The sequence below is a fragment of the Bidens hawaiensis genome, unplaced genomic scaffold (assembly GCF_021521415.1).
Source record: "Bidens hawaiensis isolate Kalapana, Puna unplaced genomic scaffold, B.hawaiensis_p1.1 tig00025194_1, whole genome shotgun sequence".
Lineage (NCBI taxonomy): Eukaryota > Viridiplantae > Streptophyta > Magnoliopsida > Asterales > Asteraceae > Bidens > Bidens hawaiensis.
Genome location: NW_027494013.1, coordinates 110888 through 182976, shown reverse-complemented (window position 1 = coordinate 182976; position 72089 = coordinate 110888). Strand labels below are relative to the sequence as shown.

Genomic DNA, 72089 nt, shown 5'->3' with positions numbered 1-72089 from the left:
CTTCTGGAGTTTGGTTATGAAGTCCATGGTTATTAACTCCCACTTCCATACGGGAAGTTCGGGTTGCTGAAGCAATCCCGAAGGCCTTTGGTGTTCAGCCTTGACTTTTAAACATGTTAAGCATTTTGCAACGTGCAAAGCGATGTCCTTTTTCATTCCGTTCCACCAGTAGTTTGATTTAAGATTTTGGTACATTTTGTCACTACCGGGGTGCATCATGTATTTAGATTTATGGGCTTCGTTCATGATTTTCTCACGCAAGTCTCCAACAATTGGTACCCAAATCCGGTTTCCCATTCTAAGGATACCATCGTCACCTCTGACTAGCGAGTCAATGGTGCCATTGCGTTTTTCATCGGAGATTTGGTTTTCATTGATCGCTTGAGTTTGAGCAGATTTGATTTGTTCGAAAAGATCAATTTGAAGTTCTAGCCTTAACGCTCGGACTCTTTTTGGTTTTTCGTGCTCTTTACAACTTAAGGCGTCTGCCACAACGTTGGCTTTACCCTCGTGATAAACGATTTCACAGTCGTAGTCGTTAAGAGTTTCCATCCAGCGTCGTTGCCGCATATTAAGCTATTTTTGATCAGAGATGTGTTTCAAGCTTCTATGATCGGTGTACACGTTAAAACTTACTCCATAGAGATAGTGCCTCCATATCTTAAGTACAAAGATTATGGCGCCTAACTCTATATCGTGAGTTGTATAGTTATTTTCGTGCACCTTGAGTTGACGAGAGGCGTAGGCGATTACTTTATTTTGTTGTATTAATACACATCCCAAGCCGGAATGAGATGCATCACTAAAGACAACAAAATCTTCGGTACCTTCTAGCAAGGCCAGTATGGGTGCTTGGGTAAGTTTTTGTTTAAGTATATCGAACGCCTCTTGTTGCTTTGTTCCCCACTCATACTTGATGTTTTTACGAGTCAAAGAAGTTAGGGGAACAGCGACTCGAGAAAAATTTTCAATGAACCTTCGATAGTAGCCGGCCAATCCCAAGAAACTTCGAATCTCGGTTTGCGACTTTGGGATCTCCCACTTATAGATAGCTTCAATCTTAGCGGGGTCCACTTGTATACCATTGACATTGATGATGTGACCAATAAATTGCACCTCGTGCAACCAGAACTCGCATTTCGAGAACTTGGCGTACAACTTCTCGGTTCTAAGAATTTCAAGTAATGTTTGAAGGTGATTTTCATGATCATCCTTAGACTTAGAGTAAATAAGTATGTCGTCGATGAAGACGATAACAAATTTATCCAAGTAAGTCTTGCAGATACGATTCATCATGTCCATGAACGCGGCTGGCGCATTAGTAAGTCCGAATGGCATAATGGTGAACTCAGAATAGCCATACCTTGTTCGGAAAGCTGTTTTTGGAATGTCTTCGGATTGAACTTTGAGTTGGTGATAGCCGAAACGAAGATCAATTTTTGAAAAGAAGCTAGCACCTTGAAGTTGATCGAAAAGGTCGTCGATTTGAGGGAGTGGATAGCGATTCTTGATCGTGACTTTGTTGAGAGCTCGGTAGTCGATGCACATACGCATGGATCCATCCTTCTTCTTGACGAAAAGTATTGGCGCTCCCCATGGTGATGAACTTGGTCGTATGAACCCTTTCTCGAGTAGCTCATCAAGTTGTTTCTTCAGTTCCTTCATCTCGGTTGGTGCGAGGCGATACGGAGCTTTGTCGATCGGAGCAGTACTGGGAATAAGATCGATCCTAAACTCTACTTCACGATCGAAAGGAATGCCAGGAAGTTCATCGGGAAAGACATCGGTATATTCGGAAACAACGGGAACGTCTTTGATTTCTTTGGATTTTGTTTCTTCGCCGACATAGGCCATGAATGCTAAGCATCCTTGATTTAAACATTTGTTAGCCCTTATCATTGAGATTAGGCTAACTCAGCCAGCGTCTTTACCCCCTTCAATTCGAATAGTTCGTTTATCCGGGGCTCGAAGTTCAACGATCTTGCTATTGCATAGGATACGAGCATGGTTGTCGGATAACCAATCCATACCAAACACAACATCAAATCCCGCAAGAGTCATAGGTAGCAATTGAATAGGCAAAACGTAACCGGCTAATAAGATTTTTCCGTTTTCTAGAGCTTTGGAGATTTTAACGATTTCGCCATTAGCGGTCTCGACGCTTAGATTTTTACTTAGTTTGATTAAAGGTTCGTTTAATAGACTACAATAGTTATAATCTATAAAACTTATATTGTCTCCTGAATCAAACAAGACTCTAGCATAAGCGTTGTTAACAAGGAACGTACCGGTAATGGTTTCCGGTGTGTCGGCCGCTTTCTTTCTATCAAGGACGAAGTCTCTTGCATTGCCCTTCTTGGGCTCATTCTTTTGACCGCTACCACCCGCACCACCAGTTGCAGGCTTGTTTTTGGGGCACTCGAAGCTAAGGTGTCCCATCTCTTTGCAATTGTAGCATGTCATCTTTTTCTTTCAACAATCAGCCGCAGCGTGGCCGGGTCTATTACACGATTCACAAACTCGAGGAGCAAAGTTGTATCTACCCCTATGATATTTCTTACAAGTCTTGCATTGTGGAATGCTGGGGTTGAAGCCAGACCTTCGTTGGTCAATTCCCTTACCCTTGAAACGGGTATCTCCTCCTTTCCTTGTGTCATGTGTTGTTACGACCTTCTTATCCTCTTCCTTATTGCGGATCATTCCGCCCATCAAGTACCCAGCCAACTCCATCGCGGAGTCAGCGGTTTGTGGCAAGTGTGACCTTACCATGTCACGAATATCTCGTGGTAATCCCCATATATATCGTGTAACTTTGCTGGATTCAGGGGTAACCAGCTGGGGAACTAAACGACAGTATTCGTGGAATTTTGTGTTATACTCACGAAGGTTCGTTCCAACAACCTTGTGAGTCAAAAACTTAGTTTAAATCTGGTCCGTCTTGTGCATCAGACAGAACTTTGACACCAACAACTCTTTAAACTCGTTCCAAGTCAATTTATACATCACCTCCCTTCCTCTACTCATGATTAACGTGTTCCACCACTCGAGCGCTTCACTTTTAAACATCAGGGCAGAATACTGAATCTTCTCCTCATCTATACATTTGCTTGTAATCACAATCGTCTCCATCTCTTCAAGCCACCTCACGGTTGTTATGGCTCCCTTATCTCCATGGAATTCTTTCGACCCATAGTACTTAAAGTCTTTAAACGAACAACCACTTATTTTGAGTTTCTTAAATTCTTGGCGAACTCCACTATCAGCGTTCGACTCATGCACGCTTTCATCCATACGTGAAGGTCTAGATCGGGGTTTAGAAACATATTTTCGGGATGGATTTTCAGATTGTGAATGTTTCGTTTGTCTAGATTGAGTTTTAAATTTAGATTCGGCCCTTACGGCATCTTTTACTAACTTTTGGATTTGTTTCATATAGTTATCAGGGATTGATTCTTTTTGTTCATTTTCGGGACCTTTCCCTTTTTCTTGTCGTCTTTCGGTTTCCTTTCGGGAGGCCTCTCGGTTATCACTTTGTCTATACATTCTTATTTTTTAATCCTTTTCTTTTGATATGAAATTTAACATATTTCTTTTCTTAATACACAATTTTATTTATTTCACATACATATACATATCATAAAATGATATGTATATTATTTTACAACATATATCGTTTTAAATGATATATAAACTCCTATCCTTATTACATTATATGTTACATATATCACACAGACTATCTTAACACCTAAACTTCATCTCTTGAAACATGCCATCATTAATATCTTCTTAGTCTTTCATGTATTTCTTCACGACCTTTGTCAGTTTATTACATTTACGAAGAAGCGTTTCTCCCATCTTCTTCTTTTTCTTCCCGTCAATCGCAGTCTTCTTTCTCAAATCATCGGTCTCGTGTAAAGCTCGATCCAAATGCTCCTCTTGTGACTGGGGAATATCATTGGGATAACCGTAGCAGGGTGGTGGATCACGATACCCCATCATAACCACGTCAAAATGATTCCTTGGATCCGGGTATGGAGAAGCAGTCACATCGGATTGGTAGTTGAAGAAAGTGTCGGCAGCCTCATTCTGCTCTCGGATTTCTTTTGCTTGTTCTTCAACTGATGGGATCTCGCCAGTATACGGTGGGAAGCTTGACGATGCTTTACCCTTGAGCTCTTGAAGAAATTGCATGTAGGGATCAACAGAACCATAACTTGGGGTTTGTTGAGAGAATGGTTCTTCCACCGGTGTCATTTCTTCATTTGGCTTGTCAGGATATTCCTCTTCGGGATCTGTTTCCTCCTCCGATTCCTCTTCTGGTTCTTCTTCGGTCATTGCTGGCATGTGAATCATCTCGTAAGCCATCATTACTCTCATCTTGGACTTGCTAGATGGCCCTTCCTTGTTGATGCAGGAATAAGCAGAATCCATAGTTGAAGTGCCGGTATACCACCTTCGTTGATCGGAGTGGCATTGCATCCAGTCGGATGAAGAAGATTTTGGTTCCTCCTTGATTGGTAAGTTGGAGAGGAAAGTGTATGAAGGGTGAGGATTTGGTAAATGTATTGAAATTCCAGACGGGTAATATGGCGGAACATCGGTTGGTTGATAAGTCGGAATCTCGGAAGGATAATATGTCCAGACCTCGGATGGTTGGTACGTAGGTAAACTTGTCGGGTGATAACTTGAGTGTCTTGGCACTTGGTACACTTGATGTGGAGTGTTGTCTATATGGTAGATGGGACTTGGTTCATTATTGGGATGTTGGTCATGTCCTTCGTTGGATTTGAAGAATGATTCAAAGTAATCCTTACTCTTGATGTCCTTTGGGAATTTATAATACTTCCTTGCTCTTCTTGCTTCATTATCATAATACTCCATTAATTTCTCATAAGACATCTTTGGGTGGTTTAGAACGTGGAGAGGGAAAGAAAAGGTTACCAACCAATCTTATCCCTATTCAAATAAACAAGTAAATATTTCCTATGCTTGGATCGAAGCTTGGGTATTGTTTTATGATACCCAATTCGCTAAGATCGATGGTTCTGATACCAACCTGTCACACCCCTATCTTAGGCCTAGGAGTGTGATAAATAGTTGGTACCGTAATTGTAAATAAATCAGAGTTAAGAGTTATAGCGGAAGACTTTTATAAAACATAAGGATCAAACTTGTAAGTATTTACATTACAAAAAGACGAGACGGAAGTCTCGTTTAGTATTTACTTGTTTATATGTTTTACAAAAACATCATATTTTAATATTCAAACAAAATTATCCGAGCCATCGGATTCTTGAGCCCTTCGTCTTTCAAGCTCTAATCTTGGTTACCTGCAAAATGTTATTAAAATACGTCAGCAACGAATGCTGGTGAATATGCTGACGCTAAAAATATTTTCTTTACTTAATCACCCCTCGAGACCACGTAAGCCTCGGCCCATCTTGGCTTAGGAATAATTAAGTTAAACAATCATCATAAACTCGAGTCTCTACACTAGGTTACCTCAGCAAAACACCGCAGCGTTTCGACATAACTTAGGTACCATAAATATACACATGGTCAGTCTCACTCGGACGTAACGTAGGTCCGGCCCATCGTGGCTGGAGGTCGTGACCAAGCGTGTTGCGATGTGCCCACCACGTTCCCATATGTAAGGATCCAAACAAACGTATACTACAGCCTGAGGGCTAGGCTTATACTCTTATTTACAATGTTTTTAGAGACACGTAGCCTCATGTAAAGTTTTACACATAACACGTTTGTTTGTTTGAAAACAAGTTTGTAAAAGTGGGGCGTATTCACCTTTTGATAGGGATCGGTTTCCAACACTGTCCGTGAGTTCTTCTCTTGCTATCTCGCACCTATAGTACGAGTATAACCTTTGTTAGTCGGATATACAATCCGGCTTAAGACCTTTAGTCTTATTTATCTTGATGAACCTTTAGTTCAATTTCTCTTTTACTTTAAAACCTTTAGTTAAAAAGTATTATAATATTTTATTATTATTTTATTCGGGCATTATGCCTACCTTTTCTTGGCTTAATAAACACTACACACTCGGGCAGCACTTCGACGCCTTTTGTTTTATCAACACATGCTTGATTAACCCTTTGCTTGGATACACGAATCAAACACCAACACTTCTCGGCACGCACTTCGAGGCACCAATACTTCTTAAAAATAACCTCGGGAATCGAACACCATTATTTTTAAACGTCTATAGTTTTTTCATATGATATTTTTTTAAATAAATTTCATCATAATAACAGACGTTTTTTTTATCTTTAATATGAGTATGATTTTGTTATATAAAAATAAAAAAAAATTATGTTATTGTGTCTTTTGTTTACCATTGTGTTTTTTTCCTCATTGTGTCTTTCTGGTTATCAATGTGTTTTTTTCGCCTTTGTGTCTTTTAACTGATCATTGTATTTTTTTTAAATACTAATAGCACCGTTGTGTAATAATATGTAAATATAATGAAAAATACCAACAAATTATCTTATACATAAAACAAAATGATGAATACATATTACATAATAACTTGAAACGTAAAACACAATATTGAATACATATAACACAATGGCCTCAAACGTAATACATAATGGTAAATACATATAACACAATGACTTGAAACGTAAAACACAATGTAATCTACATATTACACAACAATTTGAACGTAATACACAATGAACGTAATACTATTTTTCTCAATTTAAGTGAATGTTGATCACAATGACTAAAACACAATGATAAGTAGAAAGGCAAATGCTGGGCACAATGACATAACGAACAAAAAGACACAATGACGTAATCTTTGTTTTAATTTTTATCCTTAATATGAGTACTAATTGAAAAACACAATGACCAAAACCTATAACACAATACATAGAAAAACTCAATTAAAAAACACAATTGACAACCAAATAGCACAATATAAAAAAACAACTAACTTTTTTATTTTTTTATATAATATGATATTCATATTAAAGATAAAAAACGCTTGTTATTATTGTAAAAAGAATTTCTGAAAAGAATGACGTATGAAAAAGTTATAGACGTTTTAAAATGATGGAGGAATTGATATGTGCCCTCCATGTGGAGAGATAAATTCATCATAAATGGGTTATTATCTTCATGTCCTTCTCATTAACTTTTATTTTTAAATAAATCTCCATAATCCAAATATAAAATCAATAGATTAGATTCTTACTCACCTTTCTCATTTTTGTTGTACTTTGTATTCTAACTATATCGTACTTATTAAGCCTAAGATGTTTAAGTATCAACATTTTCATTATTCACACTTTTGACTCCGTACTTGTCATTTTATTATAATGCAACCATAAATCACGTTCTAATTACAAAAAACATGTAAATTGTGTGCATCTATAATTTTAGTTAATGTTAAGTGTCATTTTAGTACATGTGATTTATCCAACTACTCACCCTTAGTACATATTCTTCATTTTGTGCAATTAGCTACCTCAGTTTAAAAAAACTAGTATTTTTAGTACTTTTTTCATAACCTCGTCTATTTTTTCTGTTAAATCAAGGATAATTTGGTAACTTCATTATTTTCTTTGTTTTTTTTTCTTTTCTTTTAGATGTTTATATCTTGTAAACTTAAATCCCCAAATCATAACATCAAAATCAAAATCCTAAATCCCCAAATGTCACACCCCGACCAAAGGCGGCAGAACATACCGGGGTGCCACGATTTCTCATAAGCGCATGAAATTATTTAAAGCGACAATATTTAACAAACTCATTTCATTTCACAACATCGAAAATGTCACATAACAATATTCAAAAGACAAATACAACGGCATATAACAAAATATAGCAAATCAAATATTGTTCATTCTTGCTAATATCCTAGAGGTATTTGAGACATTTTCTTCTACAAACTCCATAATCAACCTAGATGCAAACCTGTAACATTCATAAAATAAAGTTTGCCAACACAAAGGTTGGCGAGCAATTCATAAGTTTGAACATATAAGTATATAGTAAGAAAAGCCACAAAGCTTGTATACAAAACAATAAATAAAGCAATAACTTGGATAAATAGATAAAATCGCTAATAGATTTACGTTAGCGACACCTAGCTATAAGGGGATGCCAAAATAGTCTAGGATTTTTATAGTTATCGTTAATTGCATTACGTTAACGAAACCTTGCTATAAGGGGATGTCAAATAGTCTAGGATTTATAGATCAACCAACCAAAAACGATAAACACATAGGCATATAATCATAGAACACCAAATCGAGCATTTATTTAAGTAAAGTATACAAATAGCGTTTGTGGTTTAAGACCCAAGTATAAAACATTTAGTTTAGATAAGATGAAATGTCACCCCCAAAACAAAAGATGGAAAACGGGGTATGAAAGTACTCACGTTCAAGTAATAAACTTGAAAGATGATAATTTGGAGATTTTCCGGAACGACGGGTTTAACGTATGAAGCCTAAATAAAAGAAAGTCTTGGATATAGAAAGGTTGTCTTGAAGATCTTTAAACAAAATAATTGTTGCAAAAAGTAAGCAATTAAAGTTCAAATTTTAAAATGTAACTATTTAAGAATTTATAATAATAACCCTTTAAAAGTGTAAGTTTGCTCGAAACCGGGTTAAAGTATCTAACCTTAATATTTACTTAACCTATGTTAAGTAATAAGGTGAGAAAAATGCTAAAATGCAAGTTCCTTTGGGACAAAGATTCTAAAACGGGGTCTTTAACGAGTGTTCGGTTGTTGGTTCGGGTCTTTATTATTGGTCAAACCCAAAGTCAACTTTCTAAAATAATGAATGTTATGAGATAACTCGATAAAACTTAATAAGACTTAACCAAGTATGTATATCTATTGTTTTAGAACTAACAACGCACGTTAAGCGAGTGTTCAGTTTTGTCGGTCCAAATTATGTTATGAGATCAAGTTAGATCCAACATTTCCAAGTACTTAAGAAAATAATTAAAATCAGTTTGTAAACTATTTTTAAAGAAATATACAAGTCATGATAGCTAAAAACACACTTGTGTGTCTTAAGCGAGTAAAAATCGGATCGGTTAGGTTTCCATCTCACAATACGTTCCTTGATGGTTTCCACATGCCCAAATATCGTAGATCTTGTATAATAATGTACAAATGAAAATACTTAAGATTTACAACTAAAAAGTAAACAACAAGTCTTTTATACAAAGGTTCGGTTTGGTTCGGTTTCCATCTCACAACGAGTTGATAGATGGTCTCCACATACCCAAGACTTGTAAATGAGACAAACAAACTAAAATGAGCAGAAGTTAATCAAGATTAATATGTGTAACAAGTTATATAAGTGTAGATATATTAAGGACCAAGAAAGTCCTACATGAAGCCTTGCCTTACGAAGTCCGAAGCTTAACCAACCAGATTCGGAGAAGCAACTACCAAAGGTAACAAGGGGTGTGTATTATATATATGTTGTGGCACCATAAACAAGTATTAATAAGACTACATAAGCTAATTGAATGAAAGAAATAACTCAGTTTGACTTTTAGAAGTCAAACATTCAAGAACAATAAGAAAACAACCTTAAGATCTTTGAATTTGAGAGTTTTTGAAGTTGTAGCAGGAAAAAATAGATGGGAATGGTGGTGTATATATAGGGAAAGTTGAAATGGTCAAGTATAAAGTGTTTTGCATGAAAATGAGATGGTTTAGTCACATGTTTGCATAAAAATATGCCAAAAGCGAATTCTAGTGCAGACCCCCCTTAGCGTGGCGCTAAGGTCTCTGCCCCTGGACTTTAGCGCGGCGCTAATATCACCTGGTGGAAATTCTGAACTTTCAAAATTGACAGTTTTGGCCCCCGGAGTTGTTTTTAAGCGTTTTAAGGCCATTTTAGGGACCGAAAAGGACGTTTTCAAGACCCAACAAGTGTAAAACAATATTGTAAGATAAAATCTATCATTTTGATTATATCATAAGCTTCGGTTTACAAAACGGGTCTGGTTTACATAATGAAAAAAATACAAAAGTGACCCGAAATTAACGAATGTCACAGTATTCCATACTTTAGGAAATTTCGTCCCGAAATTAAGATGAAGACGACGGTGCAAACAAATGTGGATACTTCTCCTTCATTGCGTCTTCTCGTTCTCAAGTAAATTCTGCGCCACGCCGTGACTAATCGAATACGACTACGCTTTGTTTTCTTCTCGTTGCAATCCATGATCTCAACGGGTCGTTCAACCATGATCATCGACTCATCGATATGTACTTCGTCGAGAGGTATATGGAGATTACCCTTGGCTAGGCACTTTTTGAGATTCGAAACATGAAATGTCGGGTGAACACTGGCAAGTTCTTGCGGTAGTTCAAGTCGATAAACTACTTTCCCAACGCGTTCGAGGATTTTAAAAGGACCAACGAAACGGGGAGCTAGCTTACCCTTCTTTCCGAAACGGACTACCCCTTTCCAAGGAGATACTTTTAGAAGGACAAGATCGTCAACATTAAATTTGATAGGTTTTTGCCGTTTGTCGGCATAACTGTTTTGACGACTTCTAGCGGCTAGGAGGTTCTTACGGATTTGATCGATCACATCGGTAGCTTCTTGGACCGTTTCGGGTCCCGTGATTTGAGCTTCACCGATTTCGTTCCAACTAATCGAAGATCGACATTTACGACCGTAAAGAGCTTGAAAAGGAGTCATGTCAATGCTAGAATGGTAGCTATTGTTATAGGGGAACTCGATGAACGGGATGTGAGAATCCCAATTCCCACCGAAATCAAGAGCACACACTCGTAGCATATCCTCAAGTGTTTGAATTGTACGTTCGGATTGACCGTCCGTTTAAGGATGATAAGCGGTGCTAAGATCGAGACGTGTTCCCAAAGCTTCTTGAAGAGATCGCCAAAAATGAGAGGTAAAATAGGCATTGTGGGCTTCGCCGAGTATACAAGCACGAAGATCGAAATACATCTTATCCGCACCGGGATGAACAGAATACCGCGAATTGTGAGCTTCGTAGACTATACAAGTACGAAGATCATCGCGATCGGGAACCCACAAACGATTGTGAAAATACAAAAGATCATCGGGTTTGGTTTCGAGTTGAAGTTCGGCTCCACATGACATTTCGCCGTACATGTTACCTTCTTCAACGGAGGTACGTTGAGCTTGAAAGATACGAAATTGAAGATCAGTTTGAACAACAACGCTTAGAAGCAGAACGGATTTAACATTAACCTTTCGACTTAGGGCGTCGGCGACAACATTCGCTTTACCGAGATGGTAGCGAACTTCGCAATCTTAATCACTAAGTAATTCGGCCCATCGTCTTTGTCTCGTGTTGAGATCTTTTTGGTCAAAAAAATGTTGAAGGCTTTTATGATCGGTAAAAACCACACATTTTGTACCGTAAAGGTAATGTCTCCAGATTTTGAGAGTGAAAACGACGACACCAAGTTCGAGATCGTGAGTCATATAGTTCTTCTTGTTGACCTTTAGTTGTCTTGATGCGTATGCGATGACTGGGCCTCTTTACATGAAAACACAACCAATACCTTGATGGGATGCATCGCAAAATACAACAAAATCAGCGTTTCCATCGGGAAGGGTTAGAATAGGAGCATTGAAAAGCATGTCATTAAGAGTACAAAAGGCTTCTTCTTGCTTCGAACCCCAATCGAATGGTTTCCCTTTATGAGTGAGGGAGGTAAGAGACAAAGAGATTTTGGAAAAGTTCCGAATGAAACGCCGATAATATCCGGCCAAACCAAGGAAGGATCGAATTTTCGTGGGAGTCGTTGGATTTTTCCAATCCTTAACGGCCTCGATTTTAGCGGGATCAACATGAATACCTTTGCCGTTTACGATGTGTCCTAAAAATTGAACTTCCTCGAGCCAAAATTCACATTTGGGGAATTTGGCATAGAGTCGTTCATTTCTAAGGAGCTCTAGAATGGAACGCAAATGATATTCATGTTCGACTTTAGATTTAGAAAATATAAGGATGTCATCAATAAAGACAATAACGAATTTATCAAGGAATGGTTTTCAAACGCGGTTCATGAGGTCCATAAATACCGCGGGTGCATTTGTTAACCCTAAGGGCATAACCAAAAATTCGAAATGTTCATATCGAGTACGGAAAGCGGTTTAAGGAATGTCTTCTTCGCGAACACGCAATTGATGATAACCCGATCAAAGATCAATTTTGAAGAAACAAGTTGCGCCTTGAAGTTGGTCGAATAGGTCGTCGATTCGTGGAAAAGGATAACGATTTTTGATAGTGAGTTTGTTAAGCTATCAGTAATTGATGAACATAAGACTCGAGCCATCCTTATTTTTCACGAAGAGAACGGGAGCGCCCCAAGGAGAAGAGCTTGGACGAATGAAACCTTTATCGGATAGTTCTTCGATTTGGTTTGATAGTTCTTGCATTTCCGGCGGGGCTAAACGAAAAGGAGCCTTGGCCACGGGCATCGCGCCGGGCACAATATCGATTCGAAATTCAATCAGACGAATGGGCGGAAGATCGGTGACATCATCGAGAAATACATCGAGGAAATCACGAACAATAGAAATATCTTGGATTTTCCTTTCCTTTTTGTATTTTGTCTCCGCAAGAGCTATAAACGGAACATACTTTTGGCATAAGGACTTTTGCGATTGGGCGCACGACATGATATTAAGTCTCCTAGAAGTAGTGTTGCCGAAGACTTTAAGAATTTTACCGTTGACAAGCGGAATGCGAATGAATTATCGAAACAAACGACTTCGGCACGGTGCAAAGATAACCAATCCATGCCTACTATGACATCGAAGCTTCCCATTTGCATCGGGATGAGATCTATGGAGAATTTATGCTTGGAAAGAATGAGAGAACAATCGCGGACGACGGAATTGATGGTAATAGTATTGCCATTGGCGACTTTAACGGAGAACGGTCGGGAAAGCTTATTTCGAGGCATCGCAAGTTTCGACTCAAGTTTCAAAGAATAAAACTTTTATCAGCTCCGGTATCAAATAAAATAGAAGCCAAATGATAGTTCACCAAAAACATACCGTTCACGACATCGTTTGCCACTTGAGCTTGATTAGTGTTCATCATAAAAGCTCGCCCTTGGTTGCCATGGTTGACTTGAGGTGCTTGTTGTGGAGGTGGAGTTGGTGCTTGGATTTCTTGGATGGGTTGGATGAGTGGTGCATTGAGTTGGGGAATTTGGGGTTGGTAAGTTTGGACTTGGTAAGCTTGGGTTTGGTAGTAAGGAACGATCATGGTTTGTTTAGCAAAAGTGAGGCGAGTACAATTGTTGCGGAAATGGTTAGGATCACAACAATTAAAGCAAGCTCGGGATTGTTGGGGTTGGTTTGGTGGGTAGGGTGCATATCGGTTTTGGGCATTCTGTGGAAAGGTTCTTGGTTGGTTTGGTTGGTTAGGTTGGGTTCGTTGGGCGGATCGGCAAATGGTGTGGAGATGGCTAAGTCAGTTACAAATGGTACAATGGGGACAAGGCATGTTTGGTGGGCGGTGAAGTTGACAAGTGTTGCATAACGGGGCGGTACCGGTATAGGGTCTTCGGTTTGGTGGCGGAGCTTGAGTTTATTGTTGAGGTTGGGTAACGGAAAAGTTTCGGTAGTTGGATTTGGGTTTCTTCTTCTTGTTGTTGTTGTTCTGGTTGGGACGGGATGAGTTGAAATAGTTAATGGCTTGTGGTGCGGGTTCAACCTTGGCTTGCGGTGCGGGCTCAGGCTTGGCTTTCTCACTCGGTTTCTTGAGGGTTAGGGTACCCGCCTTCACATGATTTTTTTAACATCGTGAAAATTTCAAGTTCAAATTGCCAATTTTACAAAGTCTAGGGACTAAAATTGCCAAATTCTAAACTTGAGGGTTAAAAATAAAAATTCTGTTTTCTTGACCCATAGCGGTACGCGTCGGATCAAAAGAGACACCCATCGTGGTACGCGATGGGATGTCTGACATGTTGTGACACGTGTGCCACGTGGCACACGGTGGCAATGTCTTCCGCCACGTGTCACCACGTGGCAACAGTGTCGTCACGGGGCGCAACGTCTGCCACGTGGCAGACCTACTGGGTGACTCACCTGAGCTACGTCGCGGTACGCGACGGGTGCCCAAGGAGCGGGCGTGGTACGCGATGGGACACCAGATTTCGTCTATAAATAGCGGCCATGGGATCTCATTCCAAACATCCAAAATCAGCTCTCTAACCTCTCTCTACAAATACCACTCTCTCTCTAGAAATCCTCGTAAAACGTGCCACGACATACCTTATTTCCTCGTAAAGCGTGTCCCGAACCTTGTTTGTGTACGACGTTTCCTCGAAGTGCGTGCCACCCTCCACCCACTCCATCAAGAAGGTGTTGTTATAATGGCAATGAGTCTCGGTAGGCGTGCCATCGTGTGTTGAAGATTTGGCGTTCCTCGATTTGTGTGTCGAGAAAAGTAAAGCGGCGTTGGAGTGCTGCTCGAGTCCCTACGGTTTCTAAACGCCAATAAGGTTAGGCGTAATAATGAATTCAATATAATTCAATATTATATTAAAGGCTTAAGCCTTAAGTCGAGGATATACTTGATACCTCGATAAAAGAAAAGAAAACATAACAAAGAAATGAACGAAAGAATGATTATTGAATATGATGAATACGTATATATGTATGTAAGTATATATGTATATATTCTTTGTTATGAAAATAATATTTAATGAATAAAGAGTATTCTTAAATAATAAAAGAAGATGATTACGTTTCTTGGAGAAGAAGAAACGTCGGGTTTTGAATATAAACTAAAGGTTTATAATTTACTTTTAAACTAAAGGTTTTCAAGTAAAAAGAAAATGAACTAAAGGTTCATCGAGGTTGAGATATACAATAAGACTAAAGGTCTTAAGCCGGATCGTGTATCCGACTAACAAATATTTATACTCGTACTATAGGTGCGAGATAAACAAAGGGAACGACCCTTGGACGGTGAGTGAAGCCGATCCTAAAGAGATAAGGTGAATACGCCCCCAAACATTTATAAACTTGTTTTCAAATAAGTAAACTTGTTATATGAAATTGTTTATAAGGAATTATGTGTTCCTAAAACCGTTATGAATAAGGGTATAAACCTAGCCCTCAAGCTGTGGTATACGTATGTCTGGATCCTTACATAGGTGGTACTATGCGGTGAATGGGAACATCGCACCACCCTTGGTCGTAGGATGCTCTTCTGCAGGGAGTACGACCGTGGTGTATATTTACGGGTAATTAACTAAGTCGAACGCTGCGGTGTTTGCTGAGGTGACCTAGAGTAGAGGCTTATATTTATAATGTGTTATTTGACTTTGTTATTCCTAAGCCACGTTGGGGCGAGGCAGGCGTAGTCTCGAGGGGTAATAAAGTAAAAGAGTTATTTTTGCGTCAGCGTGTTCACCAGCATTCGTTGCTGACGTATTTTCTTACATTTTGCAGGTGAACAAGTTTAGCACTTGGAGAGACGAAGTGCTTTGAATATCCGATGGCTCGAATTCTTTTTGTGAACTTAATATATTAAATGGTGGTTTGTAAACATAAACAAGTAATACTTTTGTTATCAACTTAAACGGGTATTTATAATCCCGTCTTTTGAATGTATATATAAATGTTACACTTTTGATCCTTAAAGTTTTATAAGTCTTCCGCAAACTAACGCAACTCTGATTTATTTACAAATACGATACCCACTTATGGGTCGCACTCCTAGGCCTAAGTTGGGGGTGTGACAGGTTGGTATCAGAGCCATCGATCTTAGCGAATTGGGTATCATAAAACAATACCCAAGCTTTGATCCAAGTATAGGAAATAATTGTTTATGTGTTTTAAGGATAAGATAGGCTGGTAACATTTCTTTCCCCCTCTACAATCTAAACCACCCGTAAAATGTAGATGTCATTTAAATCTCACATCGAGAACTTTGTACGCAAGGCAAAGGAAGCCGGAATAGCCGAAACTTATCCCGAAGACAACATGAGTGATGGATACTACGAGGCGTACTTTGACCAATACGTGGAACGAGACCTGTCCAAGCCTTTATACTATCCTGGAAGTAAACACTACCCGATAGACGTTCCCGAGAGTCCACCAAAACCAAGTATTGAGCCACCAAGGCACTCAAGCTATCACCCACCAACAATGCCAATGTATCATCCCTCGGAGATCCCGACGTATCACCCATCGAAGATCCCTACTTATCAACCCATGGAGATACCACAACACTTCCCGACAAGATATGTACCGTCAAATCCACATCCATCATATGCTTTCCTGTCCAACTTACCTATCAAAGAAGAACCAAGATCCCCATCCTCCGACTGGATGCAATGTCACTTCGATCCATGTCGATGGTTTACCGGAAGCTCCACTTTTAATGAAGTCAACTCTCAACCCAACAATGGAGTAGGGCCGTCCCGAAAGCCCAAGATGAGAATTATGATGCCTTTCAAGAGTTTCCAGATGCCCTCCATGAACATTGAAACTACACAACCCATGGAGTAAGATGAACCGGAAGAGGAGGAGGATCCCAATGAAGAAGAGGACCCCGATAAATATGAGGAATCTGAAGAAGAAGAGAACCCGAGGAAGAGACTGAGAAAGAACCGGAAGAAGAGCATCCTAATAACCCTAATGAGATGTCAAGCCCAATGGAAGAATCACTCACTTCCCAAAACGCAAGCTATGGTTCTGTGGATCCGTATGTCCAATACTTGGAGAAACTTAGGATTCGAACTTCGTCAAGCTTCACACCATTTCAAGGAGAAATTCCTTCAATTCAAGAACAAGCTGATGAGATTCGCGAGCAAAATCAAGCCGCCAAGACATACTTCTATCTTGCCTCCGACATGACTTACGTTCCGTATCCGGAATCGAGGAATCACTACGAGATGGTGAAACTGGGATATCGTGACCCACCTCCGCAGTACGGATACCCCAACGTTGTCCCGCAGTCGTATGAGGAACATTTGGATCGCGCTCTACACGAAATTGATGACTGGAGGAAGAGGGTGGCTGAGGAAAAGAAGAAGAAAAAGAACACGGGAGAGAAATTTCTTCACAAATGCAACAAACTAACGAAAGTTGTGAAGAAGTTTATGAAAGACTGAAGATGGTGGCCATGTGAAGTTATGTGTGTAAAAATAGTCTTGTATGTTATGTGTATAAATAAAGAACGTTTGAAACGTTCTCATGTAATGATAGGACAAGTTATATATATATCGTTGGAACGATATATATATGTATGTGTAATATAAAATAAATATATATATATATATCTTTATAATATATATATATATATAAGTGTGTGTGTGTGTGTAATAAAAATGTGTGTTTAATAAAAGAAATATTGTTAAAATTTCAGACTTAATTGAAAAAGAAAAAGAAAATGTCTGAACAAAGTGACAATAACAAGAATGCTAGTAAAGAAAAAGAGATAAAAGCTAAGGGGAAAGGTCCCGAGAATGAGAACGAGAGAGAGGAAGAAATTCCCGAAAAGTACATGAGCAAGATTCGAAAGATGATAAAATTAGCAGTTAGGGAATCAATGAATCGAACTCATTCTAGACAATCCAGAAATTCCCGATCTGTAAATCCTTCCGTTCATCCCTCTAGAAAATCTGAAAAATCTCGTCCGAACCCGTCTCGTGTCGAGGAAAGTGTGCATGAGTCTAACGCCGATGGTGGTGTTAGACGTGAGTTCAAGAAACTCAAGATAAGTGGGTGTTCGTTCAAAGACATTAAGTACTATGGACCGAAATAATTCTATGGTGACAAAAGAGCTATCACAACCGTGAGATGGCTCGAGGAAATGGAAACCATCGTGATAACAAGCAAGTTCTCCAAAGAGGAGAAGATTCAATATTCCGCACTAATGTTCAAAGGGGAAGCGCGTGAGTGGTGGATGCTGATGAGCAAGGGAAGAGACGTGATGTATGGCCTGACATGGGATGAGTTTAAGGCCATGGTGATGGGAAAGTTTTGTCCTATGCACGAAACTGATCAGATCCAAACAAAATTCCTCAATCATAAGGTCGTGGGGACAAACCTTCGGGAATACAACACTAAATTCCTCGAGTATTGTCGCCTTGTTACCCAGCTGGTTAACCTTGAGTCCAGCAAAGTCACAAGATACATATTTGGATTGCCGCGGGAAATCTGCGACATGGTGAGGTCGCACTTGCCTCAAACCACTGACTCTGCAATGGAGTTGGCTGGTTACTTGATGGGCGGCATGGTCCGCAACAAAGAAGATGACAAGAAGGTGACAAAAACAGCTACTCAAGGAAAGATTGGAGGAAGTTCCAACTTCAGAGGAAATGGCGTAAATCGAAACAACTCTACGCCATGCAAGACATGTAGGAGGTACCACAAGGGCCGATGCAATTTCGCCCCGTCTCCTAAAGTCTGTGAAAACTGTAGTCGTACGCGACATGACGCTGCTAACTGTTGGAAAAAGAAGATGACTTGCTTCAATTGAAAAGAAATGGGCCATCTAAGTTTCGAGTGCCCAAAGAACAAACCCGCTGTTGGTGGTACGGGTGGAAGTGGCCAAAACAAGAAAGGAAACGCTCGAGTCTTCGTACTCGGCACAAAAAGGGCCGCTGACGTGCCAGAAACCATAACCGGTACGTTTCTAGTCAACGACACCTATGCTAGAGTTTTGTTTGATTCAGGTGCGAATTTGAGTTTTATAGATTATAGCTTTTGTAGTCTATTAAACGAACCTTTAACAAAAGTTGATAAAACTCTAAGCGTCGAGACTGTTAGTGGCGAAATCGTTAAGATCTCCGAAGCTCTTGAAAACGGAAAAATTCTATTAGCTGGTTATATCTTGCCTATTTGTTTGTTACCCATGAGCCTGGCTGGTTTTGATATTGTACTTGGTATGGATTGGTTATCCGATAACCATGCCCGTATCATCTGCAATAGTAAAACTGTTGAACTTCAAGCCCCCGATAAACGAATAATTCGAATTGAAGGGGACAAAGACGCTGGCCAAGTTAGCATAATCTCCATGATTAGGGCTAACAAATGTTTAAATCAAGGATGCCTCGCATTCATGGCACTAGTAAATTGCTTGTACAAGTAGGATGCGGGTTTGGGTTCAACGGGTTGGGTAGCTTGGATTTGGGTTATAAGTTCGGGAATCACTGCGACCATTTGCTTGACGACGAAAGCAGCCATACGTCGGTTGGAGTTCTTGCATGGATGACGGCTAACCGGAGGCATGCTAAAAGATTATATAGAAATGGAATAAGTTTTGGGTAAAAAGAAATGAATACGAGAATGTAAAATAAAATAAGATTTTTGATTTTTTGATTGTGAATCTTAGAGTTAGTAAGGAGAAGATGTTAGTGTTAGATAAAATATAGAACTTTGTTTATAAATAACAATACCATAAACAAAACGTAAAAGATTTTGAGATGGTTAAAGCTTGAAAATTTGAGATTTTGAGATTCATAGAGTCGGAAAATCATGCATGAACCACCATGACTTGATATTCTAACACTAAAAAGTTTATAAAACACCATGTTGGAGTCTAAACATGTGCACGAACCACCGTGGCTTTTTCATGTTTTCGACTCAAATAACAATAATAACACAATAAATCGAGATACAACGTCATGTCAAAACACTAGTCCACGAACCACCGTAGTTCTATTGTTTTGACACCGAAAATTAGGATGGCGACCAGAATGCTCGCATTCGACTACTTAAAATATTGACATATATAACATGATTTATGGCTTAGAAAACGAGCACTATAACTCAACCATCCCAGGTAAGTAAATCACCTTCGATCCTTGGAATCTTTTTGTCAAATGGTCATTTTATAATGTCTCGTTTTCTATGATGGCTACAAACCCGATATAAACGCAACCTTTAGGGGATTTGAAACAATGGGATCCAATTTAATCTTGTAATCCATAAAACACAATGAAAATCTACTTTTTGCGTTTTAAGGTAAGGATACCTTGGAAATACTATGAAAGTGTGTGTATGTGAACATTTAGGATATTGGTGAATTTTAAACAAGTTTATAAATAAATAACATGCGATATGAACAATCAATTATAGAGTAAACACGTATAAGCACACATATAGGACCCTAATCATAACAATACTAGGTCGTTACGTCTAACCACCTATCCTATTGTCAAGGCCCTAAAACCAATCTGTCACACCCCGACCAAAGGCGGCGGAACATGCCAGGGTGTAACAATTGCTCATAAGCACATGACACTATTTAAAGCGACAATATTTAATAAACTCATTTCATTTCACAACATCGAAAATGTCACATAACAATATTCCAAAGACAAATACAACGACATATAACAAAATATAGCGAATCAAATATTGTTCATTCTTGCTAATATCATAGAGGTATTTGTGATATTTTCTTCTCCAAACTCCATAATCAACCTAAATGAAAACCTGTAATATTTCATAAAATAAAGTTTATCAACACAAAGGTTGGTGAGCAATTCATAAGTTTGAACATATAAGTATATAGTAAGAAAAGCCACAAAACTTGTATACAAAACAATAAATAAAGCAATAACTTGTATAAATAGATAAAATCGCTAATAGATTTACGTTAGTGACACCTTGCTATGAGGGAATGCCAAATAGTCTAGGATTTTTATAGTTATCGTTAATTGCATTACGTTAACGACACCTTGCTATAAGGGGATGCCACAAAATCTTGGATTTATAGATCAACCAACCAAAAGCGATAAACACATAGGCATATAATCATAGAACACCAAATCGAGCATTTATTTAAGTAAAGTATACAAATAGCGTTTTTGGTTTAAGACCCAAGCATAAAACATTTAGTTTAGATAAGATGAAATGTCAACCCCAAAACAAAAGATGGACAACGGGGTATGAAAGTACTCACGTTAAATTAATAAACTTGAAAGATGATAATTTGGAGATTTGCCAGAACGACGGGTTTAACGTATGAAGCCTAAATAAAAGAAAGTCTTGGATTTAGAAAGGTTGTCTTGAAGATCTTTAAATAAAATAATTGTTGCAAAAAGTAAACAATTAAAGTTCAAGGTTTAAAATGTAACTATTTAAGAATTTATAATAATAACCCTTTAAAAATGTAAGTTTGCTCGAAACCGGGTTAAAGTATCTAACCTTAATATTTACTTAACCTATGTTAATTAATAAGGTGAGAAAAATGCTAAAATGCGGCGCTTTGATTGCGCACTTCGCACGCTCGCATCGCCGCGAGCCGCTTGAGAGCCGCCTTATTGTTTTTGGATAGTGAAAGCGAGGTCAATAGGTATCAAGATGTAAAAGTTCAAGGACTAAAATGAAAAATCTTGATTTCAAAACCCATCGCGATACGCGACGAGTCAGGGGAGTAAACCATCGCGAAACGCGATGGGTACGTCACAGTGCCCCAAAATGGGCGGTGCCGCGATACGTGATCGCCCAACCTATTGGGTCATCACGATACGCGATGACTAGGCGAAGCAATCGTGACACGTGTCCAGCCACGTGTCTAGACACGTGTCCACACGTGGCAGGTCTACTAGGTGACCAATCACGCCCAGTGGGCGGCGTCGCGATACGCGATGAATCCCTTTTTGACCCATCGCGTATCGCGATGGGTTACAATCTCAGCCCTATAAATTGGGGTGTCGGTCTCTACTTTATGCATCCCAAAATCTTTCTACTATCACTAGTTTCGAAATCCATGCCTTTACCCGCTGACAAGTAGGAGTGCTGCCCGCGCAAAGCTTAGGCATTTCTAGAAATACAAGCCACACAATGTAGGGGTTCTGGCTGATTATTTTATTATATATGGTTTAGACCCTGGTCGAGGGTATAGTCTATACCTTGATTATATGAAAAGTGAAATATAGTTTTTATAAGACGAGGGTATATATATATATATATATATATATGTATATTAATTCTATATAATTATAAAGATTTTATATTGTTTCTAAGAAATAAGAAACTGGATATATATACGTTTCTTCATAAAAAAGAAACGTAGGGTTTAAATAATAAAACTTTTTGGACTAAAGGTCCAAGTAATTTATAAAAGGGAAATGACTATCAAGGTAATGATTACGCAATTAGACTAAAGGTCTAAAGCTAGATCACTGATCCAGTATTTATAAAAGGTTATTCTCGTACTATAGGTCCGAGGTAACAAGAAGATTTCATCAGTGGGTTAAACTGATCATAACAAAGGTGAATATGTCCAACTTTTTACAACTTTATAAATCGAGTCTTATAAATGATTACATGGGATTGCGTATCCCTAAAACGTTATAAACAAAGGTAATCGTTGGCCCTCAGGCTATCGTATACGTTTGTCTGGATCCTTTGATTATGTGGTTAGACAGTGGGCACACCGCACCACGCTGGATTATGCCTCCGCCACATTGGGCCGGACCTACGATGTTCGAGTGAGGATAATCTTGTGTATATAGGTAGTGGCTACGATCTCGAACGCTGCGGTGTTCGCTGAGCGGTTTCGAGTTGAGCTGGAGTTTGTAATAGTTATTCAGACTTGCAGAACTTGATTGTTTCCTAAATCACGTTAGACCGAGGCCTACGATGTCTCGAGGGGATAATTAAGTATCAAAATATTTTGTGTCAACATATTCACCATTTTATAACTGTTTTTCAGGTAATCAAGATTAGGTGTTTGGAGATGAAGAATAGCTATTAGACGATCTGATGGCTCAGATGGAGTTTTTATTATTAAAATAATGTAAATTATGGCTTTCATATTTCAAACACTTTTGTACCAAACATTGAGTGTTTAATTCCCGACTTTTGAATTATATTAATATTTTAATTAAAACTTCCGCTTTACAACCTTAAACTCTGATATATTTACAAAACAGGTACCAATTATTGGTTCACACGCCTAGGCCCTAAGTTGGGGTGTGACACGTTCCTTGATGGTTTCCACATGTCCAAATATCATAGATCTTGTATAGTAATGTAAAAATGAAAACACTTAAGATTTACAACTAAAAAGTAAACAACAAGTCTTTTATACAAAAGTTCAGTTTGGTTCGGTTTCCATCTCACAACGAGTTCATAGATGATCTCCACATACCCAAGACTTGTAAACGAGACAAACAAACTAAAATGAGCAGAAGTTAATCAAGATTAATATGTGCAACAAGTTATATAAGTGTATATATATATCAAGGACAACGAAAGTCCTACATGAAGCCTTGTCTTACGAAGTCTGAAGCTTAACCAACCGGAGTCGGAGAAGCAACTACCAAAGATAACAAGGGTGTGTATTATATATATGTTGTGCCACCATAAACAAGTATTAATAAGACTACATAAGCTAATTAGAATGAAAGAAATAACTCAGTTTGACTTTTAGAAGTCAAACCTTCAAGAACACTTAGAAAACAACCTTAAGATCTTTGAATTTGAGAGAGTTTTTAAAGTTGTAGCAGGGAATAACGGATGGAATGGTGGTGTATATATAAGGTAAGTTGAAATGGTCAAGTATAAAGTGTGTTGCATGAAAATGGGATGGTATGGTCACATGTTTGCATAAAAATCAGCCAAAAACGAATTCTGGTACAGACCCCCCCCCCTTAGCGTGGCGCTAAGGTCTCTGCCCCTGGGCTTTAGCGCGGCGCTAAGGTCACCTGGTGGAAATTCTGAACTTTCAAAACTGACAGTTTTGGCCCCCGGAGTTGTTTCTAAGCGTTTTAAGGCCATTTTAGGGACCGAAAATGATGTTTTCAAGACCCAACAAGTGTAAAAAAAATGTAACATAAAATCCATCATTTTGATTATATTATAAGCTTCGGTTTACAAAACGGGTCGGGTTTACATAATAAAACAAATACAAAAGTGACCTGAAATTGATGAATGTCACACCAAATATTGTAAAAATTCAAACCCTATGATGATATGGAGAAAGGGTTGGGGGATTTAGGATTTGAATTTTGATGTTATGATTTGAGAATTTAGGCTTTACAAGATATATGCCTTTAAAAGAAAAGAAAAAACTAAAGTAAATAACGAAGTTACCAAATTACCTCTGACTTAACGAAAAAATAGACGAGGTTAGAAAAAAAAAGTACTAAAAATACAAGTTTTTTAAAACTAAGGTAGTCATTTGCATAAAATAAAGAATAGATACTAAATTGCGTAATTTAACAAACCACATATACTAAAATGACACTTAACACTTTTATTTAACTAGAATCACGTTCCTCTAAAAAGAATGATATTAAGCACTTATATACTTACCTAAATAAACATTTTTTTAATCAAAAAATAGTTAAATTGGGAACAGAGACCATGGGTTGTATGATGGACTTCACGAGCTTCCCATGCAAGCGTTGCAGAGGGTCATCACTCATGAGACAAGGAATGAGGAATCTACTGAACTTTCATTTTTTTTCTTTCTTTTGTACTTTCTAAATATTTTTTAGAAATAGGAAAAGGTAAGCCACAGCCCACAACTACAAGTATGTAGACGTACTTTTTTTATACTAATGGCATTATGGTAATAATTAAATCATTGGACTACAACCGTGTATGTGATTACCTCATAATGTTATACTATTATATCATCATGCTAGTTTAGCTTAAATATATCACTTGAGAGCATCCACAATATTTCATTTTTGTGGATAGCTTCTTTTTATGTTTACATGTTATTAAATTTTAGCTATTGTGGGTATAAATTTTTATAATCCATCTTTCACATGAGTTTCTGGGTAAAAATCATGGAAAAAAAAAACAAGATAGAGGTGTGGTCTTTTTGTAGGTGATGGGGCGGGTGGGGGTTGGGTAGTGAATAAATAAGATAAATAATTAAAAAGTAAATGTAAAATATGGTGATGATGTAACGTCTTTTATTGTTCTTAGGATTCATCATTGGATGAGTTTTTTTTATGTTTGTAAATAATAATGTTTTTAGATTAGCTGATTATGCATGTTTATTTTGGAGTTTTTATATTTTAGAGTTTTTATACTCATTATTGTGGCTGCTCTTATTTCTAATGACAAATTCAATCATTATGTTTATTTTCTCAAATCATGTTTACAGTTTCAACTGAATGAATGAGCCTACTCTCTCTATCCATCTAAATGTTACAGAGTTATTTCTTGGATTCTCGTGCGATCTTAGAACTTAGTTTAAATAAGCATTGATGATCGGGCTTTTAGTGTTTTGGCAGCGGATGTCTTTGTAAGGAAGATTGATGCTTGTATTTTTACTAGTGAATGCTTGTACTTTATCACAAGTATACAAGTAAGATTTTATTGCTAGAAAGTGAGAGTACAAGTGCTTGATTGTTACAAGAGGTTGGGATATTCAAAATGATCCAAACATCACCTATTTATACTACTTTCTTGAGTCTAGTAACTTCTAATTCTAGAGTCTATATGTTCACCTATTTATACTACTTTCTCGAGTCTAGTAACTTCTAATTCTAGAGTCTATATGTGATATCATTGGCAGGTTTCTAGAGATTTCTTAGTAAATATCCAGCATTCTTGGTTATTTCTTCTTTTTTTGAACGGTCAACTAAGTAACGCCGAGTATCCCGTACGCGGCCCCCATTGGATAAAGGTAGCCCGAGCCGGCCACTAGTCCGGACGGACGGAGCCCCTAGCGGTCCACCTGTTGAGAGATTCACCGGATAAAACCCGACCCCCACGTCCGCCAAACGGCACGACAACGTGGAGCCGGTAAAACCGGGTGAGATCAGAACTCGAACTCTGGCAAGCCAAGGTCATCCCTCATATCTCCCATATAAGTTGGTGGTAGTGAGGTTTGATCCCCTACCTCTCACTTGTAAAGTAAGTGTTCTACCATTGAGTCACAAACAACTTATATTTCTTGGTTATTTCTAAGTTGTTCTAAATAAATCAGGTCTTCATGATTATTTAGTTTCTATATTTTATTTCTCTAAAAGAATTGAAAAAAAAAAGAAATTGTTGGGAAGAAAGAGACATTGAACAATAAAAGTGGGTGTCAAATCAAACTGCATCCATACATACCATAACCATGTGATTTGTAAATGCTAAAAAAGGTTTCATTCTAATTGGGCCCCAATGAATGACATTTTCTCATGCTTGGGTGCAGATGCTTCATCGCATTAGCCCAGCCTTCTATACCCACTTTTCAAATATCATCATAATGAATTCAGGAAATGTAATTTTAATTCGGTTCGAATATTAACCCGATTCAAAAATTCAAAAACAGAATTCAAATTCATAATTAGAGTTTGATTTGATATCAGTTTTGTTTTTGTCTAATCTGATTCAAATAATCGGCGCCTCTAGGAACATGATTGTAAGTGTTCAAATGTCAAAACCACATGATATACGAGGTTTGAATTGCCTTTGAATCACGTCATGATTGAGTTCTCTGTTCTCGTCAAGTTTGATCTATTTAATTTGTTTTTATTTTTAAAAAACTTCATGGGATTACATCTTCTATTATACTCATTTAAGCTTAGAGAACCGTGTAATTATAACGAACATACAAACATAAATAATACGATAAAAGTATGTATAATTTGATAGAACAAGAATTTTATTTGGTTGATTCGATTTATGGTGTTTTTAGCCCCTTTCAAAAACCCGAATTAGATCATCGTGAAATGTCAAACTACAACTTTAAAAAGTTCATTCAGCCTTTCAATTAACTTTTCATAAAATCTCCATACCTTGAATAATGAATTGGTGTCTGGTGATAGTAAATAAAAAAAAGTTAAATAATTGTATATATACTAATAATAATTAAATTCAGGAATTTAGAAGAAAATTGAAAAATAGGCAAGAAGGGCCGGTGGAATTGCAAGAGTACAACCCAAGCCTCACCTTTTCAAGCTTTTTCTGTTTGATATTAACTTATTACTCATCAGCCATTTAACTTTCTTAATTTATATGAAGATAAATCCTTCTGATGACGTGGGTATTCTTACCCATCTATAAACTTAATAGTAGAGAAGCAACTCACAAGCTGGGAAGCTTAGAAATAAAAGAGCAGCAAACATAAGCTACAAGATGGGAAAGCTTGACACTTGCCCGGCAAGTTTCCTAAGTTGACCAAGAAACTCATGCTACAGTAAATTCAGAAAAAGTCACAACTGTCCAAAAGCTGACACTTGTCATAAAGTAAAAGCAACCACAAGACAAAACTAAGGTTGGGCACAGGTCCAGTTTATATGAGCTGAAAGGAGAGCTTACATTTTTCAATTAAGAAGCTTCAGCTTCCCCAGAGAAGCTTTTAAACTGCCTATAAATATTACACTCCACCAAATGTATTATTCATTATTACTCGCTCTATTCTTTTCATATTCATTCTTCACACTCCTGCAATCTCTTTATATTATATCATTGATTCTCACGTCGGAGATTGATCGTAGGAGGCTCCCTCCTACGGTGAGACTAACCGGTTGTGTTTTCTTTGATTTTTATCAGGTTATGAAGCTTCAATAGGATCACACTCTTAAACCGACATACTATCTTTGTGTGTTATATCCATTGTAGCAACACCCTCAATTAAGAATCATATAAATAAATTATAAACAATTATTACCGGTTCTATATAAAAGATCTTAAATGTGTTATATTGGGGCCAAAATTTATCTAATTATGTTACACCATTATTTTTAAAAAGTAAGTAATAACTAAACGTTTAAATGATGACTTCCTAAGGGCAAGTTTGTGCCACAACCAATTTTAAGTAGGAAAACATGTGAACATAATCACACATAAGAGGGGACGGGGTGGAGCGTGGTGGCCGGCCATCTAGCGTGATGGTCTCACAAACACCGCCGCCGGTGCCCCCATCTAGCGTGATGGGGGGTTTTGCGTGATGGCCATCATGCGGTGATATCTCACAAAACCCAACACACACACACAAACCTATATATATATATATGTATGTATACCAAAATCCATCACACTAACACTAGCCCCACTAAATTCCATCGCTAGTGATGGAATGTGGTGGGGTGAGGTGTCACCATACCATTAGGTGTGGGGGTGATGGATTTGGAACCATCCCCTCCCTCTAATGCATTTATATGTAGTGTTAGTCAGTTTTAATTAGCTTATAAAAAGAGAGTCGACACTTACATAACAATTAACAATATATGTCATGGTCGAAAGCAAATTATACAAGTGTTTATACCATCATCACAATTCTTTATGTTTGCCAAACTTCCTGTTATTAAGTTTTTACAAAGCCTACAATACATGTAGTGTAAATTCGTCAACAGATTCCTCAAAGAACAAATAATGTATTTGGGTATGATTCATTTTGAGTCAAGTTTTAATTTTTTGGTAGTGAGAAACAAGTCATAACTTGATTATTGGTATAAACAAGGTTTATTTTTAAACTAAACAATATCAGGATAGTTAGAAAACATGTGCCTTTAAATTGATTAAAAAAGAATAGATAAGATATTGTCTTCATTTATCTATATATAAATAATAATTGATAATTGATAAAACAATACAATTGCCCAAAATAATGGCCTGCTGTAAATTGGCAAATGGTGGGAAATGTAGTTTATTTTGAATAATTTAAACAAACTCCCCCTTGATAAATTTCTAGAAATTTGAAGAAAACAATATTTAGCAACATATTCTTATATATATTTTCATACGCGCATATTCCATTACACCAATACAAAACTGGCAGATTCGAGCCGAGTCAAGACCAAGCTCCACGGATTTTCAATCTCAAACATCTACCTTTGGTTTGCAACGGAATTGCTACGTGCCGCATTCCTATCGACATAATGACATCATCCGTAAACTGAGTCATAAACGACATTACCTTATTACAAGACAATAATAACAAACCTAGATTTAGTACTTAAACTTAAGAATACGTAGTAATAAAAGACGCAAGCGGTCTTAAGAAAGAGGTGACCGCTGGGGAGCTCCTTTTCTTCTACTACCAAAAGAAAAGAATTTGGGAATGAAGTCATTGTTTTTCTTCTTCTTCTTCTTTCTCTCGACCTCTGGCTTATATGTGGCCGTGCCATTATCTGAGCCCGATGACTCTTTAAAGTCCTCAAGGATGGAGTCGGGTGTGATCTGACCATCTTCGTCATCGAACTCTAAACCATCCATTCGAAGTCCTTCCAGTTGTGAGAAGGCAAAGTCAGTCACATCAAACCTACACAATATGCTAGATAAATCCTCCCCTTGATACATCATGTGATCAACCTGGTCCCACAAACCAATCAAAAACAGTTAAAACTGCAATGTTCAAAGTTCATAACAGCTAGTCTTGTCCGGTCCCACAATCCAATCATGATTCATGAATGGACCAAGTACCCGTCCGACCGGTCAACCAGCTAGTCTTGTCCGGTTTTAAAAACATTAGTTATAAAAAAACCAATAATACTCTAATCAAGTTAAGAGCGGAATTAACCTTGCAAGAAAGCGAACAAAAGTGGAACGGCTCTTGTAGAATTCTGTCACAAGTGAAACATGAATTCGCAGGGCCTTTGCATGACCTTGTTTGTGCCCTTTGGTTCAAGAATATCACTTTTGCACTGTTTATTGTATAAGGCTACATGATGAAAACACTAACAGTCAACTTGTTTCTTTTTTCATAAAACTGGAAATTATTATAAGGTTACAAAAATAAATATGAGATTTCATATGAAATGTAACGCATTAAACAAATTTAGAAAAGTTGCAAAAGGTACTACAATATTCGAGCACAGTGAACAACATTAAATAATAATTAAAAAGTATAGGAAAAAGACAAAAGAAAGTTACCTGAACAAAAGAACAGTCAATGAGCTTTTCGAGATCATCTAATCTAACAACATCCTGGTAAACATATCTTCTCACCTATCACATGATGAAATGAAACCACCCCGTTAAATAACCACACCTACTTGTCCCCTATCCGTACAACTCCTTAATGCACATACCCTCTTATTTTAGGTTTATTTTCCTAAGATTTAACTTGTCAATGTACAACTCAATACGTGACAAAATCGACCCGTTTACTTAAACACATCGTACAAGCCATACTTTTCGAAATGTACCATCACATCAGTTGCGTTCATACTAAACTTGTATAGGTCATAGCTGGACTACAATCGTGATTACTAGCGCGTAATAACGGTTGAAAATTAGATGTATAATAGATTGTAAAATGGTAAATATTGACAAATATTGATTCGTTTTTAAACTATTCATCTCCGAGTTTATGATATTGACAATATCTTTCTTTCAATAACTTTTGAAATCTTTTTTTTTTTAATAATTGAATGAAACAATGATTATAATAAACAGAAGAAAGGTTAAACGTTTAAAAAAGATGAGTGTTTTGATGTGTAAAAAACAAAATTGACCAGTATGAGTATTTGGTCAAACATCTACTTTCTGTGAAAGCAACAGCTGAGAGAACCTCTGCAGGTGAAAGCAATGGCATATATACGTATATAAATATATATTATATATAATTAATTCTATTCTTTATAAAATACATAATATGATGTTAAATTATATAAATTATTAATCTAAAAATTTATAATCCAGATTAACTTGTGTATAATAACCTGCTTGTTTTCATTTAAAAAAAAAATGAAAATCAAGAGACGTTTATAACATGCCGGAGTGATGGTTTATATTTAATAAAGCATTTACTTTTTATTGGAACTATGCCATGTAATATAATTAATGATAGTGTCGTTTACTATGTCCATACATAACTGGAAAGTCGTATAGTTTGTCCATGGCGAAGGTTCAATTTTGGATTTAAACATATGACTAAATTCGTTTAATTATTGTTTACACGTGAACTCCAATTATAATACACAATTCCTATCTAACAAATACTATAAGAAAATTAATATATAAAACAAAAACTAAGAATTACAACAATCTCTTGTCCAAATCATACATCTTGCTTATATATTTGCAAGTTAAATTGATATGAAAATAATTGAATTTCACTATTTGATTAATTCACATAAATTTCCAAAAACAAAAAGGTAGGAAATTATATTTTAAACACAAGAAACACTTCAATTCCAAGATAAAAAATAAATATATATACATAAATGTGTGTGTGTGTGTTATCATTATTAATTTGTTGTTGAGCATATGTTATGTAGCTAGTGTGAAATTAAGTTGCATGAAAGAATATAAATATAAATATATATACCTGAAGAAGTGGATGAGAGTGATGAGTAGGAAGACAGTGAGGGCAAAAGCTTTGACAACAATCCAAACAATATATGTTCTTCTCATTCTTTCTTTTATTCTCATGAAACCCACATATCCCAAAGAAGCTCTCACCCGTTAAACCTTCTAACCATGCAGGCTTCATCATCATCATTCTCTTTTTTTTCTCTCTCACACACACATACAATAGTAATAACAATAATAATAATATCTATATAAAAGTGGGCTTAAAGAAAATAATAATAATAATAATAATAATAATAATAATAATAATAATAATAATAATAATAGATTGGTTGATGCATGTGGGTTGGAGCAATGTTTTATATATAGGGTAAAGTAGAGAGAGGAGGGGAGTCCAGGGGAAGAAGGGTGAGGGTGAGGGTGAGGGTGAGGGTGAGGGTGAGTTGTAGGGGATAGGAGACCTAATAATGAAGGCTGGGAGAAAACCAATACAAACCCATATGGAGTGGAGTGTATTCATACTCGAGGTTCAAGAAATTAATAAAGTTGATGTCGTTCTCACTTACGTATTATTATTCTTATTATTATTCTTTCATTTATCACCTGCTCATTTCAAGTATTTGTAACATCCCTATCTTATATAATTAGTAATGACTATTTATTATGGTTGTGTCATGTGTGTATTTATCATCACTTGTCATATATTCTAGGCCAAAGATATCACCGAAACTAGGTTTCAGATAAATCATCATGGATTGTTTTTGTTTGAGCGCGTTTAATTATAGAGTTTTCATCTTATTTCATACAAATACACTGAAAACGTACATGTTAAGGTATTTAAGTTGGAACATTCGTTTTGATCCGATCTCTCTCTTGTAGATGAAAAAAATATATATAATTCGGCTAAAATATAAGGTATGAAACGTTTGTAATTTTATTGACATCATATTGGTCTATTGGAAGACTTTAGCTATTGAACCAATCATTTGATCAAAGGTATAAACATATATTCGTATGTGATCATGATGGAGTATTTGATATTTGTAGGCCTATGTTGGATACAAAATCTACTTTTTGAATGAATTAATTTTTACTTTTATTTTTTACCGGTGAAGCACACACTTGTTACTTTACACATATTTTATTTCAAAAATCACTACACATTTACTCCGCAAGATTTCAACCCACAAATACTTTGTTGAGGATACACCACTTTAACCCTAGGATATTAGTTTGATTGCTAAAGTTTTAAGTTATTGCTTTACTTGATATTGATTATCTATAACAACCTAGAATGTTAGTTTGATTGCTAAACTTTTTTGTTGAAATTTTATTACTTGATTTTGATTACTTCTCAAGAAGTTAGATTGTTAGTTTTAAAGAAAGATTATTTGGGTTTAATTTCAAAACCTTGAATCTCCAAAAGAATTGATTTGGATGATTTTCAATCGGATTCAATCGACAAAAAACCAGTTTATTCTTATATTTCTTTAATCAAAGAGATGTAAGTAGAACAACATATTTTGTTATAGGTCAATGTCAACTAAGAGGCCATGACTTTCCACACAAAGTGTTATACTTATAGGAAGACGTTTTGATAGGGTATTTAGTAATACATTCCACACATGAAAGATGGTAATAGTTTATGATGGGATGTCAATATCATATCACTTATGATAGGGTATTTAGTATATATATAATTCAGTTTAGTGTTAGGTAATGTATAGATGAGCAAGTATATCGGTGGTGGTTGCTACAACGCAAACGAGATTTTGATTATGGTACCATTGGAGTAGTAGTACAGAATGGATGGCATGAATGCCTTTGGAGTTTTGGTCATGTATCTATAGGCGAGAGGGGTAAGTGAAGAAACACGGATCTACTCCCTTAATGGGTCCTAGATCCAATGAGTCAACAGGGTAGGATACGGTTAACTGCCAATACGATATGAACTCAATTCCCAAAGTCCAGTGACGTGAACCTGCAAAACAACCACCGTGAGCTCGTTACGGGAAGGACAAGAGGGGGGGTCTTCCCGTAACCACCCTCCGGCGTGAGAATAAGTACAATTCCGACGAAGATAAAGTACTTAAGTAAATTGAGAGAGTACAATGGGAGTGAATGAATAACTCATGATGATTGAGAAGGTATTTATAGCCGAAGGGTGTGGGAAGGTGATTGGGCTAGCTGTCCCTTTAGAAGATGCTCTTGTAACCAACTGGGCACGTGTCCTCATACAATAGGCTCGGCTTTATACGTTGCATGTGCATGTATAACAACCTGGACACGTGTCTCCCTGTGATAGGGTGGTGAATTACCCTGGCCATGTGCACGGTTGTAACGGCCTTGCCAGGTGTTCTTTCCTGGTTGGTTGAGAGATCACGTATTGCTCAAGAAAGCATCTTGGTAGATCTCCTAGAATGTTACTGGTTAAATGACAGCTGACCCGGAGCATTACCTCGTGGCCATTTACGCGGAAGGATATTCCTTCTTGCAGATGACTTCTGAGGATGCTAGGATACTTCCGCATGTGCCATGAGGTTGTTTCTTCCTCGGATCATTATGCGGATGATTCGTATGCCCCGCGGGTAACTTGTGATGAATTCTTGGTTGACCCGCGGGTATTACTTAAGGGTATTTTGGTCTTTTCAGTACCCTACCTCTATAAGTCCTCCCAGTCCAGTGTTTCTTCCGCGTGAAGTACTGTATGCGGGTGAAATTTTGGACTTAATGTGTATTTGGGGGCTTTTTTTCTTGCAATTTGATAGGAAATATCTTCTGTTGTTGTGGATAATCATGAAAAAAAGACAAGTTGACCACTCGCAGGCGCGTGTGCAGGTGATAAGATGTTTATGATGACTGTCACTGTACCCGACTGTATAACTTTTTGCCTTTTTCGAATTTCCCGCGTGACTTGGCGACTGCCTGTTGGGCGGTTTTTCTCTATCCATTGTTCGCATCCCATCGCATTTATTGCGATGAGTATAAATAGAGGGAGTTAACTTCTTTTTGAAGTTTTATCGCTTTTGAGCTCTGAATATTAACTTGCTTCCTTTCTCTGAAACTTTCGATTATTTACCCAATCTTTCTTGAAACTACTCAATAGTATTGTTATAATGACAAGTACTATGGCTGAAGTCGACGAGATAGAGGCTTCGGAAATCTTAACGATTTCGCCACTAGCAGTGTCGACGCTTAGAGTTTTATCTAATTTTATTAATGGTTCGTTTAATAGACTACAAAATTTATAATTTATAAAACTTAGATTGGCACCCGAATCAAATAAAACTCTAGCATAGGTGTCGTTGACTAGAAACGTACCGGTAATGGTTTCCGGCATGTCAGCGGCTTTCTTTGTGTCGAGTACGAAGACTCGAGCGTTTCCCTTTTTGTCCTTACCACTTCCAAACGCACCACCAGCAGCGGGTTTGTTCTTTGGGCACTCGAAACTTAAATGGCCCATTTCCTTGCAATTGTAGCAAGTCATCTTCTTCTTCCAGCAATCAGCAGCCGCATGACCCGTACGATTGCATGATTCACATACTTTAGGAGGCGGGGCGAAGTTGCATCGACCCTTGTGATACCTCCTACAAGTCTTGCATGGCGTAGAGTTGTTTCGATTTACGCCTTTGCCTTTGAAGTTGAAACATCCTCCAGTTCTTCCTTGGACGGTTGTTGTTGTAACCTTCTTGTCTTCTTCCTTGTTGCGGACCATGCCGCCCATCAGATAACCGGCTAACTCCATAGCGGAATCAGCGGTTTGAGGTAGGTGTAACCTCACCATGTCGCGGATTTCCCGCGGCAGTCCCCATATATATTGAGTGACTTTGCTGGACTCAGGGTTAACCAGCTGGGGAACAAGGCGACAGTACTCGTGAAACTTGGTGTTGTATTCACGAAGGTTCGTCCCCACGACCTTAAGATTTAGAAATTTCGTTTGGATTTGGTCGGTCTCATGCATGGGACAAAATTTTGCCATTAACAAAGCTTTGAATTCACTCCAACTCAAACTATACATCATCTCTCGCCTTTTGCTCATCGACAGAGCATTCCACCACTCTAGTGCCTCACCCTTGAACATTAGGGCAAAATATTGAATCTTTTCCTCCTCAGAACACTTACTTGTTATCACGATTGTTTCCATCTCCTCAAGCCATCTCACAGTCGTGATGGCTCCTTTGCTACTCTACCAGCCTATCTTATCCTTAAAACAAATAATCAACTAATTCCTATACTTGGATCGAAGCTTAGGTATTGTTTTATGATACCCAATTCGCTAAGATCGATGACTCTGATACCAACATGTCACACTTCCATCTAAGGCCTAGGAGTGTGATCCATAAGTTGGTACCATAATTATAAATAAATCAGAGTTGCGTTAGTTTGCGGAAGACTTATAAAACTTTAAGGGTCGAAATATAACATTTACATATATTCAAAAGACGGGATTATAAAATACCCGTTTTAAGTTGTTACAAAAAGTATTACTTGCTTCATAATTACAAACCATCATTTATTAAGTTTTACAAAATGAATCCGAGCCATCGGATATTCAAAGCACTGCGTCACTCCAAGTGCTAACTTTGTTCACCTGAAAAATGTAAGAAAATACGTCAGCAACGAATGCTGGTGAACACGCTGACGCAAAAATATTTTCTTTTACTTTATTACCCCTCGAGACTACGCCTGTCTCGGCTTAACGTGGCTTAGGAATAACAAAGTCAAATAACACATTATAAACTCGAGCCTCTACTCTAGGTCACCTCAACAAACACCGCAGCGTTCGACTTAGTTAAGTACTCGTAAATATACACAGCGATCGTACTCCATGCAGGAGAGCGTCCTACGACCAAGGGTGGTGCGATGTGCCCATTCATCGCGTAGTACCACCTATGTAAGGATACAAACACACGTATACCACAGCCTGAGGGCTAGGTTCATACCCTTATTTATAACGGTTTTAGGAACACATAGTTCCTTGTAAACAATTTCATATAACACGTTTGACTTATTTGAAAACAAGTTTATAAAAGTTTGGGGGCGTATTCACCTTATCTCTTTAGGATCGGCTTCACTCACCGTCCAAGGGTCTTTCCCTTCTTTATCTCGCACCTATAGTACGAGTATAAATATTTGTTAGTCGGATATATAATCCGACTTAAGACCTTTAGTCTTGTTCTATACCTCGATGAACCTTTAGTTCATATATTTCATTTACTTGAAAACCTTTAGTTTAAAAGTAATTATAAACCTTTAGTTTATATAAAAACCCGACGTTTCTTCTTCTCCAAGAAACGTAATCTTTTTGTTTTATTATTTAAGAATACTCATTATTACTTAAATAATAATTTCATACCAAAGAATATATATATATATATACTTGCACACAAATATATATTTATCTATCACAATTTCTTTATTCTTTTCTTCGTTATGTTTGTATTTCTTTTATCGAGGCATCGAGTATAACCTCGACTTAAGGCTTAAGCCTTTAATATTATATTATATTAATTTGTTGTTACGCCTAACCTTATTGGCGTATTGGAAACCCTACGAAATCGAGCAGCATTCCGACGCCACTTTACTTCTTGATCAACTTTGGTACGCCAACTTCAATACTCGTCGGCACGTCTTTCGAGACTCCTCGCCATTACAACAACGCCTTTTTGATCGTATGTGGGTGGAGGGTGGCACAAACTTCGAGGAAATGTTGGTACACAAACGAAGGATCGGGGCACGCTTATCAAAGAATTAAGGCACGTTTATTGAGGTGGATCGAGTATACGATTGTGGTATTGTAGTGAGATGTTAGAGAGAGAAAGCTGTGAGCTGAAATGGTGTGCCAAGAATGAATCCCGGACCTTGCTATTTATAGACATGAAATTGGGTCCCCTCGTGGTACGCGACGGGCCCTTGGGCTGATCTGTCGCGGTACGCGACGTAGCTTCAATGAGTCACAGCATAGGTCTGCCACGTGGCAGACGTGTTGCCACGTGGCGGCAGACGTTGCCACCGTCTGCCACGTGGCACACGTGTCACATTGTATCAGGTACCCCATCGCGGTACGCGATGGGGCTCTCCTCTGAACCATCGCGTAGCGCGATGGGTCAGGAAAATCAAATTTTACATTTTAACCCCTAAGGTTTGGAATTTGGCATTTTCAGTCCCTTATCTTTGGAAAGTTTACATTTTGAACTCGAAATTTTCACGATGTTACACATTTGCTAGCAGAACTTTATCGGAAGAGATCCCTTCGTGCCTCCCAGGTGAGTGACGCATGCACTAGTTCTGCGGATGCCGGGAAGGAGCCAAAAACGAAGAAGTGGTAGACACATCGTTCGAGGAAGCCACTACCCAGCCTTGCTGAACATCTTGGGACGGTGACTGGTAAGTTTTTGTCATGCACTTGTATTACTTTTCCGAAACGCGATCTAATCCCGTTTTTCTTATGTAGATCCGTCAATTGTTGGAGATGATGTGACCGAGAGGCTGCCTACACCAATGCCAAACGTTGAGAAACAAATATCCCCTCCCCCGGAGAAAGAGGCGGATAATCCTGCTACCCCTCCAACTGAAACAAACGTGGAGGGGTCCAATGTTCAGCCAGTGGTTAACGAATCCCTGAACTATCTCTTCCAGGGTGGGGGAGCCACTGGTTTTCAGAGTGATAATCTTGAAGTCACCGAGAGGGCTTCAGGATTCATGAATCTCCTTCGCGATCTCCTCTCCAATTTTATACTACCTCCTCGCCCTTTACTATGAGGGAAGGGGTAACTTTCAATTCGGACCATCTGTCCATGAGGTCGGAGAGGGTTCCTCGCAAGGTGCCCCACAACAATCATCCGCGGCTCCCGTCCGTCTTGAGACCTCAGGCTTTCAGTATTTTGGGGACGCCATTTTAGGAGGGGATTACGACTTGTTTGTCCCTCCTTGGGATATTGTTAATGGTTCCGGGTTTTCTGATTCCGGGACCTGCATGAGCTTCGTTAAACACTGCATGCCGCCTGCCGAAATGGCACACCTGCAAACCCGCTCCTGCCAAGAACTCCATACCGACTTATATGTTTCTTTGTCTAACATCTTAGCTTGTTGTCAAGAAATCTTACGCGAGTGGCGTACAATGGGCGGTAAGTTAGGCGAAGCCTCTCGGGCTGTAGATGTCGCGAAGAAAGAGACTGAGGAGCATCTTAAGGCGGCGAGTGCGGCTAGGTGGAAACAAATTGACGCCGAGGCTGCACTCAACCAAGAAAAAGACCGAAGCTCTGCCGCTGCTCAAGGTTGAAAAGAAGCCTGTGAAAGGAAAAATTCCCTTTTGGAATCTGCCCGAGCTGAAACTCAGAGGAAGAAGGATGACCTAGCGAAGGCACGAGAAGAAGTGTCGCATCAAGGCACCCGGATCCAAGAGCTCGAGGCTGAACTAAAGTTGCAAAAGAAGCAGTCCGAGCTTAAGGATAAGACTACTGCTGAGATGTAGTCTGCTTATGACTCCTTACTGCAGTCCCGCACTGAAGCAGAGTCCCTCGCCGCCGACGAACTACAAGAGCTTCGTGGTAGGTCGGAGCGTGCAGCGCGTGAATGGTAGTGGTTCCTTACCCGGGGGCTTGACTTCGTAAGTTTTTTTCATAGGTTGTTTAGTTGAGTACTCTATGTTTTCCACACTAATATATTTCTTATACTCCGCTGTCAGATAATCCACCATGTCAAGAAAAGCACCGAGCTTACTGATTGCTTTGTGAATCTGACGACTGCTTCGGAAGGGGTTGGTCGGGTGAAAGGCTTTAATGAAGGGGTGGCATTTGCTCAGTCTGGACAATCTTTTGAAAGCCATCTGCTTCATGGCCTTGATGCAAATCAAGAGCTTGATATGCGGGTCAAGGAGTATGATGACCTAGTCTTCCCGCTACAGAATATGCTTCAGGAGTTCGCTTTAGCTGAAGATGGCGTGAAGCAACTGCGAGTATACATAGATGATGAATCTGAGGACGATGAGTCTGAGGTTACTTCACCAAATGCTCCGGAAGGCACATCAGCACCTAACCCATAGGTTATGTTTGTAGGGCTTGTAATTGTTCCTCATATTTTGTAATCACTTTTTTGGATATTAATATAGAGAACTTTTTGCCTCGTGAACAATATTTTTGATTGTGAAATAATATCTTTGCAAGATATTTTTAAGTTTTGAACTTTTGTGCAAGTTGGATGATACTAGTGACTTGGCGGAGAGAGGATTTTAAGCGGTGGTTGACAAGACGTGTACAACGCCTTTTTTACAGCCTGTAAACGCTTTTTCGAATCTCCCGCCTGACGTGTCAATCATCCCATGGTCCTCACTTTCTCTTTCTTCTGTCAGTCAGATGGACGCATTTATTGCGATGGGTATAAATAAGTCCTTGGTGTCTCTAATCCATTATTATCATTTTCATATTTTTCCTTTCAATCAAATTAAAGAACTCTCAGAACTTTGCTTTTCTATACCCTTCTTTGCATTTCGTCAAATGGCAGGCCATAAGAAGAACCCCCCCCCCCCCGCTATTCATGAAGTTGGGTGTAATATTAAAGAGAAAGATTTCGAAGATGTTAAAAACGTATACGGTTTTGCATCAGAGTGGGAAGCCGAACGTCCGGCGAAAGGAGCAATTGAAACGGCGCCGTCGACGAAAAAGATGGCCGTCTATTTAGATCACTTTACAACTCGGAATTTCCGATTGCCCGTGAAAAAATTTGTTCAATCAATCTTGACAGCATATGGGATTCACTTATCCCAAATTCATCCTTTTGGGATGTTAAGAATTCGAAACTTCGAGCTCTGTTGTCAAGCTCATAACTATGAACCGTCCGTCGGCATGTTTGCCGTTTTCTACTAGATGACCCTTCGTGAAGGCTGGTATGGTTTTGCTACCACCGGCAAGGGGACTATTGGTTTCGAATGGATCCGCAGCATTTATTGATGGAAATCAAAGTTTTTCTGGATCTGGGAGGATGTTATCCCATTTACCATGACTCACCGGAAGCCGGAAGACAAACTACCGGAAGTCCTTGCTTCTGAATATGAGGGTCGTGCCTGGTTCATCACTCTGACCAAAACGCCGACGCCCATGCGTCTCATTCATGAAGGGGCGATGGTGCATGACAAGATGAGTCGCTTATGGCCGTTCCCTACCTTGGAGCCTTATTATGAAAATTCTGACGGAAGTAAGTTTTTACTTGTAACATTTCGGGTTCTCGGTTTTCTTTCTCTGACATTTGTCAATTGCAGGTGAAGGTACGATTCTCTCCACTCTTTTGGACAAGGTAAGAGGCATGATGGTACGCTGTCCGATTACTCGTCAAGACGTACCCTTCTTGGAGCGTACGCGGAATAATTTCCTTTTCTCCGCCACACTTAGCCCGGAGCCTATTGTTTCTGAGGCAATGTATGCTCAAGGTGAGGAGTTTGTTTCGAAGTGTGAAGGTATTCTTCAACCTCGACCTATAACTGCTGCTACTTCGAGCGGATTGATAGTACTTCTTTCCTCTAGCGAAGAGTCGTCACTCTGCGAAGGAGGGTTATCAATTGGTGCTACTAACCTGTCGCATTCGACTGTAGGTTTAACCTGCAAGCAAGATTCGAAGGCCACCACTGATCCGTCAACAGATGAGGAGGGTGGTCCTCAATCCTTTGAGGGTGAACCTCAGGCTACTGATGCGGGTGTTTCGAAGGCCACCAGCAAACGGAATGCACAACCTTTTGATGCCGCGCCTCTCAAGAAAAAGAAGAAGAAAAAGGCCCAAGCCATGGATTTAGGGGCTCGCCTTCAGGAGCTTTCCGCTCAAGATGTTTCTTTGTGTAAGATTATCTATTCTTTATCCTCATGATTATGTTTGGCCAACTCCTAATTAGTTTTGACTGTCGCATCTTAGTGACCCTGAAAGATTTATCTGAAGATGTTTCAGGTTAAAAGAGTTCGACTGCTACATGACTTCCAACTCCACCGTCCTCGCCACTAAATACTGTTCAAGACCCGATTGATGTGACAAATACTTCTCCTGTCAAGGAAAAGGAAATCGGCGAGTCTGATACCTTCACCATGTCCCCGAGCTTCAACGTCCACCACTTCCAGGACCAAGGTGGTGTTAGCATGTTTCCTTATAAGGGTCAGGTTTCCCGGTCTCCTCAATAGGAGAGTGCTACTCCGCATCGTCCACATTGGACTTTGCGTGAAGACTCGACGTTCAATGATGTGGATCTCTGCTTCGAGTATCTATAAGAGAGCCTTCCTCCTGCAGAGAAGGAATGACAACGACGTCGTATTCTCCAGGAATTATTGAACTCAAATTCCTATCACCTGGCGAATACTATCTCCACTAATCGGGAGATAACTCGGGATTAGTTGGTGATGAATGAAGAGTTAGATGAAACTGAGCTTAAGTTACTTGACGCCAAGAAAGAAGCTCTTAAGGCGTTAACCGAAGCTCGGGCGAGTCATCAAGCTATGGAAGCTGAGAAAGCCAATCGCCTTGCCGCTGAGGAAGCCAAGGCTGTTCTCTAGAAACAACTAGATGAACAAGCTGAGCTAATAAAGACCCTTCAGGTTGACTCAGCGGCCAAGGACAAGCTCTTATCCGTCCTTAGCACCAAGAATCGAGACCAGGCCCTGGAGTGTGCTGGTCACAAGATGGATCTTGTCCGAGCTAAGGCGGATAAGAAGTGGCTTTTGCCGACGGCAATTCCCAAGGTATTAAGTCTTTTGTTTTATACAAACGATTCAAACTTATCCGTGCTTATGCATGTTTATATGTCTTAACAGGTTATCACTGATGTTCGGAACAGTGACGATCTTGGTAATTGCGTTGCGGTGCTTTTACGTGCTTCCAAGCAAGTTGGCCGGCAAATGGGGTTCGAGGAAGGTTATAAATTTGCTTCTGAAGGCAAGCTTCCGGGAGAGCATATCTTGCACGGCCAGGATACTGCTGCCGTACATATCGAGAAGACTAAGGCTTTCGATACGTTGAAGTTTTCTCTTTCGAAACACATATCCTAGCTTGCGGACAAGGATGATGCCGTGGAACAGCTGAAGGAGCTTCTGGACCTTGATAAAGAAGAGCAGGATGATAATGAAGCGGGAGGCGAAAGTGTCGCCCCGTAAATGTATATATGTTTTCCTTGTAAATATTTTCCTTTGTAATCTCTTTTGATCAATAATAAGAAGTATTTATTTCTTCCGGTGCACTTTGTCTTATGTGTTATAATATAAGTGTCTCTCCGGAACTTCGTTTTTGTCAATAAAAGATTACAAATAACATAATTATGAGACTAATAAAAAGTTTCCATAAATTGGGCATAAGCCATTTTACAAAAAGTGAAACTTCGAGATTTCCGCAAATCTAAGTGGGCACGCATGCCAAAGTAAAAGAACGATTAAGACTGCTACATGTAACATTTCTTCAGCTGTGCTGCGTTCCATGTTTGGGGAATCTCAGTCCCGTCTAAGTTTTCTAACTTGTAGGCCCCTTTAGATAACACTTGTTTAACTTTGTACGTGCCTTCCCAAGTTGGGGCTAACTTGCCTGGAGGTTCCTGGCCGGAAGCCTCGTTATTGCAGAAGACAAAGTCTCCCGCATCGAACTCGCATTTCTGGACCCACGAGTTGTAATACTTCTGAAGCTATCGCTTATAATTGTGCTCAAGGATTGATGCTAGTTCTCTTCTTTCCTCAAGTAGATCAAGATTCATACGGAGTTCGTGATCGTTATCATCAATTAACAGAACTCTTGCGAATGGAATCCCAATTTCAGCGGGGATCATGGCTTCAGTGCCATATGTTAGACTAAAGGGTGTCTCAGAATTACTGGAATTCTTTTGGGTGCGGAAGACCCAGAGTACATGGGGCAATTCGTCAACCCAACCCATTCGTTTAGTTCCTAACCTTGCCTTAATCCCTTCTTTGATAGTTCGGTTGGTCCTTTCGACCTGACCGTTTACTTGCGGATGAGCTACAAATTGGGTCCCATTATCACTTACCAATTCTTGCGGAAGACCGAACCAGCAAATGATAAATTCCCTAAGGAACTTCTTAACGCTTGATGCCGTTATTGATGCAACCGGTTTGGCTTCCACCCATTTGGTGAAGTAATCAATGGCCACTATCAAATACTTGACTCATCCCGGGGCTTCTGAGAAGGGTCCCATAATGTCAATAGCCCACTTCTGGAACGGCCAGGCAGATGCTACCGGAATCAGTTTGTTTTTTGGACGCAGGGTGTTGGGAGCATGGCGCTGGAAAGAAACACACTTTCTGATTTCTTGCACAGCGTCCAAATGCATGCCAGGCCAGTAGTACCCTCCATTCATGATCTTCGCAATCGTCATTCTCAGATCCGCGTGCAATCTGCAAATGCCTTTCCGCATCTACACAACGTAACAGCGGACTGAGGATGATCTCCGGTACAAAATGCCGTCAGTCAACTGGTAATTCAAGGCTTTGTGCTTAATCTTCCGAGCCGTAGCTCTTTCTGCTGGAAGGACTCCGGAAGATAAGTAAGCTTTAATCGGTGTCATCCATGATTCGACGCCTGTTTGAATTACCAAGACTTGGTTTTGTGGAACGGATGGATGGTCTAGAACTTCCACACGAATATCTTTGGCAAAGTGCTCAAAATTCGTTGAATCTAGCTTGCTAAGAGCGTCCGCCGATTTATTCTCACTCATCTTAATGTGAACAATATTGAAAGAGGAAAACTGGCGAATCAAGACCCTTGCTTGTGACAGATAAGAAGCCATGACATCATTTTTGGCTTCGTATGTTCCATTAATCTGTCCCGCAATTAGCATTGAATCCACCCGTGCTTCCAGATGTTTCACCCCAAGCTTTATGGCTATCCGCAAGCTCGCCAAGAAGGCTTCATATTCTGCCTCATTGTTAGTACTTTTGAAGTCTAAATTTATGGCGTATGTGAATTCGTGGCCTTCGGGATTGACTAGCCGGAGTCTCGCACTAGATCCCTCACTGTTTGAAGCTCCATCTGTGAACAGCGACCAAATTTGCCCTTGTTCCGGAGGTGCTTGAGGTTGTTGCTCGATTAAACATTCTTGTTCTTTGTGTTGCGGGACTTCTGTGACGAAATCCGCCAGCACTTGCCCTTTGATTGCCGGTATGAGTTTATACAGTGTTCACCCAATTCAATGGCCCATTTTACTAACCGTCCCGACAACCCTTGCTTTCTCAACACATTTTTCAACTTATATCCGGTCAAGACATTGATGGGGTGTCCTTGAAAGTATCTACGGAGCCGTCGGGCTGCGTACACTAATGCCAAGACTAACTTCTCCAACATCGAGTATCTTGTTTCTGGGTCTGACAATGTTCTGCTGATGTAATAAATCGGGGTTTGAACGTTTTTTCTATCCGTTAGTAGGACAGCCCCTATGGCAATGTTAGACGCCGACAGATATAATGTTAACGGTTCACCCGTGTGAGGAGCTGTTAACGTGGGTAGTTCCATTAAACACTTTTTGACTTATTGGAAAGCCTGTTCAGCTTCCGGAGTCCATCTGAACTGCGCTTTTCTAAGACAATTCCTCAATGTTGATATGAACGGGTAAGACTTAGCAACGTGGTTTGCCAAAAACTTGTTTAACGCTACTAATCTACCGTTGAGTGTTTGAACTTCTTTGAGGGACGCGGGAGATGGCACGCGGGCTATTGCCTGAATCTTGTCCGGGTTAGCCTTAAAACCCGTGCCTGTTACAATAACCCCGAGGAACTTTCCTTCCTCCATTCCGAAGGAGCACTTTGCTGGATTCAGCTTCATATTGATGCTTCTCAGAGTTTCAAAAGTTTCCTCGATGTCCCTCGGCATCTGATCTTCCTCAATACTTTTTATCACTAGATCGTCCATGTAGACTTCCAGGTTTCGACTTATTTGACCTTTGAAGGCTTGATCCATTAGCCTCTGGTATGTGGGGCCCGCATTCTTTAGCCTAAAAGGCATCATTCTGTAACAGAATGTCCCTTGATCAGTGCAGAATGCTGTTTTGTCCTCGTCACCAGCTGCCATATGAATCTGGTGATAGCCTTTGTAGGCGTCGAGGAAGCACTTGAATTCAAATGGTGTCACATCGCCTACCATTAAGTCTATCTCTGGTAATGGATAACAGTCTTTCGGACATGCTTTGTTTAAATCTTTATAGTCTATGCACATCCTCCACGTTCCGTTTTTTCGGGATGATTACTAGGTTGGCTACCCACGTTTGATATTTTATTTCCCGTATGATCCCAGCATGAAGGAGGTCTTGTACTTGCTCGTTCATGGCCTTTGTTTTTTCCGGGCCCATCTTCCGCTTCTTTTGCACAATTGGAGTTATTAGTGGATTCACCATTAATTTGTGCTCCGAAATGTTCCGCGGGACACCGGTCATGTCCGCGGGCTTCCATGCAAAAATGTCTATGTTCTTTGTCAACAATTGCTTCAAAAAAGTTCGCACTATCCCAGAAATGGCTGGACCGATTATCATGGTTTGATCGGGGAATTTCTTGTTTAAAACCCACTTCTCTGGTTCAACCCTCTGAGTTTGCTTTGGAACTTTGTTTGGCTTTGAACTTTCAGTCGTGAAACAATGTCGATTAACATGGATTATTTCCACGTCGGTGCGTGTGGGGACCCCTACTGCACCGTGGGCTGTGGGCGGTTGAGCGTTGAAGTCACAAATCGATTCCCGTCCGAGAATGATATCATGTTTAGAAGTTGCTGGTAAGAGTAAGAATTCAACTTCTTCAATTCTTGAGTGGACCCCGTCACTGAGTGTAACTGGGAAGGTAATAACACCCCGCGGGTGCATTTTTCCCCGCCAACCCAGAAACAGGAGCATGAATCGGCTTTAGTCTTTCTTTATCATCTTCCTCAAGCTGTTCGAAGCACTGTTCGTAGATGATGTCAGATGTACTACCAGTGTCGAAGAACACATATTGCAACCGATAGTGTCCAAAAAGAGCAGTAATTATCAAGGGGTTCTTATTGCACGAACCACCTTTAATTCGTGGAAATATGACTAGCTCGCTCTTCCACTCTTCATCCAAAAACTCTTTCCTCTTACCACCAAACTTTTGTCCACCCTGAATCATGTGGACATTCAAATCTTTTATTTGCCTTTTGGCCGGACCCTGGTTATCCCTCGCGAGAGGTTTATCAGTCCCTGGTCTTACACTTTTGACCAAATTATCTAACTTCCCGTTCTTCACATCTGCCTATATTTCATTTTTAGGGCCACACATTCATTTGTATTGTGCCCTATGTCATTGTGGTACGAGCAATGTTTTTTATTATCGAGGGAAGACTTCCTCGGTATTGGTTGTGGTTTGCGAATAATCAAATTCTCCGTAGTGAGGATCTCTGAGGGGGTTTTTGACAACGGAGTCCAACTACTGTTGGGATGTCGAGCTGAAAAATTATGCTTGTTTTTGTTACTGATCAGAGACTTGCATCAAACTGCTTGGGTTGTTCTGTAGTTGGCTATAATCTTGACCAAATTGTTCCCTTGGCCTGTCTATTTGGTCTTGGAGTTTGGAACTCGACCCTTGGTAATTGCTTCTGACTATCGGACCCCAATGTTTTTTCGGTTCTTGCGAATAATTTAGCTGCCTTCATGATTTCGTCCCAGGATTCGGGCATTCCGTCTTTTCCGGTTAGCGTGCAAATCAGGGCGTCGCTATGGACATTCTTGTGGAATGCCCCCCTTAGCATATCTTCACTAACTCCTCCGATGTTAAGGCTCTCGTTATTAAAACGAGTAATGAAGTCCTCAATGGACTCATTATTCCGCCTTTCAACATCCAATATTTCCAAAGGATCGCGAGTATGCTTTCTTTGTTGACTGAAATGTTGGGAGAATTTTGCTACAAAGTCATTCCAACTCTTAATCTGTCCACCGGGCAATTTTTCGAACCATTCCTGGGCGGCTCTAGTAAATGTCAATGCAAACATGTGACACCAATATGGAAGAGTCCAACCACTAACTCCTCCCACTGCCACGAATCTCAGCAGATGATCGTTAGGATCTGTCATTCCATTATATGTTCCAACAGATGTTGGAATCGTTGCATTTATCGAAAATGGGGCTGTCGCGATGCCTGGAATGAATTTCGATTTTTCTGCGAAAGATTCTGGACGATATGGTTTAAGAAAATCGTTTTCAGCATTACTATAGTATTCCGCATGGCGGACAACTGGTCGTGGATAACTAGCCCCACCGTATGAAGGAAGACGGTTGTCTCCGCTGTAATAACTGCCTTCCGGATGATATGTTGAATCATGTCCATCTAGTTCGTCCTCATAAGATGGTATCCACATATCTATGCGGGGACAAGGACGTAACCTCGGGATTTCACCCAGATTTTGCTCCAATGATTGACTATATTGAATGTTCCCCTTATGGGAGGAGAAACAGATCTCCTGGGGGAGTCATCGTATGTCAGGGCCCGAGTGTGAAAACGCTCGTTTTGTACCCTACGTTCATACTCGGCTTTCAGATTATCTTGTTGAATACGAAGCCACTCGTCCGGAGACAAAAGTCCTCTAGATCTAGAGTTATGATGCCGAACTCTCCTTGGAGTAGAGTCACCGGAATTCTCTTCCAGGCCTAACTCTGAGTGAGTTCGATGAGCATCTCTAATAATTCGTTCCAGATCTCCAAGATTGGAACCCCCTGGAGCTGTAACATGCCCCAAGTCAGTAGTTGGTGTAACAACGTTCCCGGTGTCTACCGGAGTAACACCTACTTGCTGAGCAAACAATCCCCGAGCCGTCGAAACACCCAAGGAAAAACCTCCAGGATTTACGGTATCGGTTCTTGTAACAGGAGTCGAGGTTCGAGAAAACACGGATCTACTCCCCTTAATGGGTCCTAGATCCAATGAGTCAACAAGGTAGGATACGGTTAACTGCCAATACGATATGAACTCAATTCCCAAAGTCCAGTGACGTGAACCTGCAAAACAACCACCGTGATCTCGTTACGAAAAGGACAAGAGGGGGGTCTTCCCGTAACCACCCTCTAGCGTGAGAATAAGTACAATTCCGACAAAGATAAAATACTTGAGTAAATTGAGAGAGTACAGTAGGAGTGAATGAATACCTCATGATGATTGAGAGGGTATTTATAGCCGAAGGGTGTGGGAAGGTGATTGGGTCAGCTGTCCCTTTAGAAGATGCTCTTGTAACCGACTGGGCACGTGTCCTCATACAATAGGCTCGGCTTTATACGTTGCATGTGCATGTATAACAACCTGAAAACGTGTCTCCCTGTGATAGGGTGGTGATTACCCTGGCCATGTGTACGGTTGTAACGGCCTTGCCAAGTGTTCTTTCCTGGTTGGTTGAGAGATCACGTATTACTCAAGAAAGCATCTTGGTAGACCTCCTAGAATGTTACTGGTGAAATGACAGCTGGCCCGGAGCATTGCCTCGTGGCAATTTACGCGGAAAAATATTCCTTCTTGCGGATGACATCTGTGGGTGCTAGGATACTTCCGCATGTGCCATGAGGTTGTTTCTTCCTCGGATCATTATGCGGATGATTCGTATGCCCCGCGGGTAACTTGTGATGGGTTCTTGGTTGACCCGCGGTTATTACTTAAGGGTATTTGGGTCTTTTCAGTACCCTACCTCTATAGTAAGGATAAGGACGTCTTAGTTGCCTTAGTTCGTTGTGTACCTTCCCTTTGAGGATGGCCTACTTGTCTTGAACGCATGTTCCCTCCTAAAAAATGATATCCTTATCTATTTTAGAGAAACATTTGCTTCTCATTTTGAAGCCATTTTACAGTCTTTCGTAGGTCACTATTTTCCCCATAGCTTGTTGCTTTGGTATCCAGACCCTTTGTATATAGGTCGCAGATAATCTCTTCTCGACTTAGAGAGATTCACTTATATTATCTTATTATTTCCGCTGATGGGGCTCCATACACCAAGATGGGGCTCCTTTAGGTTAGGTATGTGTGTTTCATGTAGGGGTTACATCAGCCTTCAATGGTGCATAGTGTGTTTGTTTTCTACGGGAGGTATATTTCGGTCACCGACAATGCATACCCGTTATCAGCCCTAGTTGGTCTTGGAAGAGCCACTTAGGCTTGGGTGGGTCTGACTCATTCTTTAGTTCTCTTAGTTCTTTTATTTCATTAGAACCGAACATGATGACCATATTTATCAAAGATGAATTTGTATCCCGCTTCTGTTGTATGTGATCGTTCGACCAATTTTTTTATGCTTGTTCCAAATTTTATGAATATACCTATGTCCATTTATTGTTGTCGATCTTTTCTTAAACGTTCTAGAGCAACATATCTTGCAATTAGCCCCTTTCAATATACACGAAGATTGTGCTTTTCGATGTGGTTTGTAGTGTTTTTTTTGGGAGGGGGGGGGGGGTATCCCAACTGTTTCTGTGTTCCGCTCGTTTTTTCATTTGGATCATAATAGAGATTTGTTCACCATTGAGCGTTCTAGGGATGCACATTCCTGATGTACCTTTGATACTAGTCCTCCCATGAAGTGCTGGGAAAACTAGTTCTTTTGGATTTAGAAATACCTTTTTCCTTAGATGACATGCATGAAAATTAAATGATGGTGTCATTCATGTTAAACCTTTGTTGGATACCTCCTACGACAAGGACCTTTTTAAGCGCTTACTAGATAACAATACCCGTGTGCGTCCCCATGAAGAGGTTATTCTAGTTCTTTCTGGCGTGAGTAACCATTGGAACACTCCTAACATGATCCTTGTTTATGTCATGGACGACGTTGGTATGTGTATTTATGTCAGTTTGCTTTATTGACTCATCATATTGATTGTTCATTATGTGTACATTATTTTTGCCTAAATGGATTTGATCACGTATTGAGTGGGGGGTTATGTGAGCGACTCAAAGTGCTCCTCTCTCTCTCTCTCTCTCTCTCTCTCTCTCTCTCTCGTTATCCCAATGAGGGTGATGTTTCAACCTTTAAGGCACCACTTTTCGAGGTTGGTAACCAATATACTTCTGTAATAAAGAGTTTGGGTGACACTGAAAAGCAGAAGGAACCTGAAAAAGTTGTGTCACCTTCTAAATATGCCTATAAGAGAGGTAAGAAAAAGGATGTTATGACTCCTACCTCTACTAGTGCCTCTAAATGCAATGCAAGGTTGAAACAAGAGCCGGATTTTCCTGGGTTGGGCTCTGGATCCGATGAAGATGTGAGTGATAAGTGTTCCTTGAAAGATGATGAGTTGGATGAAGTCATTAAACGAGTTGGGAGCCTTTAGAGTAAGTTAAGGGGGGGGGGGGGGGCATGTATCGTTGTACTTATTAAATTTTGTTTTTGTATTCAGGGGCGAAGTATTGTTATGGCCTATCAACACCCTTAACACCCCCCCCCCCCTTCTATTTTTTGTGCGATAGTGGAAAATTACCATTTTGTTTAGTTGTTTATTTAATAACTTTGTAAGACTTGACTTTAAGATGCAAAAATATGAAACACATGGGTTGTTTTATAATAATATATTTCAATTTACGTTTTTGATGGTTTAATGGTGTTTTTATTTTTAAAAGATAAGATCCTTTGAACATAGTTTGTCTTGACATGTACCAAAACAACGGGATCCACACATACACTCATTATTGTGTCACTCTAAAAAAACTGAAATCGCGTTAGGCTGCTTAGCCAAAAATTGAGCCTTTCTTTTTGTTATTAAATAATTAAACTCTTTACCGACGGTTTATAGTAGTGTCAATTCCTAGCAAATTTTCAAGACATCATATCATTTATTCAATTAACCATCCATCATAATAACATTGATCTTTTGTGTCACTTCAAAATTTTATAATCTGTCACAAGGCTACTTGTCGTGGTAGGCCTTCAGACGTCAAGTTAAAGCATCACGTCATCGTCACGTAGGTGTGAGACTTTAACTAATACTCCTTTAACATTGTATTGTGGTTTAAGCCCCGTTACCACGTTAAAGCTCCACTATTTCCTTGTTAAAACATTTACCCCACCATTTCTTTGTTAAAGCTAGCCTCGTTATCCATGCTACCATTTCCTTGTTTACCGCCTGGGTCTTAACACCACGGCACGGTGTCAAAGCTCCGTTACCATGCCACATAACTTTTGTTGCTCCTGTTAAGACCCCACAACTAGTGGTCTTATGATCAACCACAAGTTTTTGATGTGTACTTGGATGTTATATTTAATATCGTTTTCATAATATTTATCAAATTGCACTCCTAGCCATGTTAAATACTGAAGTCAGTTTGATCACTTATGTGACATTTATGGTCAAAATTTAAAATCATACATAACATACACTAACTATAAACGCAAATGGAAATTTCTTTTTGAAATAAGAACACAAATGAAACTAACCCAACATCAGCAAGAGAACTGGTTGTTCGGTACTAGTTTTTGGATTAATCAGAACTTTCGGGTTGGAAAAAACATAACCGGATTAATCAAAATTAATCAAATCTTATATATATATGTCATTTAATGCTAAATATTTTGATAAATTTAGCATTAAGTAATTTTGCTACAAGGTAAACCGGAGTCCGATTGTGGTACTCAATAGGGCATGCGTTCTAAGAGGCTAGACCTATATCTGCTAAGAAAGAAAGAGCGTTGGTCTCACCAAATAGGCCTCTTGTGATCAGCCTCTAACGTGATAATCAGTGGGGGTTTATCCTGTGATAAGTCATTGGCTAGAGAAAAGATGAGGGCCAAGGCTCCAAGGGTAATTCATTCATTGTACACCTTCCCTTTGAGGATATTTTGTTTGCCTTGGACGCAAAGTCCCCTCTTTAAAAGTGGCGTTGTTATCTATATTTGTGAAAGAGTTTACTTAACCGTTAGAGCCCATTTGAAGCCTTCCGTAGGTTTGTCTTGAAGCATGTTTCCTTGGTACTTGGGTCCTTTGTTTGTATGTCACAGGTGATTTGTTCTCGACTGAAATTAGATTCAAATATAATCTTCGATCTTATCATTTCCCTTAACGAGGCCCCATGCACTCAAGTAGGGCTTCTTCAGGTTGGTTGTGTTTGTTTAAGACGGAAGGACTATATTGGCATCCGCTGGTGCATATATATATATATGTGTGTGTGTTTGTTTCATTCAAAAAGGTCATGTCGACCACCGATGGTGCATATTTGGGACTACCCCGTCATAAAGTGGTTTATTTGGTAAGTTAGAAACGTTCATATTCCAACAAACTAATAAATTACAAAATCCAAACCGATAAAAACAAAAACAACCCGAAACTGGGTCATGTTCATCTCTATTCGCTAATTAATCCCGGTCTCATACGAAATCTGTTAGTGTTAATTTTAACTTGACTTCATTATCATGTTAATACTTTACTTTTTCATAGTTATAGTTGTGTAAGCATTAACTCTTCTTCTCCTTGATGTATCGTCACATACTAGTTATACAGAAGTATGCCATTAATTACTTCTCTGATGTCTACTGATAGTAATAGGGGTATAGGGCTTGACCTGACCTTCTTGTATTTATGGCTCCTTCTAGCACGACCTAGCCACTTTCAATACCGTTGCAGAAATTATATCAAGTAAACTAACTTTTCACAAACATTTGAAATAAAATCTAGTTGTTTGTAAAAGACTGATATATATATTTGTAAACCAATGTAACCAGTGGTACACCAACCGGTTTAAGAGTTATGACATTATTACAATGGATCGGAAGTCTAAAAGTTAAAGAACCAACCATCCAAAAACATTGAAAATTATTATCATATTTTTGAAGGAAAAAAAGAACTTGTAAGAAACTGTTTATCACGTTTTTTTATTTGAACGGCTAACGAATCCTCTAAATGAGCTACTGACTAAATTCACCGCAGTGGGATACACTCATCTTTCGATCCAGGAAAACTCTCACCTAAGCCCAACGTCCGTGAACAATCGCCCGAATGCACGACAATGCGGTGAGATAAAACTCGTTCAGTTCAAGGATCCGACTAGCTAGTAAAAGCTACTTACTCGACTAGTCTCTCATTATCACTCATTTTCTATGTTAATTATATCCTATGCAAATATTGTATCAGAAGGTGATACACTCTTGATTATTTTAGAACCATTTTACTAAAGTTAGTTATTAGTGAAAATTATTAATTAGTTAGTATAATTATATGAAAATTATGAACTTTTTGAGTTTTTTCTAATGTGATTGTCTACTTGTGCTTGTTTACTTAATAAAAAAATATATATACATAGTTTTGTTTAATTATTTATCTACGTACATTATGCTATAAGTTTTATTTAAAATCATAATTAGTTTTAAAGTCAAGTATTATTTTAATCTCGTGACAATTTTAACACGCACTTGATATGTAACTTTGGTGGAATATATTTACACACTTATACTCAACGACGATGAAGATAGATATTTAATTATTTTTTATTATATGTAGTTTTTTTAATTGTTTATTTAAGTTGCATTTGTTTTGTATTTTTTAATTACAATTTGTGTTAAACCTAAAAATATTTTTGGTATTTAAAATATAAAACGGAAGTGGCAGTGAACCATGTGAGCAACGGACACCATTTCCTTGTCAAGTGATGGAAGGTGAAAACTAATGTGACAATAATATGTCAGTAAAACGTATGTGATATGTAGGTCTGATAGTCTAATTCTTGCCCAATAAGAAAGTTTTATATGTATATGAAGCAATAAGAAACTTTGTGCTCCATTTCCTTCCTCCTAGGACCACAAAATGTTCACACTTATTAATCATTAGGCTGAGGGGTGTGGGGGGCGCGAGAGGGGGCGCGAGTGGGGGCTCCAGCCAATAATATTGTGACGTGTGGCAGAGAGAGAAACTTGATAAGATGGGTGTTGGAGTCCCCGCTCGCGCCCCTGACCCTGGTGTGGAGGGGCGCGAGAGGGGGCGCGAGCGGTTTTTTTTTTATTTTTTTATAAATGTATTAAAAAACGTATTATTAAAAAAACGTATTATAAATGCCGGATAATCAATTTGCAGTGTTACACCAACATAATATTATTTGGTTTGAATACTACCCTTTCATGGCTATGTATTATTATTATTATTCCTGGACTGGTCCGGCCGTCCGGCCAGTTTATTATTTCACTTAATTTTTTTCAACCTTTTCATTGCTTTTAAAAAATATGTGTGTTAAAACCAAGACAAATGGATGACTTTATATGTCATTAAAATTAATAAGATAAATCAAGCAATTAAAAAAAAAATAAATCACAATACTTCATTTATGGCCTCAGCTTCTTCTTCTTCGTTCAGATCACAAACCACCACCCTTTATCCTACTTCTTCTTCGTTCAGCTCACAAAAAAAAAAAATAAATCACAATAACTCAGTCATTCACGCATCCCAAGCCTCCTTCACGCTACCCCCAGCCGCTACCCCCTCTTGCGCCTGCCTCTTTTTCCGCGCTCACGCCCCTCTCGCGCCCCTCTCGCGCCTTGGTGGTGTGGTGCTCGCGCCCCGGGCCTCTTGCGCCCTTTCTCGCGCTCCACACCCCTCAGCCTTAGGTTATGAGATGTACTTTTATTCTTGATTTAATCTACTTTGTTTCATGTTAGTTAGCGTCACATCACACTCAGTTTCATATTACTTTCGTTTCGTCAATAAAATACCCTACTCTTTCCTTCACTCCACTTTTAAAATAAAAATTATAAATTAATATATAAATTTAAACTACATAAAATAAAATTAATAATTACTAAAAATGAAACAACATAATGTAAACATAATCAAATATATATATATATATAATATATATAAACGAAAACATAAAAATCCTATGTGTCGCGATGTGGTCGCTCCCCCTTTTTTTGGAGTCAGCAAATTTGCTTGATTTTTAAATGGAGGCTTCTCATGCATTTAATCCGAATTCACGGGTATGGGTCTTACCAAACCCATATATTCCTTAAACAGGTTATAACATCTCATTAAATTAAAAATTATTCTCACAAAATTATTGATGTGAAAATACTATAAAATAGGATATATTAAATTAAAAATTATTCTCATCAAATTATTGATGTGAAAATCCTATAAAATAGGATATACTAAAAAATATATAATTTATTTTAAAATATTATTTATAATTAAGAAACAATTTTATAGTAAAAAATATAAACGGGTTTTGGTCTCTCCAAACCTAGATAACTTTTAAACCGGGTTATAACATCTTAGTTATTTGTGAAACCCTTTTATCATAAAACTCTAAGTATATTAAATATTTCCTTACAATAAATAAAATTAAACTCCGAAAACGTATATAAATATTAAAAACGAATAATGTAAAACAGCCCCCGTAATACGAGGGATAAAAACTAGTATATATATATATATATTATATGATCTGATCTTGTAACTTCTCCAATGCCGGTCTATGCCGCTCTTCTAGGACATCAATATTAGTCATTATGATTTTATAAAACCACCTCTTTATATCCCACTTATTAAAAAAAAGGAAAAGAAAAAAAGAAGAAATTTCGTGCCCTATTTCTATCCTCCTAGGACAACAGAATGTTCACACTTATTAATAATTAGGTCATGAGATTTATTTCTATTTTTAGTTTATTCTACTTTGTGTTACGTTTTCATTTTATCAATAAAATACTTTATTCTTTGCTACTCCACTTTTTAAAATAAAAATTATAAATTAATATATAAAATTAAACTACATAAAATAAAACTAATAATTACTAAAAATGAAACAACATAAATTAAACGTAATCAAAGATTTTTTTTTGTTTTTGATAATTTAATCTTCGTATTTCTTCAATGCCGGCCTATGCCATTCATATGGGACATCAATATTAGTAATCATGATTTCATAAAACCACCTCTTCATCGCATTCTCATCCCATTTATTATAAAAAAAGAAAAAGAAAAGAAAAGAAGAAACTTCGTGCTTCATTTTCTCCCTCCTGATACAACAAAATGTTCACACTTATTAATTATTAGGTCATGAGATATACTTCTATTTATGGTTTATTCTACTTTGTGTTTCGTTAGCCAGATTACACTCAATTTCATACCAACTCCTTCCATTTTATCAATGAAATACTTTACTCTTTGCTTCACTTTACTTTTTAAAATAAAAACTTTAAATAAAAATTTGAATGATATAAAATTAAACTACATTACATAAAAATAATAATCACTAAAACTACAACACAAACTAAACTTATTTAATGATATTTTGCAACAATTTAACCCCACAACTTCTCCGATGCTCGTCCATGTCGCTCTTCTAGGACAATGATATTAGTCATCATGATTATAAAACCACATCTTCATCACATTCACAGCCCACTTATTAAAAAAAAGGAAAAGAAAAGAAAACACCAACTTCCAATACGCATTTCATTTATTAATTTTAAATGATTATTGAACATTGTCGCCTTTTTTTTACATTATCTGATGATCACCTAAAAAATATAGCATTGTTTTACCGGTGTTTAATACAGGTTATCACTATTTACGTGATTCAGCCCAATACCAACAAAAAACTTGGGAGTTTGGTTAAGAGGTATTTGAGCATAAAAAATACTTATCTTGGTGAAATAAATTTATGAGTCCTCCAATAAACGAAGATTTCTAAGGTTGTGCTTGGTGAATCTGCTGGAAAAATAAGCATGTAGCCAAAAAGCGTTCTTCCAATGTTGTGGTTGGTTGGGAAGAAAAAAAGTTAAGTGGCCAATAGGCTATGTGTTGTGGAGGCGTTATCCATGCCTTGTGCCATGGTGGCTCCTCCACACAACCTTGACCATTTTCATGTTTACACCTTGGAGCATAGGCACCGCCATTATAACGACACCTCTCTCTCTCTCTCTCTCTCTCTCTCTCTCTCTCTCTCTCTCTCTCTCTCTCTCTCTCTCTCTCTCTCTCTCTCTCTCAGAATTCACATTTCAACGTCATTGTCATTTGACCGTTAGCAATTAATTTTTTAGAAAACTTTTAACATATACACACATACCACATATTCTACACAATCCACACTCCATCATACTTCTATCAACCAAGCACCACAATTTTTATAAAAAAAATGGACTCGCGCTCTGGCTTGTCGTCGTTCAACCATTATTATGTCGAATCTTCCTCATATTAAGATATGAAGCCAAAGTGTTAGTTGCTAGACCAGGGCGATCAACAAATACACGGTTTCTCGGGGTGCTTGGTAGCCTTGTTTCACATATTAATTAGGATTGTGATGCCTGTCCAACGGCTTGGCAAGGCTAATATCATTGTTGTTGCTTGGTAGCCTTGTTTCACATATTAATTAGGATTGTGATGCCTGTCCAACGGCTTGATCAGGGCGATCAAGTTGTTGCATCATATGATCTATGGATATGGCATGCACATTTTGGCATGGCCGACGCAAATAATGATCTCATTGTTCTAAATTCATCTCCTTTATTTTACGATGTCATAGACGAAGTTGCACCTGGGTCATCGTACTATGCGAATGATGTCGAGTACGACTTGTTTTGGACAAAAATCTGCTAAGGATAATGTATCCAAATCTGTTATGTGAGGTTTAGTGCTAAAACGATAACGATGAATATATAAACGAAATGGAAATGAACACCATGATTTGTTGCGAGGAAAAACCCCTTGATCTTGTTTAGATCAAAGGAAAAAACCCTCGGGTGACGACAATTTTCTATCACCACTTTATTAATAACAAAAAAGGGGTTACAATGGGTGGAGTTTATGATCAACGAGTACAATAATGCTAAGTGAATGTGATTACAGAGAGCTATCAGCTAAAGTGTGCGTGTGTAACTGTGTGACCTAAAGTTGATCATAGACTCGGTTTATAAAGAAAATAAAAATACAATGACTAACTAACTAGCCCTATAAATCCGCCATTTCTCCACTCTCTTCCTTCGTGCCTTTTGACCACGTGCCTTTGAAGTCCAGTAGAGAAATATATGGTGGACTAAGTCTTAGAGTCATTGCACTTGATAAATATCAGCCTACATACAAGAAACAATCGTTAATAATACCAACACCTGAGGATCCTCGATCCTATCAAAGTTACGGAGCCCTTCAGGAGGATAATAGATCCAGATCTGCCAATAAGAATAACATATCCTCAGAGTCAGATTTATTTGGCTTAACAATTGGCCCCAAAATGGCGGGTGTATGCTTTACAAAAGGCATTTTGAAATTCGAATTTGTTGCAAAAGATTAGTTGATAGGACAGCCGTTAGAGATATTTATCATCCAACCCTTGATATAATCATAATCGTCTATATATGTGATTCCTATAACCCATTTATAATCGCATATCCCGGCCGTTCAGCAGGTATCCTTCTTTCCTATCTTTACTCTTTTATTATTTTGATAACAATGCCAGTCGCCTCTTCCTCTTCTCCTCCCTCTAACCAGTCCGATCAGTCTTCTGATGACTCTGGGTTAACGGAAATGCAACCCCAAAACCTCATAGCCAATCCCTCTATTGAAATCTGCAAGCTTACAGATCCCGAGATCGATGAGTTTCGCTCACTATTTCCACCGAAAACTGTGTTCCGACCATACGATTCCGTCGTCCGATGCGACATCTATTCTCAAACCTGGGTGTGTTTTCCGGCTTTCCCTTTTCTCATCGGTTATCGATATCCGTTCCCTCCTTTTACACAAAATTTTTTTGAATCCACTGGCTTATCCTACATCCAGGCTATACCGATGCTTTGGAGAGTTTTAGGCACAATTGAAAGAATTATCGAGGAAGAAAAAATCGACTTCGGTCTTCAGGAATTGTCTCATCTTTATACCCTCACTACTCACGGTCCGGCCTGATTCATTCTGAAATCCAAACCTTGACAACCCCATCTGATTTTAAAAGTCACTCTGAATGATTCATTTTGGAGGAATCAGTTCTTCTTTGTGAAACATGACTCCATACCCGGTGGGGCTGACCTTCCTTTAAAATGGGTCAGAAAGGGTAGGATCTTGGATCCTTAACAATGACATGATCCGTGATGATTAATCTAACTTTGAATCTTCTTTATTTGCAGTTGAGAACTTCGCTTCCCTGGCTAAGCTACCTGGAACAGATGAGAAAACAAAACGATTCCTTGCACTGGATTCTGAGGTTAGAACTTTTCAAGCCCGATTTGTCGAAGCTTTTTGTGAAATCTCCTCAGACTCCAACATGTCCAGTAAGATTAGTATAATAATTTAATAAATAATATTAGATAGAATACTTATCTGTCAAGTTATTCTTGTAGGTGCTCAAAAGTCTCAGAAGTCTGCTAGCAAGTTTTCCTTGGAGGACATTGACATCATGATTACTCCCCAAACCATCAAAAAGGAGGCTTTGAAAGCGGCAACCACTTCTAAGCCGAAGACTGCCACTACCAGAGCCAAGTCAGCTGCTTCTAAGAGAAATAGATTTTCTGAGCCTGAAACCCACTTTGACGTGATCCTCATTGTAAGTATCTTATAACCTGTCATCTTGAATTTAAGGATCCGATATCCTTCTAACTTTTAGCTAACTGTTGGCTATAGGTTGTGAACACTTGCAAAGACTATTATGAAAAAATCATGAACCAGATGAGTGAGAAGTTGTCTGGGATGGGGACTGCTGTGGTCACAAAAGATAAAGCTTTAATCCAGCTTTCGAAGGACAAGAAGCACTTGGAGGATCAGCTATCCTTAGCAGAAGCTCAACGTCAAGAAGAAGTAAAACAGGCTACAGAGGAGGCTAAAATGTGGGCTGCCAGGTCGGTGCTGCATGCAAGGATTAAGATGGCGATGGAGGCCAGTGATCTTGCTTTTGATAAAGCGGCCTGGGATGTGAAGAAGTGGAAGACTGCTCTGGCGGCTCTTGGTGGTGAAGAGGAGTGAAGATGGCTGAGGAGAATGAAGTTGGGACTAGTGTTAGTGCACGGAAATTTGACACTGTGGATATGCTATCCTGGCATATAATCTGGATCAATTATCCTTAGATTACGTTGCAGATCCTGTCAGGATCAATGATCCTCAGTACTTATTATTTATTAACGATTTTCTTTTGTTATGTTGATATTTTTGGTAGGTACAACGGCTTATGACTAAGTCTAACCTATAATCTCGCAATCAAATCAATAAAATGCGTGGATAATGAAGGAAAGGCTTGATTATAGGCTAAAAAATAGGAATATTTGTTATATTATTTTAGTATAAATTGAAGCTTGATCAGCTAGGACAAACACACTCTGCTCTCTACAAAATTGCTTTGATTATGGCCTCAACCAAGTTGAGACACTATTTTGAAACACATACTATTATTTTAAGAACTAATTATCCTGTTAAGAATGTGCTTAGAAAACCAGAATTTTCAGGAAGGATGGCCAAATGGGCTTTGAAGTTGAGTGCATATGATATTTAGTATGAGCCCAAAATAGCTATTAAGTCACAAGCACTTGCAGACTTTGTGGCTGATTTTAGTAGTGACATACAAGAAGAAGCTGATTTGGAGGTTCAACAACTGGAAGAAACCAAAGATGCTTGGATCCTCTTTACTGATGGAGCATCCAACGTATGAGGGTATCCTACTGAAATCGCCACAGAGGGACATAATACCCCAGTCCATTGCGTGTGCATTCCAAGCCACCAATAATGAAGCGGAATACGAAGCTCTGATCGCAGGTTTTCAATTAGCTAAACATATGAGGATCAGGTATCTTCAAGTATATGTAGATTCGTTATTGATGACTAACCACTTTAATGGCTCATATGCTATTAAAGGTGAAAAACTAATCAAATATCTATATGTTGTGAAGGAACTATCAAAGTTCTTCGATTCTTTTAGTATTATACAGGTACCAAGAGAAGAGAATGTTGGGGCAGATGCCTTAGCAAATTTAGCTTCATCATTGAAGATTCCAGAAGATACGAAGATCCCAATCATCCATATACTCTCACCAGCAATAGGAGAACAAGAAGTTAGGGAGATAACAACTGACAAAGAGATAGTACCTTGGGATCCATTACCCTCAAGTAATCAAGGATCTTGGATCCTCCCGATCAAGAAGTTCATTCAAAATGGAGAGATTCCAGCCACAGAGAATCCTAAGTCCTTCAAACTTAAGGTATCACAATACATTTTATTAAATAATATTCTGTATAGGAAATCTCTTGGAGGTCCATACTTGAGATGTATCGAAGATCCTGAAATTCAAGAGGTGCTCAAAGACTTTCATGAACGAGATTGCGGTAATCACACTGGAGGTAGAGCCCTATTCTATAGGATTCTGAGAACATGACACTTCTGGCCTACCATGAAGAGAGACGCCATGGAGTACTCAAAGAAGTGTGACTCATGTCAAAGACATGGCAATATTCTACATCAGCCAGCAGAGCCTATGTATCCTATATCCTCATCATGGCCTTTCATGAAGTGGGGCATGGATATCATGGGTAAGCTACCTAAAGCGCCAGGAGGAAAAGTATTCATGCTTGCAATGACTGATTACTTTTCAAAGTGGATAGAAGCAGAAGCATTTGTTCAAGTCCGCGAAAAAGAGGTGATATCATTCATTAAAAGAAATATTATTACTAGATTTGGTATCCCTTCAGAAATTATTTGTGACAATGGTTTCCAGTTTATCGGGAAAAGAACCACTAACTTTTGTGACAGTTGGGGCATTAAGATGATTACCTCCACACCAATTCATCCTCAAGCTAATGGTCAAGAAGAATCAAGTAACAAGATTATCATCAACAACTTGAAGAAGAAACTAGGATCCAAGAAAGGCAAATGGGCCGAAGAGCTACTATATGTTCTTTGGGCTGATAGGACAACACCAAAGAATGCAACAGGTCAAACACCTTTTGTGACATCTGCCCCGATCCGACCCGACCCAGGTACCCGTTTCCCTTATCCGATCTCTTTCTTTTATGATTTAATATTTATTTATACTTATATTTTACTTTTAATAATAATAATATATTTTCCTTCCCGCCTCTTTCTCTCTCTTTCTTTCCGCCTTCCTTTTCTCTTGTCGCCGTCCCGCCCTCCTGTTTAACCCCTTAAGCCTTGTTTCCCTCTTTTTCTCCTAACTCTCCTTGTCCTTTGTTTCTTCCCGCCTAAGGTTGTCTGCGCAGCTCCACGCGCCAGACTCCTTACAAGGAAGCCTGCGTGATGACCAGCTGTTCCAGCGATACGCGAGACGAACTCTTCTCGCAGCGCGCTAAGAATTGTAATTCTTCTCGCAGCGCGCTAAGAACGGTAGTTCTTCCCGCGACGCGCTAAGGATTTGTGGTTCTTCTCGCAGCGCGCTAAGAATCGTAGTTCATCCCTCGACGCGCGAAGAATTATAGTTCTTCTCGCAGCGCGCTAGGAATTGTAGTTCCTCCCGCGGCGCGCTAAGAAATGTGATTCTTCCCGCGGCGCGCCTTAGCCTTCTCGCGCGCAGCTTTCTCTCGCTAGACTTATCTTTTCTTCTGTTTAATCTAGCCGTTTGCTTTTGTGTTGTCTATTCTTCTGTGCTGTTGACCTGACCTATCTTGTCTGAAAAGTTACTTTCGGCGCAGCATGCGCACCAACCCCATTGGTTGACAGAAAAAGTGACTGACATTATCTTTTGAGATCTGCTTTTTCCATGCTTGACCAGTACCTTTATCTGACCCGCCCATGCCTGTTACTGTTCCCTGTCAGCTTTATCTTGCCCCCTGCAGCTGCCATATCTTTTGATATCTTTTGCTTTTGGAATCTTTTACTTTTTGAGATCTTTTCCCCTTTTCTAGGGATTGTGTTCCCTAGGGTTTCTCTATAAATAATAATATTATTTTCCTAACACATCACACACAAACACTTAATCTCTCCTTTTCTCTCTTGCTCCTTGCTCTCTCTGCCGTCCTCCTCTCTGCCTCCGTCTTCTTCCCTGTTCTGCCCTGCTTTTCCGGTAATATATATTATATATAATAATTTGTTTAAGTTACTTATTAATTATGCCAACTTATAATCAAGACTTAAAGCAAATCGTTAAAACAATAATCTTTAATTATAGGTTAACTTGTGCTTGTTTAAAGTTGGTTCTTGCTTTATCTTACACCGCATCGTTTATCAAGTGAGTAATCTCGTACCTAATCCCTTTTTGCTTTTAATGTTTTGGGATGTTCATGTGTTCATACAAACTTAGAGTCTTAAACTTGTTTATGAACTTTAGTCGCGCAGTATCCCATGTGTTGAGGACGTTTACTTGGCTGTTTATTTGTATGTGTGTATCATTAACCGCTTTGTTCGGCCTATTCCGAAGTTTTCATGGATCCATTAGATGAACACGGGAGACCAATCGTTTACGGTTTTCTTTGTTTACACTTGCACAGATGTTATCTTGTTTTTGTGCTCAATTGGGAGCACGGATTGAACTATGAGCTATGATCTATTTAGGCTTGATCACAATCTGATTGCACCCTTGTTAAACACCAGACATACACGTGTTGCGCGCAGATTTATTGTTATCTATGTATTGTATTAAACTTGATTTCTCACCAACACGCAAGTGTTTGACGTTTTATTTTAACACATGTTCAGGTTTGCTGTAGCTACATTTGGAGCTTGTGGACACGTAGGACGTTTTTACTTTTGGACCTAGATTAAAATGTATCAAGACAAGTTATTATTGTTTGAATATTTTGTCTTATAATATATTGATTTATGTTGATTTATGTTATCTTCTGTCTACTTTGCGTGTGCGCGAATGAATGTATTTATTAAATATTGACACCCAATAGTGTCACGAGTAATGAAACAATATGTGGCGCCCCGATGTATAATCCGCCTTTGGTCGGGGTGTTACACCTTTCTCATTGGTATTTGGCTCAGAAGCCGTAATCCCTACGGAGATGATGGTTCCTACTGCCAGAACAAGCATCCGTGATCCTAAAACCAACAATGAAATCCTTCTCCAACATCTAGATACTGTTGATGAGCTCAGAGACCTAGCTAAGATCATAATGGCAGCATATCAACAAAGGGTAGCTGGGGCATACAACAAGAATATCAGAATTCGAAGATTTCAAGAAGGAGATCTAGTTTTGAGAAAAGCCTTCCAAAACACAACTAATCCAGCAGATGGAAAGCAAGCACCTAAGTGGGAAGGCCCCTACTTGATCGAGTCAGATGCTGGAAAGGGGGCATATCACCTGCTGACTATGGAAGACAACAGGTTACCAATAGCATGGAATGCTATTCATCTCAAGAAATAATTTTTCTAATCATGATCAAGTATCCTCAGAAGGATCAAGGATCCTGAAATTGGTAATATCTATCATATCACTTATTCATTTCAGATTCTTATTAAATTAAGGATAATATATTTTTTACGTTTGTCTTTTTTCAAAGTTTTAAATAACAATGCAGATTTCAATAAGAGGTTCAATGTCTAAGAGGTTGGCCACCTCTCCTTCACTCTTAAGGTACATTACTGTTTCCCTTGGCCTAGCCCATGATTAAGGTATGACCCCCGATGGTCATATCTTCCAAGGTTTAAAGGTTTTCATCTTTCTTATGAATTAGAGTTTCTACACTCTCGCCTGTAGCGCACGCTATCCAACGTATAATCTGGGGCAGCGGGACCAGTACACGCTTAGTGGCTGACAATTTCGTTGTCTTCGGCTATATGGCGGATCCTACGATTTATGGTAGACGTACCATACCACCGGTTTATAACATTTTCATGTTATCTCATGTTTGGGCTAAATCCCGGTTTGGGCGAGTCCCCAGTTAACATCCGTATCTTTGGGTCAGTCCCCAATTTGGGCTTGTCCCTAGTTTTTGGGCTTGTCCCCAGTTTAACACCAGTTACACGGGCTTGTTTGCAGTTGCATGGGCTTGTCCCCAGTTACACGGGCTTGTCCCCAGTTGCATGGGCTTGTCCCCAGATACACGGGCTTATCCCTAGTTGCGCGGGCTTGTCCCCAGTTTGTTGGGTTTAATCCTAGTTAATATCATAAGTTATTTGTATCAGGTATCCTAAATTCAATTACGAGGATCACAAAAGGATCAATACTTATGGGAGAAGGATATACAGCCGGAAGGGAAGTTCCCAATGAAACTCCATTATGACCAGCTTGTCAAATCTCATCTGTTTTACAGGAAGTTTGATTTCAAATGCAAAATGACAGCTGTGATCTTATCACAACGCCATTTTGGGGGCAATTGTTAGTGCATGGAAATTTGACATTGTGGATATGCTATCCTGGCATATAATCTGGATCAATTATCCTTAGATTATGTTGCAGATCCTGTCAGGATCAATGATCCTCAGTACTTATTATTTATTAACGATTTTCCTTTGTTATGTTGATATTTTTGGTAGGTACAACGGCTAATGACCAAGTCTAACCTATAATCTCGCAATCAAATCAATAAAACGCGTGGATAATGAAGGAAACAAGTATAATGAAGGAAAGGCTTGATTATAGGCTAAAAAATAGGGATATTTGTTATATTATTTTAGTATAAATTGAAGCTTGATCAGCTAGGACAAACACACTCTGCTCTCTACGAAATTAACATTATACACACACTTCGACCTCATTGTAATCACTGATCAAAACTTCCAACCCTTGTAACCTTGTTTTTTGATTAATAAAGTGGTGATAGATAATTTGTCATCACCCGGATTTTTTTTCCTTTGATCTAAACAAGATCAAGGAGTTTTTCCTCGCAACAAATCACGGTGTTCATCATTATTTCTTTCATATTATCGTTATTATTATCGTAGCACTAAACCTCACAATTACAGATTTGGATACATTTTCCTTAGCAGATTTTGGTCCAAAACAACTAGCAGGGTCAAGGACGTGGTGGAAGCTGGTAAAGGAGCAGGTGCAGCGGAAGGCGAGGAAGCTGCATGAATGGGCGATTAAGGATATTGAAGACAAGGCCCGAGCCAATTTTTTATGTTGATATTTTTATGGATAATTTGGTTGTAACAAACAATAGTAATTAGGATTCAAGGATCAGTGATCCTCAAGACAATCATTAGGGGTACCGAAGGTGGATGGATCCTCTGTTTGTGGGGATGAAGCCTTTGGTGCCTCTGACTTTTATTTTCCTGTTCTTCAAGAACAATTAGTAACACCTGCTTAACCCGGTTGGATGGTCCATCTTTCATATGGTGAGATCCGGGTTAAGGTTTTTGGGTAAGTCCAGCTGACTTATGTTTAATAATATAAAGCTTTTGACTATTTGCTTGTTATTGTAAAAGTTTGTTTGATATAAATTTAGTCTTGTTGAAGAATTTAAAAACATCTTTGAATAAGAATTTTTAAGATAGAATATCCTTGAAAAAATATAGGCTAGGAATTGCATATCCTTAAACAATAGAGTTTACAAATATCTGAACCAAATATATGTAAATTGACAAGTAGAAATCATACCATAAGATCTAATTAGATCTAGGTTACCATAAGTAATGAGCCTTCTGTGATCCTAGAAGCAATTTAAGGATTTTGAATCCACAAATCTTGATTTTCATAATGAACTTAGAAAATATGTTGCAAACAACTTATAATGTTAACTGGGATTAAACCCATTAAGCTGGAGACGAGCCCATAAATAAACTGGGGACAAGCCCGTGCAACCGGGGACAAGCCCGTGAACCGGGGACAAGCCCAAAACTGGTGTTAAACTGGGGACAAGCCCAAATACTGGGGACAAGCCCAAACTGGGGACAGGCCCAAGGATACGGATGTCAACTGGGGACTCGCCCAAACCAGGATTTAGCCTAAACGTGAGACAACATGAAAATGTTGTAAACCAGTGGTATGGTACGTCTACCATAAATCGTAGGATCCTCCATGTAGCCGAAGACAACGAAACTTTCAGCCACTAAACGTGTACTGGTCCCGTTGCCCCGGACTATACGTTGGATAGCGTGCGCTCCAGGCGAGAGTGTAGAAACTCTAATTTATAAGATAGGTGAAAACCTTTAAACCTTAGGGGATATGACCATTGGTGGTCATACCCAATCGTGGACTAGGCCAAGGGAAATAGTAAAATACCTTAAATGTAAAGGAGAGGTGGCCAACCTCTTGATCATTAAACATATTATTAGAACCCTGCATTATTACTTAAAACTTGGAAGAAACAAATCGTTAATAATATATTATCCTTGAATTAATAATAAGAAATTGAAAAGGATAAGTGATCAGATAGATATTACCAATTTTGGGATCCTTGATCCTTTAAGGATACTCGATCCTCAGAGGATACTTGATCCTGATCAGAAAAAGTACTTCTTGAGGTGGATAGCATTCCATGCTCTCGGTAACCTGTTGCCTTCCATAGTGAGCAAATTATATGCCTCTTTCCCAGCCTCTGACTCAATTAAATAAGGACCTTCCCACTTGGGTGCTAACTTCCCATCAGCCGGATTTGTTGTATTTTGGAAGGCTTTCCTCAAAACTAAATATCCTTCTTGAAATCTTCTGATCCTTATAGTTTTGTTGTATGCCCCAGCTACCCTTTGTTGATATGCTGCCATTTTAATCTTGGCTAGGTCTCTGAGTTCTTCAACAGTATCCAAGTCTTCAAGAAGGATTTCTTCATTGGCCTCAGGATCACGGATGCTTGTTCTGGCTGTAGGAACCACCATTTCTGTAGGGATTACTACTTCTAGTCCAAACACCAATGAGAAGGGTGTGTGTCCTGTTGCATTCTAGGGTGTTGTCCTGACAGCCCAAAGAACATAAGATAGCTCTTCGGCCCACTCGCCTTTCTTGGAACCTAGCTTCTTCTTCAAATTGTTGATATTTATTTTGTTACTAGACTCCGTTTGACAATTAGCTTGAGGATGTACTGGGGTAGAGGTAATCATCTTGATGCCCCAGCTGTCACAAAAGTTAGTGGTTCTTTTCCCGATAAAATGGGAACCATTGTCACAAATAATTTCTGAAGGGATACCGAACCTAGTAATAATATTTCTTTTAATGAAAGATATCACATCTTTTTCACGTACTTGAACAAAAGCTTCTGCTTCTGTCCGCTTTGAAAAGTAATCAGTCATTGCAAGCATAAATACTTTTCCTCCTGGTGCCTTAGGTAGTTTACCCACAATATCCATGCCCCACTTCATGAAAGGCCATGATGAGGATATAGGATACATAGGTTCTGCTGGTTGATGTAGGATATTTGCATGCCTTTGACAAGCATCAAATTTCTTCGAGTATCCCATGGCATCCCTCTTCATTGTTGGCCAGAAGTATCCTGTTCTTAGAATCATAGAAAACAAGGCTTTACCTTCAGTGTGATTACCACAATCACCTTCGTGAAAGTCTTTGAGCACCTCTTGGATTTCAGGGTCCTCGATGCACCTAAAGTATGGACATGCAAAAGATTTCCTGTATAGCATATCATATAATAAACTAAAATATATTGTGATACCTTGAGTTTGAAAGATTTGGGATTCTCCGTGGTTGGAATCTCTAGTTTGAATGTATTTCTTGATTGAGAGGATCCAGGATCCTTGGTTGTTTGAGGATGATGGATCCTAACGTACGATTTGTTTGTCAGATGTTATCTCCCCAACTTCTTGTTCTCTTATTGCTGGCGAGAGTATATGGATAATTGGGATCTTCGTGTCTTATGGAATCTTTAAAGATGAGGTTAAATTTGCCAAAGCGTCGGCCCATCATTCTCTTCCCTTGGTACATGTATAATGCTAAATAATTCGAATGATTTTACTAATTCCTTCACAACATCTAGATATTTGATTAGTTTTTCACCTTTAACAGCATATGAGCCATTAAATTGGTTAGAAATCAATAATGAATCTATATATACTTGAAGATACCTGATCCTCATGCACTTAGCTAATTGCAAACCTGCAATCAGTGCTTCATACTCTGCCTCATTGTTCGTTGCTTGAAACTCACAAGCTATAGACTGGGGTAATATGCCCCCTGTGGCGATTTCAGTAGGATACCTAATCATGTTCCTCTTACATTGGAAGCTCCATCTGTAAAGAGGATCCAAGTATCCTTAGTTTCTTCTAGTTGTTGAACCTCCAGGTCGACTTCTTTCTACATGTCGCTACTGAAATCAGCCACAAAGTCCGCGAGTGCTTGTGACTTGATGGCTGTTCTGGGCTCATATTGAATATCATATGTGCTTAGTTTTACAGCCCACTTGGCCATTCTATCCGATAATTCTGGCTTTCTAAGAACATTCTTAACAGGATAATTAGTTCTCAAGATAATAGTATGAGTCTCAAAGTAATGTCTTAGTTTAGTAGAAGCCATAATAAGTGCAAGAATTAATTTTTCTAAATGAGAATACCTGGCTTTTGCATCCAAAAGACTTTTACTTACATAATAAGCAGGATGTTGTTCACCTTCGTGATCCTTCACAAGAACGGCACTTACAGCATTTCCTGATATAGCTAGGTACAGGTATAAGGATTCTCCATCCACAGGCTTCATCAGGGCTGGAGCTGAGGATAAGTAATCCTTCAAGGCTTTGAGTGCAGCCACATGCTTCTCGGTCCATTCGAACTTCTTATTTTTCCTAAGAATGTTGTAGAAATCTTTGCACTTTTCGAAGGATTTGGAAATGAATCTGTTGAGAGCAGTTATTCTTCCTGTCAGCCTTCGGACATCTTTAGCATTTGCAGGAGACTTCAAGTTGATGATGGCTTCTATCTGCTCGAGGCTTGCTTCTATCCCTCTTTTGGTCACCATATATCCTAGAAACTTTCCAGCCATAACACCAAAATGGCATTTTGACGGATTCAGTTTCATGTTATACTTGTCGAGGATATTGAATGCTTCTTCAAGATCTCTAAGGTGATCCTCAGCTCTCTTTGACTTCACCACCATGTCATCTATGTAGACCTCCATAGTCTTGCCTAACTGATCCTTAAACATCATGTTGACTAATCTTTGATATTTTTCACCTGCATTTCTTAGTCCAAACGGTATAGAAATGTAAAAGTATATGCTGGTAGGAGTCATGAATGCTGTATCCTCCTGATCATATGGTTCCATCTGAATTTGTTGAAATCCAGAGGAAGCATCCATAAAGGTAAGCATCTCATGTCCTGCCGTTGCATCCACCATGGAGTCTATATGTGGTAACGGGAAAGGATCCTTTCGGCATGCCTTGTTTAAATCAGTATAATCGACACACACCCTCCACTTTCCATTCTTTTTAGAAACAACAACCACATTAGCTAACCATCGAGGATACTTAACCTCTCTGATCATACCGGCCTTAATAAGTTTTTCAACTTCTTCTTGTATGATCGCGTTCCTTTCAGGAGTGAATTTCCTTCATTTCTGATGGACGGTTTTAACTGATAAATCAAGGCCTAACTTATGAGTAATTACCTTCTTAGAAATACCTGTCATGTTTGAATGTTTGATGGCAAACGTAGATTTTCTTCGCTTCAAGAAGGATATCATATCCTCCTCGATCTCACTAGTGATACCGGATCCTAGGAACACCTTTACATCTGGATCCTCGAGATCCAAGGATACTTCTTTAATGTCTTTCTCCCGAGCTTCTAGTACGTCCTAGGATGTTGCTGTGGTTGCTATGCTATAGTTTGCTTGGTTGTCGGCTTCATTGATGAAGAATAGTAGTTCTTGGCCTACACCTGATCACCATCTATCCTTACTACTCCCCAAGGGGTAGGGTGTTTAATGCATTGATGGTAAGTAGAAGCCACCGCCTTCATCCCATGTAACCAAGGCCTGCCTAAAATAACATTGCAACAAGAAATGTTATCAATAACACAAAATCTTTGATAAGAATTTAACCCTTCGATGTATATTAGGAGGTTAATGTCCCCCAATGTATTCTTGGTTTCTCAACTGAAACCAACTAGCACCGATGTCCTCGGGATGATCTCCGAGTCTGGTATGTTCATCTTCTGAAGAACATCATGTTGGATGATATTGACCAAGCTCCCACCATCTACCAGGATCTTGCGTACATAATGGTTAGCAATAAATAAAGTGACAATCAAACCGTCATGGTGTGGATCCTGGATGTTTGATTTATCTTCTTCATCGAAGAAGATCCTTTTGTCAGTTGTCAAAGTGGAGGATATAACCGGTTGTTCCCCGTTATCCAACTTGGTTTCCTTGGCAAGTCTCTTAGCTACGGAGAAGAAAGTGCCGCATATGTCTGATCCTCTGGAGATGAAGTTGATCACTTGAGCATCTGGTGGGGGCGGAGTTGCTTTTGAGGAACCTCTTCAGGATCCTGGATCCTGGACTTTTTCCTTCCAAGAGCTCCTTAAAGTGACCCTTGCTCAGAAGGTATCCAATTTCCCTTCTTAAACCGATGCAATCATTCGTCATGTGGCCAAAAGCCTCATGGAAAGCACACCATTTGGATTTGTCTCTGAAGGTGGTTGACTTCTCGTTCTTTCGGGGCCACCTTGCTTTCTCCCCTAGATCCTTCATGGCACAAATCAAGCCATGGGTGTCTACGGAGAAGCAATATTCTGAGATGCTGGGGTAATCTTCATCATCATCATCATCATCATATCCTTCTTCAACTGCTCTAACGTTTTGATTGTTGAACTTGGAGTACGGCTTCGAGTTGTTGTTTCTGTATGAGGATCCTTTATTCTTATCAGGGGATTCTTGCTTCGTCTGAGTCCCCAATCGTTTTTGGATCCTTTTGTCGTCTTCCAGTCGTATGAATCTAAGTGCTCTGTTCCTTACTTCATCTAAAGACCTGCAAGGATTCATCACAAGATCATTATAAAAGAGGGAGCCCCTTTGAAGTCCCATCTTGAATGCTTCAACAGCAGTAGCCATGTCAGGATTGGGGATTTCCAGAGCTTCCCTACCAAACCTCGTAACAAAATCCCTAAGGGATTTATCACTAGGTTGGATAACTCGGTATAAATCACTTGTTAACTTCTCAAATT

The 72089-nt window shown here is 39.0% G+C and overlaps 3 protein-coding genes across 3 annotated transcripts; all 3 read right to left on the bottom strand.

Moving 5' to 3' along the window:
• Positions 1-28606: 28606 nt before the first annotated feature.
• Positions 28607-31468, bottom strand: LOC143571095 (protein RGF1 INDUCIBLE TRANSCRIPTION FACTOR 1-like). Its single transcript, XM_077056605.1, has 4 exons — positions 31210-31468; positions 29811-29885; positions 29458-29598; positions 28607-29249 (listed from the first exon to the last, which is right to left on the bottom strand). The coding sequence occupies exons 1-4, from the start codon at positions 31381-31383 to the stop codon at positions 28935-28937; spliced, it is 705 nt and encodes a 234-aa protein (XP_076912720.1). The 5' UTR covers positions 31384-31468; the 3' UTR covers positions 28607-28934.
• A 12113-nt stretch (positions 31469-43581) lies between these two features.
• LOC143571107 (uncharacterized) lies at positions 43582-44675 on the bottom strand. The gene is made up of 2 exons (XM_077056616.1): positions 44348-44675; positions 43582-44306 (listed from the first exon to the last, which is right to left on the bottom strand). Exons 1-2 carry the CDS (start codon positions 44673-44675, stop codon positions 43582-43584), a joined length of 1053 nt encoding a protein of 350 aa, XP_076912731.1.
• A 682-nt stretch (positions 44676-45357) lies between these two features.
• Positions 45358-46294, bottom strand: LOC143571106 (uncharacterized). The gene is made up of 2 exons (XM_077056615.1): positions 45997-46294; positions 45358-45920 (listed from the first exon to the last, which is right to left on the bottom strand). Exons 1-2 carry the CDS (start codon positions 46292-46294, stop codon positions 45358-45360), a joined length of 861 nt encoding a protein of 286 aa, XP_076912730.1.
• Between the last annotated feature and the right edge of the window lie 25795 nt (positions 46295-72089).

What these genes read in the sequence shown, in the direction of transcription:
- LOC143571107 (XM_077056616.1), bottom strand. Translation starts at nt 44,675, where the DNA reads ATGGAACTACCCACGTTAACAGCTCCTCACACGGGTGAACCGTTAACA. An exon ending in AAAATGGGCCATTGAATTGG is followed by an intron (nt 44,307 to 44,347) that starts GTGAACACTGTA and finishes TCAAAGGGCAAG; the next exon opens with TGCTGGCGGATTTCGTCACA.
- LOC143571095 (XM_077056605.1), bottom strand. Translation starts at nt 31,383, where the DNA reads ATGATGATGATGAAGCCTGCATGGTTAGAAGGTTTAACGGGTGAGAGC. An exon ending in ACTCTCATCCACTTCTTCAG is followed by an intron (nt 29,886 to 31,209) that starts GTATATATATTT and finishes ATCATGTGATAG; the next exon opens with GTGAGAAGATATGTTTACCA. An exon ending in TTTGTTCGCTTTCTTGCAAG is followed by an intron (nt 29,250 to 29,457) that starts GTTAATTCCGCT and finishes TTGTGGGACCAG; the next exon opens with GTTGATCACATGATGTATCA.
- LOC143571106 (XM_077056615.1), bottom strand. Translation starts at nt 46,294, where the DNA reads ATGATTCAGGGTGGACAAAAGTTTGGTGGTAAGAGGAAAGAGTTTTTG. An exon ending in GAAAAATGCACCCGCGGGGT is followed by an intron (nt 45,921 to 45,996) that starts GTTATTACCTTC and finishes TACTCTTACCAG; the next exon opens with CAACTTCTAAACATGATATC.